The sequence below is a fragment of the Neolamprologus brichardi genome, chromosome 14 (genome assembly GCF_056152115.1).
Source record: "Neolamprologus brichardi isolate AB-2024 chromosome 14, ASM5615211v1, whole genome shotgun sequence".
Lineage (NCBI taxonomy): Eukaryota > Metazoa > Chordata > Actinopteri > Cichliformes > Cichlidae > Neolamprologus > Neolamprologus brichardi.
In genome coordinates this window covers 28,776,936-28,834,242 of record NC_142117.1, presented here as the reverse complement: position 1 = coordinate 28,834,242, position 57,307 = coordinate 28,776,936, and the positions used below count along the sequence as shown (strand labels likewise).

Here is a 57,307-nt window from a genome sequence, read left to right as displayed (position 1 = left end):
CTGGGGTTGTTCTTATTTTCTTCAATCAGTGATGAGTAGTAAGCTGTTCTGGCTTTGCGGAGGGCTTTCTTATAAAGCAACAAACTATTTCTCCAGGCTAAATGATGATCCTCTAAATTTGTGACACGCCATTTCCTCTCCAGATTACGAGTCATCTGCTTTAGGGTACGTGTTTGAGAATTATACCACGGGGTCAGGTACTTCTGATTAGAGACCTTAGTTTTCACTGGAGCTACAGTATCCAGAGTCGTACGTAGTGAGGAGGTGAAATTATTAACAAGATAATCGACCTCTGTTGGGGTAGCGTTCAGATAGCTGCTCTGCTCTATGTTGGTACAGGGCATTGACGATGATAACAGTGGCTGGATTATATTCTTAAACTTAGTTACAGCGCTTTCAGAAAGACATCTACTTTGATAAAGTCCACTCTCCACTGCTGCATAATCAATTATTGTAAATGTAAATGTTATCAGGAAATGATCAGACAGGAGAGGGTTTTCAGGAAACACTGTTAAATGTTCAGTTTCTATGCCATATGTTAAAACAAGATCTAGAGTGTGATTAAAGTGGTGGGTGGGTTCTTTTACATTTTGAGAGAAACCAATTGAGTCTAACAACAGATTAAATGCCATGTTGAGGCTGTCATTTTTAGCATCAACATGGATGTTAAAATCACCCACAATAATTATTTTATCTGAGCTCAGAACTAAATTAGATATAAAGTCTGAGAAATCAGACAGAAACTCTGTGTAAGGCCCAGGTGGACGATAGATGATAACAAGTAAGACTGGTTTCTGAGTTTCACAGCTGGGGTGGACAATGTTAAGCATCAGGCTTTCAAATGAATTAAAAGTCTGTCTTGGTCTTTCGTTGATTAATAGGCTGGTGTGGAAAAATTGCTGCCACACCGCCCCCTCGACCTGTGCTTCGAGATTTCTGGTAGTTAGAATGACTCGGGGGTGTTGATTCATTTAAACTAACATAATCATCCTGCTGCAACCAGGTTTCTGTAAGGCAGAGTAAATCAATTTGTTGATCAATTATTAAGTCATGTACTAACAGAGACTTGGAGGAGAGAGACCTAATATTTAATAATCCACATTTCACTGTTTTACTCTTTGGTTCAGATGTGGATACTGTATTGTTCTTTCTTTGTAAATGTTTAAGTTGTTTGTTGCTGGTTTTTAGTTTGTTTTTTGTCTTTTTGGAAGCTGACACAGTCTCTATGGAGATGGGTTTTTGGGGGGGTAGCAGGAGGAGGGAAGCTGCAGAGAGGCGTGTAAGACTGCAACTCTGCTTCCTGGTCCCAACTCTGGATAGTCATATTTTGAGGGGTTTAATAAATTTGTCCATATTTCTAGAAATGAGAGCTGCTCCATCCAAAGTGGGATGGATGCCATCTCTCCTAACAAGACCAGGTTTCCTCCAGAAGGTTTGCCAATTATCTATGAAGCCCACATCATTTCTGGGACACCACTCAGACAGCCAGCAATTTAAGGAGAACATGCGGCTAAACATGTCACTCCTGGTCTGATTGGGGAGGGGACCAGAGAAAACTACAGAGTCCGACATTGTTTTGGCAAAGTTGCACACCGATTCAATATTGATTTTAGTGACCTCCGATTGGCGTAACCGGGTGTCATTACTGCCGACGTGAATTATGCCTCCACCAGTGTGTGAATGTGTGTGCGAATGGGTGGATGACTGGGTGTGTAAGGTGCTTTGGGGTCCCTAGGGGGGACTAGTAAAAGCGCTATACAAATACAGGCCATTTACCATTTACCCCTTAAAAATTTTTTTCCTTCCTTATCCTAACAGTAAATCTTGGCAAGACAGCCAGCAGGTACTGGATGGCTGAATTGCATCATTAAATTACCATTGACCTTGAAAGCAAATGAAATTTATTCAGGTGCATTAGCAGACAGCCTTCAGACGCTAAAATCAATGTATTCTACCTGTCCAGCACCAAATGGCAGACAGAGAGAAAGTCATAGTAGCTGGTGAAAATACAGTAAGCAGAGCATTTAGCACTAACATGGAGCTAAATGAATAAATCCATGATCATTACGACAGAGTTCAGTGTGAGATCTGGTTCTGATCATATCAATATATTTCTCACTAGAAATATGGGACCGGCTGTTGTAAAGACCCACCTTTTAGCACATCCCAGCACACCCACTCACTTGGTAAATGGTCTGTATTTGTATAGCGCTTTACTTGGTCCTATAAGACCCCAAAGCGCTTTACACTATACACAATCATCCACCCATTCACACACACATTCACACACTGATGGCAAGCTACAGTGTAGCCACAGGCGCCCTGGGGCGCACTGACAGAGGCGAGGCTGCCGGACACTGGCGCCACCTGGCCCTCTGACCACCACCAGTAGGCAACAGGTGAAGTATCTTGCCTAAAGACACAACGACCGAGACTGTCGGAGCCAGGGGCTCGAACCGGCAACCTTCCGATTACAAGACGAACGCCCAACTCTTGAGCCACGATCGCACTTCACCAGATGCACCTTGTTTAGTTCTCTCACCTTTGATTGGGTGTGGTGCTTGTCCTTAATTGCACTCACCTGTCACACGTTATATAAGGACCGCATTCACTTTTGGCTCACTCTTTCTTCACTCCCACACGGAGCGCCAGCAGAGGTGAGGTTCTGTTTGGGTTTTTGATTTTGAGAATAAAAGGAGAACCCTGTGAATGACTGACGACTGCTTATTCTCATTCTAATCGGATGAGCCCATGATAGTGACTACTTAAACCCTGAGCCTGCCTTCCTTCATAACACCTTTATATCTGAACACATTCATGGTGACAGAAATGAAGCATGTGATCATTGCAGAGCAACATTTACTACACAGCCATGTGCTTCAAGACGCACACAAACCAGACCGTGGGAAAGTGGAGTTACTGCTGAAAGACAGTTCATCGCTCATTCTTGAGCTCAGCTTGAACTTGAAATTTCAGATATGCGTTTATTTAATAACAGTAAGAAGCTTCCCAGTCTGAAAACTGGAAATATCCTGTGAATACAGCGAGATCCAGGGTCGTGTTTCTCCTGCAGTGAGCGTGATCTCAACCTGAGCTTATTCAGACACTGATTCCTCTAAAGACATCAGCTCTGAGCGGTATTTACAATAACAACCTGAGGCATTCATGAGGGAGGGATTTTTATAGGATGTGTATTCAGTTATGGTCAGGTGACAGGAGTGTTTAGTGCAGAGACTGAACATATTCAAAAAACAAAACGGTGACAATTGCTCTTTGTTTCGTCACATGCAAAGTTCAGACTGACTCATTAAAAAATAGTTTGTTTTAAATTATGCATTTATGGTTGGAAGTGCAGGTAGATGATCTGTTAAAGGACTGCACCTTTCTGTTCACATCCTCAAAGACACTGATACAACGTCATCTTAAATGTTTTGTTGTTCTTATTTTTAGGTTTGATTTGACTTCATTTAACCACAGTACAAAAATCAAATAAAAGTAACCTAACTCAAGCAGGCTAAACACTAGTGTGAGTCTTTAATGGTCCCAAAGTACTAAAAGAAAATGCAAAGAAAGAGGAAAAATAAAAGAAAAGTGTTTCTTTTGTGACATATACCTCATATAAGGTTTTGTTTGATGAGGCTAAGACTGTTTAATGAATCTGCAAACTGCAGAGAGAAACTAACTTAGTTCAGTATAATTAACAGCCAGCTCCCACCCATTATTCACCCCCCTGGAACCTGATACAGAAGACTCTCATTCACAGTTCAGTCCGTTCACCCGTTTGTGCCTCTTGTCAGTGCAGTCAAGAGCTGTTCTCCAAATGGATGTGTTTGCAGTTCCAGGCGACCGGCATAAAGGATGGTACCTTTCTTTAATGGCTCCAAACACAAAAGGTCCGGAGTTCGCCTGGCTGGACCCGTCCAGACTTTACTGCAACTCCCAGGTATGCCGAGAGAAAAGAAATGTTGCTAAAACTTTTTCTGCTGTTCCCCTATTCACTGAGCACGACAAACCCCACCTCTAACTGCACAAATACACATGCAGTCTGTCTCTTATCATGTGCACATTCTGCATTTTGTGCTTTTTCCCTCTTTGCACTCGATCCAGGCTCTTGCAGACTGTACCAAAGACCTTCTCAGTCCTTTCCAAAGTGACAACATTGACTTGGTTGCTGGCATAGATGCAATGGGATTCATTCTTGGTAAGAAAGCAAAGAACTTCACGTTTAGAGGTAAAATACAGGGAGAGTTCAGAGAAACTAAACTCAAGAGTAATTTTTTTTTATTTTAAGACGTTGTCACTGTATACATTACGCAGGTGGGGGAACCTGACCCTTCAGGCAAAGATACTAAATTTAGAAAAACTCTGCCTCTCACACATGGCATGGCAATGTGAAGCTTCTTTTCTCGCTCTGTCGGTGTGAATGAACGTTACTGATGTTGTCTTTTCAGGCGCTTCTGTTGCCACCACTCTTGGAAAAGGTTTCCTGGCTCTTCGCAAAGCAGGTCACCTGTGTGTCGCCACCCAAGGCCAAAACTACACCGACTACACAGGCAGGGAAAAGACTGTGGAAGTAAGACTGGATGTGCTAAGACCAGGTTAGTATTTCTTTTTACCCTTAAACCCCGTTATATAATTTACTGAGAAAGATGTTTGGACAGTTTGTGGATGAGAAGGTTGATAAATGACTGATTTCAGCTCTTACATTTTTAAATAAATGACTAAATCATTTATGTTGTCAAAGCCCAGTCTTTTAGGTGAGACCATTTCTATTGAAAATAACTAAATTTGCCAAAACTCTGACCTGGAACTTTTAAGCCTAAATCTTAGAAAAGTACAAAAATATTTAATTCAGCTGCTCAGCTTGAGTCTGACTAACTGACTCAACGAACTCTGACCAACACATAACCTGCAGGTTTCTCCAAACTCCCCTGTCTTTCTTCTAGCACAGCACCATCTGCTGTCAGCTGAAGCAACTGATATTGAACAAATACCAGCTGTCATAACAAAGATGAATGCAGAAAACTATAAAACTGGTGTAAAGGATCTCACCCTGGGTCAACACACCTGAATGAAATGATTAGTTCATTACCAGGCTTCTGGAGAACTTCAAGACATGCTGAAGAGGTAATTTTGCCATTTCAATCAGCAGTGTTGGATCATGGACACATCTCAAACCTGCAGGAGGCTTGGAGTTCTCCACCCCTACCCTAAATCATCCAATGATTAAACATTTCCTGACAGGAATGATGTCTGGCAGGATGACACAATGACAATGACAGATCATTGAACAGCTAAAAACGATGTGAGCCACATGCTATGGCCTTCGCATATTACAGACGGAAGATTCTGGATAATGTGTCAGAATTCATCATAACACCGAATGAGGGAAAAGCTTCATTAAAACTGCCAAGAAACACTGAAGCTGTTCAAGTAGCTCAACACCTGACTAAGATGCTTTATTTCCTGTAGAGGAATGTCTTCTGAAGGTCCTGCCTGGGTCACTGCACCATCTCCTGGTACAATCTGGTATTACATAACATGCGAAGGCCAGTTTAGGACATGAAACCACAGATGTTGGTTCTTCAGATTCTGTTGACAGCCTGGATTCATTTTTAAACATCAATTTGCAATACGTACATTTAAAGAAGAATCAAGTCTCACAAATTCCTACAATTTCTACTTTCTACATCCTCTCCAGCACAAACACTGTCTGGTGTGACTGTGTATAAACAGGTGAATGGAGATCCACAACCTTAGGGAAATGAGTATTCTCTTAATCTGAGATTTGAAAACAAAATACTAGAAGCCCCTAGAACAACATTAATGGGAAACCTATGCATTAAAATATAACTGTTTATTGTCAGCATTTGTTTTTGTTTCTTTCATAAACACAAGATGTACCATTTTCTTTTAATACTTGTCCTCGTAAACAAAAAGAAGAAAGACTGAAGGAGACATTAACAGTCGACATGTGTGTCCCCGCCGCAGGTACGAGGGTGTTGTTAGTGGACCAGTGGATAGAGACTGGAGGCACAATGAAGGCTGCCATTCAGCTGGTAGAGAAACTGGGAGCCACAGTTGTAGGTGTGTCAGTCAATAAGTTAACAGTTACTGTGCAAAAGTCTTGAATTACCCTTCTTTATATTTTGTTAGGAAAACGTAAAAAAAGATGCAAAAATTCATTGGAATGTGGAAATCAAGGATATAAGGCAAAAACTGAGTTTCTTCTAAATCCTTAAAGTAGTCTTCAGGAATAGTTTTCTAGGATTTTTGATGAACATTTAAGTTCTTCTGTGGATGTTGGCTGCCTTTTGCTCTGTTCTCTGTCAATACGACCTCACATTATGGAAATAATCAAACATAACTGTGTTTTTCTAACTAGGAATGCTTTTACTGCGCTGTTTTGTCAAAAAAAAAAGAAGAAGAAAAATGAAGCCAGATCCATCTTCCACAGGGCATTAGCCACTGATTTTCAGTCCAATCCTTGTATAATTTGGCATTCTTCAGCCTTTTCACTCCATTTCCCATCCTCAAGAATCGTTTCTTCCACTGAGACCATTTCTGATGAGGCTTCAGTAAACAGGAGATGTATCTGAAGGGCCAGATGCATCTCAAGTCCTGCGTCAGATCTTTGTTGGATTTGTTTGTTTCTTAAGGACATAGGACTTGAGGACACTTTCGGATACTGCTTATCTACTTTAAAACGGTTTTAAATCAACCACTGTTTCTTTTGTCAAAGGACACACTTTTCCCAGATATGCTAGCTTTTCAGCAAATAGCTCTTTGGCAATCATCGTGTTGGTGCAAAAATACTTTTTTTAAGCCTGTTTAAATGTTATGTTTGGCAGATTCCACTAAAGAAATAGAAATAAATCATTATTTTTGTGGCAGGCTGCTTTTCTGATGTGTTTAGACAAAACACTGGTTTATCCCCTTTTACCCTAGAATTATTCATAGGCCAAGTTTAAGTGACATAACAAATGCATAGACATTCCTCTGAAAATGGTCAGGTACAATGGCTGGACTGAGAATGGGGGGGGAAACAGCCAAAGAAAAACTTTGAAAGACTTCCAGAAACTACTGACTGGTTTAAAAACAAAGGTCAGTGCGCTTGGAAGCAAAACATAAAGAAGCAAGGGGTTGTTCAAGACTTTTGCAAAGTAGTGTAATATATAATAACCGAATGACTCCCAACGCTTGATTGTAAACATCTCACTCTGCAGGCGTAGCAGCTGTGGCCATCGAGAACACCGAAGGAGGAAGGTGGATTAAGGAAAACTACAAATTCTCTCACTGCATACCCGAAGAGCTGCAGAGCCAAATTGATGGAAAATACCTCGACGGCTTCAAAAGCTTCAACAACTGAACAAGTTAACGTGATTCCTTAAAGGTTTAGCAAAGAAGGCAAAGCACAGAAATTTTATAATACACGTATAGATATATTTAAGAAATACAGTGAACTCATAGAATAGCTGGCTTTTTTTTTTAGATTTAGTTCTATTTTAAATAACTGAAACAATTTCTATTCTATTTTTTAATGTCCTAACAACATGTAAAGCTCACCATGGGAAAATGAAAAATATGAAAACCACATCAGTTTTGATACTGACCATTAAAGTCTAATAAATTTGATTGTAAACAGAAAAAATATACCTTTCAAGTATCTTCATTACAAATATGGCTCCCAGTCTTTGGTCTGGGACCTCAGCGTGCAAGGGATAAACGGAGAAGATGAACAAGATATAAAAACAAGAACAATTTTCTTTTTAGCCTCTAACAAATATAACTGGTCACTTAAATGCAATGAAAAAAGAAAAAAAAAGAAAAGAGCCAAAAAAAACAAAACCAAATTCAACACAAGCAGAATATGACTGTTAAAATAAACTACAGCAGCAACAAGATTTAAGATTGAATTGAAGCCCTAAGTGAAACGAGACTCTGGCATTTTCTGGCAAGACGGGAACATTTTGTGTGTAATTCCTGTGTCACTCCACAAGAATCTGCGCACACATCCCGTGGAGGAAAAAGCTTTCTAGGCCAGGAAAAACTGAAATTAAAACATGTCAGGAAGGGAAACATCTGAATCCCTCCTCCCTCCCCGACCACAGAAATCCTTCCCGCTGAGCTGGACGACAGCCGTGGTCATTTTCCACTCAGAAAACTCGCTTTCAGTCCGTACCATCGATTTTAACCTCTCGTTTCCATCCTTACTGACAGCAGTTGGACTGTTTCTTCTTCGATGCAGCGTACAGATTGTTAGAATTGCTGTTAATCCCTGAAAGCAAAGCTTGGTTTTAAAACGTGTAACAACTACTTTTGTGATTTGGGATTGTCTGGATACTCACTGACAACATCTCCGATTTGCCTCGATCCGCTTTTCTCCAGCTCAGCAAGAACGTTGGTCTCAAACGCTAATGATGCAACCCGAAAGAAAAACTCTCTCACGTTTTCCCCTGCAGCAGATACACAGAGAGCATCTGTCAGGGCCTGTGTGAAAACTACTGCTTGGGGACTTTATATTTAAACACACTTAAGGAGAAGCACTGGAGGTCTATAAAGAAACTAAAGCTAGCTCAATAGGCTTTGGACAAGTAAATCTTTTTATTTTTTTCTGTAGTTTTGTCTCTGTGCATCATGGGATTTAAATCAAACAATCAAAATGACAGTCAAATGCAGACCTTTAGCTTTTGTTTAGGTGGTTTTAAAAACTATGCATCAACTGTCCATGAATGACAGTGAACCTATACAAAGCTGCTTGTTTTCAGAGAATCAAAAGCTACCTGACAAACCAACATGACTTTAAATACAGGGATTGTTTTTCCTTTGCAGTCTATGACTGAAAGCATAGATCTCATTCTTCCAGGCTTTTACTGCAGCCGCCCTCTGTTGGTGCTCGTTTCAGGGTCTCTGCCTTCAGATCGGGCGATGGACTCCTGGTACTGAAGGACATACCACTCAGAAACTCATGGTTTGCTTCTGCAGTATGCTTTGGCTCATTATCCAATTGCACTGTGGGGTGTTTGGGTGAATCTGAGCACAGAGTAAAGCCCTGTACACTTCAGAATTCATCCTGCAACTTCTATCAGCAGCCACATCATCATACGTGCCAATGCCATAACACTGCCTCTACTGTGTCTGATGGATGAAGTGGCACACTTCAAATCATGAGCTGTTTCTCCATACCTGTCTCTTACCAGCATTCTGGTACAAGCTTATCTTGATTTCAGCTGTCTGAAGATTATTTTTCAGAGCTCTGCAGGCTGTTTTGGATGTTTTCTGGCAATCTAATCTAAATCTAATCTGGACTTCTTGTTCTTGAGAGTAATCAGTGGGTTCCATCTTGAAATAAACCCACACTCCTCGAGTGTTCTTGACCTGGTTAGATGCTGTCAAGTTGTTTTTCATAAACAAGGACAAAGTTTGCAAGCATCTACTTTAGTTGTCTTCTGTGGATTTTCAGGCCTTCTAGTTAAGCTGAGCTTTCCAGTGCATTCGATTTGGCCACTGCTAAAGGTTTTGTTCTCTCTCTGAATATTTTCTGGTAATAAACAGCCTACAAACACATTTTCTGATCTTTCTAGATTACAGTAGCTGTTATTCAAGCAGTGTAATACAGACTTAGGTGCAAATTTGGTAACTCTGGAACTGAACAGAGTTACCAATATTTTGTTACCAAAATATTTTCATGTGAACAATCGACTGCAGCGTCTTTCCCTGAGGAACAGTGTAAACAAAAAGCTATTCTGGCTGAAGCTATAGAAATATTTTTCATCTCCAACACCTTTTGGAGGCAACTGCTTTACTTGTATTAAAATCCAAATGCTCACCTGTCAGCGATGAAACCGCCCAATACTCAGCTTGGATCTCGTTTGCTAGTTTGAGGGCATCTTGTTCGATCTGGGAATACTGAGCAGGTGACTGTGAGACAAACCAGAACATACAACACATATCAATAAGAAAACAAACCCAACTGTTTATTTTATTGTGTAAATAAGCATTTATGTTTCATATCCAGTCATGTTACTGACTAACTCATAAAAACGATGTCTTCCTAGCAACCGAGCTAGCTTAAGTACGGCTGTTTAAATACATAATGTCTTAGAAACGTTCCTGTATGTGATTTCCACCTCGGTTACAACCACTTTAGGGTGTAGTAAAGGAGGAGAAACATTCCTGAGGTTCGAGCTTGGATACGCTTTGTGCTCCTGGCACCTATCCAAGCAATTCACATTTGACTCCAGTATATACAACAGAAATGCCCGCAGGCACGTCCACTTTAAACAGTAAAAGACATACGCTGAGGTCCTTCTTGGTGCCCACGAGGAACAGCTGAACAGCGGTGGGGTCGTTCTCTTTCAAAGCGTCTTCGAGCCACTGCCTTTAGATGGGAAAAGACTGCATTAAATCCACCAGCTGGGACAACAATGAGATAAAGGCACACAAATATTATTCTTATATTACATATTTACCTTGCATGGCCCAGAGAGGCAATATCATTTACATCAAACACAATTATCACAACTGGAAGAGAAGAAGAGATCATTTTACTGCGTTAGCAGCTGGATACAGCTGGGAAAGCGACTGATATTTTATTCCTTGTAAACGGTGTTTTAAATGGAGAAACTTATGGAAACTTACCCTGGGCTCCTCTGTAGTATGTAGAAGCAATGCACTTGAACCTCTCTTGGCCTGCGGTGTCCCACCTTTAACACACAGAGAGAGAGGCTGACGAGCATAATCAGAGTGACTTTTTTGTTTTAATGCGTTACATTTTCCGGATCAGACTTACAGCTGCAGGCTGAAAGGAACACCCAGCACCTCGAAGCGCTCCATCTCAAAGTCAACACCGATTGTTGCTTTGTAGTTCTTGTCAAAGGTATCCTTGCAAAACCTTAAAAAAAAAATTACTGCAAATATATGCACTTACGGTCGGCAGCAGACCACATGATTTGGACAGGTGACCAACTCTGACAGGGGGGCATTCAAGAAAAAACACAGAAAATTGCCATGCTTATTTACACCCATACATGCACAGAGAAATTTAGCACAAAGTGCAAAAAGATCTGTGTTAGATTGCTGAGGCAAAGGAGTTTTGCAATTTTCAGTAGGGTCATGCTTCGAAACTAGCTGCACACGCTGATAAATGGCCTGTTTTTAGTTTCAAAGAGACATGAGGGGTCCTTTATAAAGTCTGACCAAAGTTGTGGGGGCACATTGAGTTTACTGGGTGGGCCTGGATCCCCATTTGTTAATAAAACAAAGTATCTAATGTCATGGCAGACGCATAAAGGAACTTATTACAGGACCGGAGAAAAATAAACTACAAGTGACAAAACGTGACACGGTTGTACTGTAATTTAAAACGTTACAGTCTCAAACTGTGTACTTCCATACATGTGGTAGATGTAGGCTCTCTAAGTGGTCCAAAACTTGTGTTTTCCTCATGCGCAGAAGTGACAGGACCACAAACCATCAGTCACAAAAGATTATCATCTGGTGACGCCAAAGCTAGCAAACACATTCCTAACAGGCATTATTTTTGGTGTTGTGTTCACAAACGCAGCAACAAAAACACCCATAACAGCAATTACAAAGCATAAGTACAGTAAAGCATATCAGGGCTGGAAAAAGATGCCCCATTTTTATGTTTTCTAACTTTTTTTCATGCTTTTAACAACTGCTTCATACTTTTTTGATTACTGTGAAACCTAAAGCAACTGTAACACAGGTTAAGTGTTGTGCTTCCTTGAACTCTGAGTTATTCATTTCCCCAAATTCCCTCTCACCTTGCAGTCACATATGAAGCGAGTGTGTCTTAGTTTACCTATTAATCAGGCAGGTTTTCCCCACAGCCAGATCCCCCACCACGATGACCTTGGATATTTTAAATCTGCTGAGAAGAATAAGAGAAGCAGCAGCAAGTAAATAAGAGCCACATAAAGCAGATCGCATACAGCGGCTTCACACTGCGGCACTCACCCCACAGTGCCGGTCCGCTGCTCCTGACACGCAGTCTTTACTTTATTGTTGAAATCATTTTTAGTGTGGATGGCCGCCTCTTTTCGGAAACACTGAAGAGAGGAGGGCGGGATCGTGAAGATGTGAACTGTTCTAGAAAGATAAGCAGGCAACTGGGGTCACTGATTTTACCTGAGGGAGCTGAGCGATGACTCGGTCCCGTCGAACAGGAGGAAGGACGCTCATGGCTGAAATGCGGATGGACATGAGGCCTCAAGGAAAACAGCAGCTGGACAGAAAGACAGAGGGAGTGGTGTAAACAGTCTGCTGTTTAACTTGGGTGGCTTTAAAGATAAACTAAAAATCTACCAAGACAGAAACAAGTTTAGTTGACCGAGGTCAGCTATTCTCTGGGTACTTAACATTACAAATGCAACTCTGTTAGATGCAGCACTGTGTAAAAGGCTTGAGCCACACCTTATTGCTTTATATTTTGTTAGATAAAATAGAAACAGGTAAAACAGACATGGTAATACAGTATACAAGGCAAAAATACACAAATTCTAACAAGCATTAAAGTCAATATTTGGCATAAGCGACTTTATTTTTCAACAATCTGAACTCTCTTAGGGATGTTTTCTTGTCAATGCTTTAAGTAGTCTTTAGGGATAGTTCTCTAGGCTTCTTGAAGCATTCAAGGCTTTTCTTTGGGTGCTGGCTGCCTTTCGCTCTGTTCTTTTGTCAACATGAACCCACACTACTTCAGTAATGTTGAGATCCAGGCTCTCGAGAGGTGAAGCCATGATCCATAGTGTTCCATTGTGCGTTTCAAGATGTTACTACATTGTGGATGAATCTCTGTTGCTGTGTTAGTATTTCCATCAGCTTTAATATGATCGCCAACACCACTGGCTGAAATGCAGACCCAAACCATGACAGCACCTTCCACCGTGTTGTACAGATGTGTTGTACCTCCCCTCCTGACCTCCTCTGTACATACCAATGATGGTTTTAACCATCAAATTTAGATTCACTACTCCATAATGCTGCTTGCCACTGATTTTCAGTTCAGTTCTTTTTGACAGCCACATTTCCACTGAGACTATTTCTTTAGTGAACCACAGATCTCTCTCAGGTATTGATATTTTTATTTTTAAAGGTGGTGACTTTCAGATTCGGTTCATCTTCCGTAAATATATTACTTCTACTTCTGTTGTGCTCTACGTAGATTTTCTTAAGCACACACGGCACACCATCCTGAGATATGCAACTTTTCAGCTAATAGTCACCTGGTTGGTGCAAGGCCGCTATTTTCTGTCTGTCAAGCTGTGTTATTTTTGATAACTTTCATAGATTCAGCCAACAAAGTGACAACAAATTATCCTAATAACAAAGGGCTAAAAAGGTTTCTGTTATGTGTACACTCAACACTCGTTCATCCCTCGATTTAGGTGCCTTTTTGTGCTTGAATGATTCATAGGTCAGTGTAGAGTGACTTAAACACAAATACATTCCTGTGAAATTAAAGGACTGGACTGAAAATGGGTGAAAAAGCTTAAGAAAGACCACTTAAAAAGAACAAAAGTCACCTTGGAAGAAAAATATAAAGAAAATCAAAGGTGGCTCGCGTCTTTAGCACAAACTGTAGTTAACTAAAACTATTATACTGATTATTATTAGAAATCCCCAAATTATCGTCTGTTGACCACGTCTACACCGAAGTTCGGATAAGAAGGTAATAAAAACAACACTTAAGTGCTAAATTAGCCGTAGCTTTCTGAATGCGGGATACATCAGCTCACGCAGTTTTTCCTCTAACTTCTTTCAGGTTTGTTTGTTTTCGTTTCCCAGGCTACCAGGACATAGACAGTACCCCAATTAGCCAGCCTCTTGTTATTTTCCTAGAAATAGACGCGACCAGGTAGACAACAGCAACAGTTTGTAAAACCAGACAACTGTGATCAGCCCTGATCCCCTCACTGCGTGGATCACATTTAATCCTATTGTTCATCAGAGCTTCACGAAAAGAGGAAGAACGCTATTTTTTATATAGTCTAACATATAGCGGAAACCTGAAGACTGAGCATCAAGTTGAAGGAGGAGCGCTGAAGTTACCCCCGAAACAGAAAAACCGCAGGAGTTACTCAGAGTTAACTCCTGAAAAGCAGCAGCGGGTTGGAGATGTTACGGGATACCTCAGAGTCTCCGGATGGTCCGCTCGGTCCTCTTTCCTCCTCTGTTCTGCTTGTATTCGTCCTCTAACAAAGACGCTCTTCACTGTAAATCAATTCAGCTCCATTGTTAACTATGAATGTGTGTGAAGATGAAACGGATGAGCGGAAGTTGTGGGGATCGGCAGAATGGCACCGCTGCAGCTGCTGACTCAGGTCCCTGGATTTAGTTTTTCCTCCCACATTTTTCCCTGCTCGCCCCCCTGCTGGAGGAAAGAGGAATGATCGGATATAAGAGGCTCTGTCACTTACATTGTTAACTTTGCTTGTTTGTTTTTCCTTGTTACACTTATGTGCTTTTTTTTTTTTTTACTATAATAGAAACCATGCTTAAAGGTCACGATGCGGGAAATCCTTCTGCATGCACAACAACAGCCCAAAAACAAAAACTACTGTATATATCTTCTATTTCCATTTTATAATACCACCCACTTTCACCTAATTCCACGTAACTCGAGTATTGCTTACTTTTAATGTCTTAGTTTTTTCCCCACAAAGGAAAAAAAACTATAACTTCCTGTCCTTCAATACTGACTCTTCTGCTACAGAGGGCGCCATAACCCTCTTTCGAATATCTGTCTAGTTGTAAGCGCAATAAATAGTAGTTACATTTCTAACAGACATAAATCACTTGCTTGCGTTATTATATTATGTCACATATAGCAGTGCAGGCCTACATACATACACAAACTTGTACATACTAGATTTGTCTTTACGATGCAGCGACGTGTCTTATTAAAATATGAGGCAGGGATGAAAAAGTTATTGCTGATGTTTTTATGTATTTTTGTGTGTCTAATATCCTTGTTGATATTGGCAAATAGGCTGCATTTGTCTGGAAAGGTTATACAGAAAATAAACAAACGCCTAATATCATAAGTAGTATCCTTATGATTCTCCATCATTGTACTTACTCTGTTTTCTATATTCAATCCAGTCTTTTTTGATCTCTAGAAATATACTTACATAACTTTTATGTCATTTTTTTCTACTTTCCTCTTGGCTATATCTTTCTTGAATTTTTTTTAAAAATCTCAATCATACTTTTTACCTGGATAAATTAAGGATAATGTAATAGTCCCTTAGCCAAAAATTAATTGCATTAATTGCAATTCCAGCTTGTGATAGAAATGATCTTCCTGCCACAAAATCGTTTCATATCATTCATAAGATTTATGTTTGACAGATTCTAAGCTAACAATAGTTTTACAACAGTTTACATACCAGAAATCCTTTTTTAAAATGTCAGCAAACTTTCAGTTAGTAAACAGATGACTTTTACAGGCAGGTTAGTTACTGTCAAATGGGTTCATTTTAATGAGCCATGCATTATTTCCAGCAACAGCAATGATATGTTTGCTCAGTAATAAAAAAAAAAAAAGACATCCCATTTCTCGCTTACACTATCAACACATCCCTTTATTCTTCTCATCCCTATGATGTTCATAGTTCACATGTAAATAAAGCTCCAGTTGCAGAGCTCAACATGTTTTTCTTTTGTTTTACTTTTTGGTTTCATGTAATGTTTGCAAACAGTTCAACACATATCAGTAAACACAAAAATTGATTCTATGCAGGTTGGCACACAAACTATGTGCTGTGTGCTAAAAGCATTAATGTGTTCCCCTCTCAGAATGGAGAAACAAAGCCGGGAGAGGAAGACAAGATAATATTTTTCTGAGGTAAGCATTGTTCAGCAAGTGAAATTTGATAAACTGGAATATAATATCTTGATTCATTCATTCAAATCAGAGATTGGATCTATATCTTGATCTATCTATATCTATATCTATATCTTTGTATAAGATATTCAAAACTTTTTTTTGTTATTTAAAGGTTAGATGAAAATGCATTACTGTGGAGAAACCTGTGGACTGGCTGTGGTGTTTAGGTCAACGTTAGGTCGCATAAAGGGAAGCAGACATTGATTTATTTTTTAAACGATGACACTGATTAGATTCATTCACCGAATTGTACCTTTTATAGCTTTATTATTTCTGGAAGTTAGAAATCAGCCTATAGCTCGTGTAACATCTGCTTCTATCCTGTCATACTCCGTTTCCCTAATCCATAATGAGCAACAGCACGGGTCAGCTGAACATCCTACACAAAGAAAAATCTTCTGGAGGTCACAAAACAATTATTTGACATATTTCTATGTGATTCTGTGCCGGCCACACCCCTTGACAGGTCACCTAGACAACCACGTACACACATGCTACAACACTAGAAACCACCAAGTATCCCACAACATGTAAGCTTCACCTGGAAAAGCCCAGACCGGCACTGTAATACCGAACAATGTGTTTGTTAAATGTGTATCATATTTGAGCCTCACCCCCTTCCTCATTCAGAGTGCACCCTCGCTTCCTTTCCTCCTGTGTTAGTCCCGCCCACCGGGAGATGCAAGCGGAGGAACCGAGGAAGAGACACATCAGCCAATAGTCAAATGTGCTTTGGATGCTTTCTAAAAATGGGAGACGTGAACCGGAAGTATCTGTGTGTCAGCTGGTGGAATTCTCTAAATGTTAAGGAAAGGCGCTTCAATGCTTCCTTTATTATCTTCTTTGATATGGGATGCACTGGACGATCGTTTTTTGTTGTTGTTGTTTTAGGAAATTAGATAACCCGATCACGTCCCATAATCACAGCAACATACCACCAGACACCGTGATTAACACTGCGTTTTCAATCGCTTCGAGCTATGTTAAACCCACAGGTGAATGCAGTGTGAGATTTGCTTCTCATCATGTTGTCGCAGGAAGAATCCATATATTAAAAATCTTAATAAATAAATGAACGGAGATTATGACTGTTACGGATTCAAATATTGGGGATGGATACAAGAGGAAAAACCAAAATAACAACACTGGTCCGGCCGGGTCAAGTCAAACGATGATTTAATGAACACACGCGTGGGAGATGGACACCATACAGCAGACAGCATCAGATCTAAAAATGGTGGAGCCTTGATCAAACTCTTATAGCCTCTAGTGGCCCCCACCTAATTATAAAAGCCTAAACATTCACATTCTTTCTCTCACACAGCGCCTAAGCTACGACCTTGGCTCCCTGTTTATCTGATCCTGCTGAGATGGGGCAGTATGCTCTGTTCTCTTCTAATCAGACAAATAAGGCGATGATTTTCTGCAAACAGTATTTCTTATAACTCAGCAGTATAATGCATCATAAAACAATATCATTCATTCACAATAAATCAGCAGTCTAATGTAATGCAGATCAGTTTAACCAAATGTAATCGTTATCACCTTCTTCTAATTCAGGAGAATAATGCAAACTAAAACTACATAGTAATTCACAATCTTTAATTAGGGGTCTAACATGCACTGTAAAACCTAATAAGTTCACAGAACTCAAAAATTGTTGTGTAACAGATTACACAACAATTTGAGTGATGTTTTTAAAAGTTTTAAGTTTAACTAAAATAAAAATTATAGTTGCAGTTGCCTTAAATTACCTCAATGTTAACTCATAAATGTTGATATTCCTCAACTTATAATTAGGGAGTAATAAACTCAAAATTTTCAATATTTTTCAACTTAATTAAGGTGGGAAATACACTCAAAATATTTTACATATTGCAACTCATACGATGTGGGAAATAAACTCAAACTTTTTCATATTTTCTAACTTATAATATGGGAAATAACACTTAAAATCTTCAATATTTTTAAAATACTGTGGGAAATACACTTACAAATAATTCTAAACTGTTTGCCCAGTAAATTATAATCAGCTAAAAGTGTTAGAAAACATGAAAGTAACAACACTAACAATTTAACAACTTTTTATTAAACACAATGTGCTTTTAAAAAGGCACAAACAACAGAGCTCACTCATAAAAAAGTGCTTCATAAATAAAACAAGAGAAAAAGACTCCAAGGGTCTCCATCTCAATTCTAAAATTCAATAACATTTTCAGTATTAACAGCAATTGCAGCTATTAGAACATTGAGGCATTTAACACTTACTGTACCTTGACAGCTGCAGCTCACTTTCTTTTTTAAAAATACATAAAAAACAGTACTGGTTTCCACTGCTGTACTTATAGGGAACAAACATCAAGGCAGTGCATTTATGTATTAGGCAACAGAACATTAAACATGAATAGTGCATGAACTGAACAGTCATTCATCTTAAATGTGAGGTAGAAAAGCCAAATGATTAGGAAAAAAAACAAAACAAAAAAAAGCTTCCTCAATACTCAGCTCAACAAGTAGTCCATTCTGAGTGATTCACTCATTGAACAAATCATTCTTCAGCGTCAGTAGACGCCCTTTCAGTGGTTTGTTGTCCTCAAGGCACATCATAACCTTCTGGATAAATGTGAATGTAAGCTCAAGTTTCTTTGGGTATTGTAGGTCTAGTGCATAGATGTACCCAAAGAGCAGGAGAAATGACTCAGCCAGATTTGTGGGACCATTCACAAGTATTTCATCCTCAACGACAATGCAGATGCTTTCGGGACTGAAGAGGGCCGAATCAGTAGTGTCATCCATGACAACTGTCAGCAGAGCCACAGGAGTGTCAGTGAGGTCTGGACCATCTGCTGACTGCAAAACAAAAATAATACAAGAATGAGTTCAGCCCCACAAGGACACAAATCATGCTATTGATTAGAGGTGTGAATCTTCATAAGTCACACGTTTCTTTTAGGATTATAATGTCAACGATTTAATTTGATATGGCGATACATCATGATGCATTACAATAATCTTAATTTGGATTTGGTTTCAAAACATATGTTTAAATAAATGTTTTCAATAATAAATATATGCCAAGATATTTGTTTTTGTTATTTACCAAACATTTCTCTGACCACAACATGGCACCTCCAAAAAAAAAAAAAAGAACACTTGAATTTTAAAAGGGAGATAGTTTTTATCTGTGGATTTGTTTTTGTTTAATAATCTTTCAACTATTTTCATATTTTCTGGTTTATGCGTAACAATCTTCTTGCAATCTTATTCAACAATAGTTGATATATGGGAGAAAACAAATCAGATGAGGACTGTGTTGAACCTCCTTCCTGATATACACCCTGGTTCTCCTTGAGTTCTGAGCGATGTTATATGTTCGACTGAACAGCTAGGCAAAGGGGTTGATGCTGAGGCCAGTACACTTACATCACAAGTCCTGAATAACGTGGAGGCATCTTCACGCAGGTACACAGGAAGTGCACGAAGGACGAGGGCCCGTCTTGTATTTACATCATGCTGTCCCTAGATGAACATACAATATCTATTAGAATAGTATTTACACAAATGCAGAGTAAAAACAAAGTGTTGGCTAGCCATGTTCTGATTGTCATTGTTATAGATCAGGGGTGTCCAAACTTTTTGTGTAACAGGCTAAACTTGTCAATCTAGAAGGGTAACCCTACCCTACCCTAGCCATAGATGGTAAATTCAGTATTTTGGATTTTTTTTTAATATTTTGATAGGATAGATTTTGTCAAGATGTCCTTCTCCTAAAATGACAACCTTGTATCCATGGCATAATCACTTAATCTCGGGGCACAGTTGAAGCAATTGACACTACGGCTTCTTACAGCTGTGTACAAACCATCTGTTAATGTAATTCTGAATCATGTGAAATGAAAAATTTACCTGAAAGTCATAAATTCTCATGAGGTTTGCTAGCTCCTCTGCAATCTTGCCAGTCTTGATGGCCTTGTCTCGGAACAAAGTGATGAGTCTAGGCGTGTGTCTGTCCAGCTCCTTGTAGAATTGAGTGCGCAGGTTAACATTGTTGATTCGGTGGAACTCTGCCACCACCTGTACATGAACAGAAATACACAGAAATGAACAAAGATGAATTAGGAACAGAATTATGAATGTATTTTAAAAAGTTCTCAGGTTAGCAAAACCAGAGAAATTCTAATCAGAACCAAGGCCAAAATAGAAAGTCATTCGTCATTCTTTGTAATGTTATGTAAAGGAAATTTAAATAAACTTCTAGAGACTTTGTTTACTGTGAATGGGGAAAAAAAAAAAACGTCACAGAGTGATGTGTTGTCATTTTACATCTGCCATTTGCTTTTGGTAAATTGTTTGAAAATCTAGACTTTTAAAAACTGGGAGAACAGTAAAGAGACAGACAGACGTATATATACACATACATATATATATATATAACATACATACACACACACATATTTTTTTATTTTATTTTACCTGTGACTCCATAAGTAGGGCTGGCCATCTGTCCACGACGTCTCTCACTCGTGGAGCTCCAACAGCTCCAACAATTTCTTGGCGACGTAGGGCATAGGTTGTGTCCATGAGCTTGCCTATGACTAAGTAGTTTCTCTCAGTCTTTTCGACTTCATGCATGATCTGTTCTCTCATTTTTTCCAGAGAGGCTGGGGTTTGATCCTTCGGCAGGTTGGTGATGTAGTTGACCTCAGCTTTTCGAGCTTTCTTTATGTTTTGATGGGGGTGATCATTGTTGGGGTTGTTTCGGCTCCGCGTCCCTGTGTTGATGGCTACTTCTGCAACCCCAGCTTTGGCCAGATTGTTACGATAGGATGCAAGCTTGTACCCCATGTGGCGTTTCCATCCCAACGCCCCGTCTTCACCAGCTGTCATTCTGAGACATGGATGAGCTCTAATCAAAGCTTGAGCAGCCATTGCCAATTCCTTGTCATGTGTGTATGCTTTAAAACTGTAGATTGTTTCTGCCATTTTTTTAAGGATTTCACTCTTCTGTGATCTCTTTAACTTCAGCAATTTTCCTGATTCTTCATTAACTCGATTTCCTTCTTCTAGTATATGATCCATTTCATAACCAAAACTAGGAACAACAAATTCATCAGGCCAACTCTTCTGGTGCTGTATCGCAGGTAGATGTGGGAGTATGTCTGTGTCAGAAGATGCAGTAGAGAAGGTGTCGCTTTCAGGTCTGACAACTCTTAATGTGCCCTTCTCTGGTAACTCCTGGATGTCCACAAGGAGACAAAGATCACCATCAAAGTCCGGATCCTCATAGTGAAGGCTAAAGTCCCCATCCAGTCTTGGCTTGAACCTCTCTTGAATTATTTCTTTCAGCTCCTCCACTGACTTTGGTCGCTCAAGTAGAGTAAGTTTCAGGGCGGTGTCTCGTTCAACATACACACGCAGCACATGCTTCTGGGCAGCAGCCATCTTTTGGTTCCTAGGGGGGGAAAAAAAGAAAGGAAAAAAAACCATTAATTTTTATGGAGAGTAAAGGTGATACAAACAATGTACACAAGTCCATGGCCTCACTTGAACGATGGGAAGTATGGAAGGACACCTGCTGGAGTGAGGCAGTTTATTCATGGACCCACTGCCCAGCACAGCTCCAAAAGAATGTTGAAGTCAGCTGTTAACCTGCTTCAAAAAATCTTCAATGTAATAATATGAAATGTTTTGGTGTCAAGAGCAATCTTCCATCTACGTTGCAAGCACAGAGAGGTGTTTTGTCATTTAGCTCTGATGGGGTGTGAACAGCCAGATTATTTGGGAAAAGTTCGTAAGATCTCAGGTGTTCAATGTAGTGCGATATGTGCCTTTGGCAAAGAAAGACAACACTACTATTAACCAGGAGAACCTGTTCAATTCTACAGAACTTAGGCAGTCCTCCCTCTTGTCCAACAGACAAAAACATTCCTACATTATAATCAGTTCCATTAGAGTCTGGCTTAAAGGTGTCAAGGAGGCGCCTCAGTCTGGCTGGTTGAGCCTTGTCGAATTAGCGCGAACAATTTAGCTGAACTTCGTTCGTAGTACCAAGTTCGACCAGTGTGTAATGTTAGGCTGAATCAGGCGATGCATTTTTCCGCAAGCCTTGACTTGTAGAGCTCGCTTACTAGAATACCCCTCTAAACCGTTAAAAGGATTTCGAGATTATCTCACAACCACACATTTGTGACTACGAAAAAATACAAACATGTGTCTAATTACCATCATGATAACACACTCATGTTGTTTATTATTGTTCGCTCCATGCTAGCACACACACACACATAGCTCAACAGCGTAAACTACTGACTGTGTAACACGGACACTTATTGAAATAAGTATACTCACAATACGCACGTGCATTACCGGCGAATACGACAACCGGTAGAAACGGACAGTAGAAAGTTTTAGTAGAAAGTTCAAACGCATGGCGCTAGAACTGCCACCGTCAACTTCCCGGGCAAGAATACAATGCATTATGGGAAATGTTGTCCCCCACGGAAAACCGCCAAAACGTTACACCGTACTAATTTGAAATAACATTACGTATTTGTCACATTCGAAAACTTCTAAAATTACAATTACTTGGATTCGAATTTATTTATAACAAACATTCACTGTGCACAAAGTACGAATATATTTCCAGTAAAAAATAAAAAAGAATGTTTATCGAAATTAAATTTAAACAAAACAAGAACATGTTAGACTTACCAAATTTAGGGCAGTTGATGAAAAAAAATAAGGTGGTGGTCGTGGTGGGTTGAAGTTGGGGACTCTTAATCCACACGGGGTGGCCAAATCTTCCCCGCATCAAGGTAAATTCAAGATGGCTGACTCAGCTTTCCTGAGGGAGCGACAAGACTCCACCCACCAGAACGTCACTAATATATGCTTCTTAAACTTTTTGAGCGTTCCAAACAAATTAGCTAAAAAATATTGAGCCCTATTCAATTAAAGTTGCATAAAAGCCAACAGAGCTCAATACTTTATAGTTTGCTCAACTACAAAACGACATTTGAGTGTTATGAGTTTATTAGTTGTGAGCTAGAACAACTGTTAGGGATTACAGTGTGGCATAAAATAATATTATAATCCGACATGACCCATAACAAAATGATACAAGTAAATTCATGCAGTTTGTGTTAATTATGTTCACTGCTACAGTGCACCCTTTAGGATCACCATTTATTTATAGAGGAGTTATAGCAGGTCCAGGTGAAGGAGCACATATGAGCAATGAACCTTAATGCGACAAATATTTCATGTTTATTCATTCCGGCCATACCAAAACACTCATTATTATTATTAGCAGTTGTTCTCTTTTACATGACCTGCCTGAAACAGAGTAAGAAGACACTGAGTGGAGCTCCGAGGCCCACCACAGAGGGTGGCACAATAGTGTGGTGGTTAGTGCTGTCCTCACACAGCAAGAAAGTGAAGTGGGTTGGCTGAGGCTTTTCTATATGGAGTGGTGACTGTAGTTCTCTACCAAAAAAGCACATATTCCAGGTTAACTGATCTTAGGTGTGAATGTGAGTATATATCCAGTCTTTGTGTGTTAGCCCTGCAAAAGTCTAGCAATCTGGTTGGACCCTGCCTCTTGCCCTATGACTGCTGGAGGTAGGCTCCAGGTTCCTGTGACCCTGAATTTGACCGCAGTCAAGGAGAGGAGACCAAGCAACCAAGCAGCATGTCAATCAAATATGATACGTGACACAACTACTGCTTGTTTTATCATCTCAGACCTGTGTTATTTTTAAATAAATTCACTGCATAACACAGTGGGACAATCACACAGATAAAAATTGGGAAAGGAGGAAAGCTTCACAAAGCTAAATGAAAACATGAAATAAAAAGGGGCAAGGGCAGTTTGTGTATTAAAGCTGTGTGCAAAGCCTCAATAAGGGCATAAAAACAGAACCTAGTTTTCTCACAAAAATCCTTTAGTGTTTTTTGATGAAGGTAAAAACGCTTCTGCAAAGAATATACCTGTGCATCCTTTGTTATTTATAGGTCGTCTGGCAAGCGTCTCACCCAGACATGTTTTAGGAAGTGAGACATCCGTCAAAGATTATTTTCCAGGTCACAGCCGGGACGGAGGAGACGAGGAGGCACAAATCAGAGAAAGCCTTTAAACTCAGACTGACTGTTCATCAATAAAAGACAAAATGACACATCGTCACCTCTGTGATTTTAAATACAATCTTTATTTTCATGGTATCACTCAACAATCCAAAATACACAGTTCCTAAAAAAAAAAGACAGTTGTTGCTTAAATACAAGATATATTTTACATTATTGTGGTCAGGGTCGCATGGATTTTCTGTATGCTTGTCTCTATATTACGCACCACTCTGCGGCATATCTATACTTCCTTATTCACACTGTTTAGTTTTGAAAAGGCACGGTGGCAAAGGCACTGTAGCACAGCTCAGACACTGTGTCCAGGTCTGTTTGGACTTTCTTGGCATCAGTTGAAATAGAAAATGAAATGTACTTATTGTTAGGTTTTCAAATGTCACTGCACTTATGATTCATGTCATGGTTTAAAAATGAGCATTTCAAAGTCCAGTAATGGTCAACAACTATGGATACTTCTTTTAAAATATATCAAAAGGGAATGCACACCGAAGGACATTATGTACAAATGCTATATATATATATATACAGTTTAGGAACAAAGAGGAAGAGAGAACACATCTTCTGTTTCAAGGTCTTTAAAAGAAGATCTTTTCTGTAAAAGTATTATTTTGAAAACAAGCAACAAGATACATCTGTCTGGGATTGTGCTGCTGCCTGCTCTCCATGGAGGCTTTCCCAGTTTCCAATGAGCTACTGTTAGATGGCAGGAAGATCCAGCTCCACTTGAGTCAAATACAAACAGATTTAATATGAGAACCACAAGAGTACCATAAATTATCCCACATTATTATGTATTACACTTCAATTTGGCAACACTGTGTATTATGCACCCGTCTTTTGACAGTCCAGCATCTCTTCAGCCACAAATGGCTTCATAAAGACAAAGGGAGAGGTCCACTCTATTTACACATATAATTAAAATTCTAAAATTGAATGCTAAAATTCAAAGTCCAAGATCAGAAATTTCCTAATAGCAAGAGGAAAACTGATCATGATTTTCCCGACGTAAAAAAAAAACTGCTACCCATGCAAATGTTAAACATGTAGCAACACAGAGCAAGGTTGTTAGCAACTGTAAAATACAATTTCCAGTTGTTTTTTTTTTATTTTTCTGATAAACTACGCATTTGTCAATGGACATTCTTATGAAAAAAAAAATCAACAACACTCTTCTGGTGTTTTACTTTCTGCAAGTGTGGGCACACAAGAATCTGTTTTTAATTTAGTGACATTTAGTGTATTTAGTCATCAGAGGGTTTCCATGATGTGGCATAGACCTCCAAGTGGCTATGACCACATGGACTTCACCGCAAAGGCAAGGGCATCTCCTTGCTATGCATCCCCCAAGCAGGTGTGATAAAACTGCTCGTCCATGGTCCCTACAGCTGTGCATGTCCAAAACAAATATCATCATTTGCTGTCTTAGTAATATCAGGTCTTACCAAGACAGCAAATGTTTGTTAAAATATGAATTAATGTATGAATTCTATAACAGCAAGACAGTGATTTAAGTATATCTAACAGGAACAAATAATATTTTTAAAAACCTCATTTTGGAGCGCAGTCTGTAAACATTTTAAATATTTTTACCCAGTTTGACTTAAATTCATACATAATGTTTGAAATTAAAGTTAATTTAAATAATGCATAAAAATATGTTCTTAAATAAGTCCCTGGAAACATTTCAAGGCTGCAAAGCTGTGAGATATCAAGAAGGACATTGTAATGACCTAGAAGTCAAACTTTTGCTTTAAATATTAAAGATCTGCATCATGCAAGTGATTGCTCTGAGTTTCATGAAAAGGTTGCAATTACTCTTATGTCTGTAAGTTAATAATTATAAATTTAGTTAATACTGACTGGCTAAACTAACTATAATCTACTGACAAGTAGATTTGTTTGTTTAACCCAGGGGTCTCAAACTTGCGGCCCAGGGGATCACTTGCGGCCCGTGTATTGACATGAAGAAATACAATGCAACTTGGCCCTTGAAGTTTGGTTTGTTTGTTTTTTTGTACGACTTGAATACTAAAGTGGCCCTTCGATGAGACGACAGTGCCAGCAGTGGCCAACACCTCATTTAAGTTTGAGACCCCTGGTTTAACCTGTATGAAATTCCGAGTGTGAAAACATCATTTCTAATCTTAATACAAATCAAAGCTAACTGCTGTTAGATGAAGTTTCATATCTGCTTGACAGCTTTTATCAAAGTTTTGATTAAAAATACAGTACTCAAAATCTTAGACCTGACATGATGCTTAACTTTAACATTTAAGCAATGGTTTAACACTTTTTGAAAAATTAATTTAACCCCCACTAACATCTGGAAACTATCTGGGCTAGCATACATAACATACATAAAGAGGAGAAAATACTGGCAAATTAAATATTTTTGCTCAAATTCAACAACTGTTAAAAAACAACAACAAAAAAGCAACTATTTGTTAATTTACATGAGTACATTTTTGTTTGTTTGTTGGACAAAGCCAGGCTAACCGTTTCCCTCCTGGTTCCACGCTAGGCTAAGCTAACCAGCTGCTTGCCATAGCTTCATATTTATTGTACTGGTATGAAAACGCTGGTTTTATGGTTTATTCTCACCAGACTCTTGCTAGGTAAACCACTAAGGGTCTTTTACAAAACCTCAATTTATTCTGTAAAAGTTATGATACAAAAAGCCATTTTAAATACGCTAATAGTGGTAACATCCCCAGGGTTTGGACTTTTTGTGGCAGTATGTTCTTTGGCAGAGAGACACGATAAGGAAACCTGCCGTCATGAGAAACGGCGTCAGTAACAAAATGACAAAACTATAAAAGACCTGTAAACCCCCCTGTCAATCGCTAATAAACTTTTTGGTGTTGTTATTATGCATCCCATTCTGTCCTGCACAGCTCCGTGGGAAGAAGTCTGCACGGAGCAAGCGGTAGAAATAAATTAGGATCATAATATTCATCACCATCATAGAAACAAGAAAGCATCCACCGTGGTCCAGCCAGGAGTAGTTGTGGATAATAAACCAAGTGAGGTAGAACTGGGTGGTGAGGCGAAACATAACGTAGGTGAACAGGTTGGTGAGCTTGTTGATGTAGTACAAGGTGGAAGACTGAGCACTCGCCAGCTTCAGCATCAGCCTCAGATGCAGGGTGATGCTGTTGACCTCCACAAAGAGGGCGATTACAGCGCCGGCTACATAGAGCTGAGTGTACAGGGCGTACAGGAAACACCAAATCACCTGAGGACGAGACAGACATAGAGGGTGGTGCAGGTGTTTGTACTAATAGCTAATCTCTTGTGGATTGTGATCTCATTGTTTGCTTTTCTTTGCAGCTGAATTGCTTTTATTGTTTGCTTTGGGACTTTGTCAGTGCATGTCCAGATTCAATCTAAGAATATGTACTATACTGAGTGGAAAACCATGATTTTTCCAACATTAAAAGTAATCTCCGGGTAATATTAAAGGATTTAAAGCAGTAGATAATTTAACAGCTATAATAATCCTTTGTTCAGAGTACATTATAAACAAACCTTACACTTTGGTAGGTAAAACTGAGTTAGACCACTTTTGCCTTCAGAAATGCCTTAATTCTTGATGGCATAGATTCAACAAAGTGCTGGAAACATTTCTTAGAGGTTTTGGTTGATATTGACCTGACAGCGTCACACAGTTGCAGATTTGTCAGCTGCGTATCCATGATGAGAATCTCCCATTGCACCACATTCCAAAGTTGCTCAATTGGATTGAGATTTGGTGACTATGGAGGTCACTTGAGTAAAGTGAACTCATTATTGTGTTCAATAAACAAATTTGAGATTATTTGAGCTTTGTGATATGTCTTGTTATCCCACTGGAAGCAGCCATCAGAGCACAGGAACAGTGTGGTCATAAAAGGACTGATATGGTCAGTAGCAAAATTCTGGTAAGCTGTTGTATTTAAATTAAGCTTAGCTGGTACCAAGGGGCCCAAACTGTGCCAAGAAACTATCTCTCATGCCATTACAACACCAGCTGGCTGAGCTGTTGCTATTTTTTCATAACCTGATTTTGACCCTATCATCCAAAGGTTGCAGCAGAAATCCAGGCAACATTTTTCAAATCTTCTGTTGAACCTGTGCAAATTATAGTCTTATTTTCTTGTTCTTAGCTTCATCCGGTGTGGTCTTCTGTTGATGTAGCCCATCTGCTTCAAGGTTCAATGTGTTGTGATCTCAGATATGCTCTTCTGCATACCTTGGTTGTACCAAGTGTTTCTATTGCCTTCCTATCATATCAAAGCAGTCTGGCCATGCTCCTAATCTCTAACATCAACAAGACATTTTCTCCCAGAGAACTGACACTCATTGGATATTCTCTCGTTTTGGGTCATTCTCTATAAAACCTTAGAATATTTGCAAAGGGAAAACCCAGTAGGTCAAGAGCATGCAGGTTACCCTGACACTACCTTCTTTTTAATGGCTGGCTGGATTTAACATTATGACTTGAATTTTTAACCAAACCAGAGAAGAAACCTCGATCAAGTTAAGAACTCATAACAGTCACAGGCATATTGTCTTACCAGTGCATGATGGAGTAAAAATTCCCACGATCCTTTTGCATGTCCCGAGAGGATGATATCAGTTGCATCATGCACAAAGTAGCCTGTAAGGAAAAAGAAAAAATCTAAGATTTTGTCTGTGTTTTACTGCTCACTGTAACAAAAGCTTTCCTGAAAATGTTTCCCTGGCGTATTTTGCATATGGGGTGTTTAATTTGCAATAGGGTAATTTTGTTAAAGTCTAGCACCAACCAAAAATGAGAAAAACATGACTGACCCCTGTGTTGAAATGATTTTGTACCAGTTCCATAGTTAGAAGAAGAGCACTTAAAGGTGTTTACATGTGAGGTCACAGCAGTTGTTTCTTATACTGATCTCACGGTCACTAGACACCTTTGGGTATATGATAGTATATTTTCAATGGTATCTGTCATTACATGCAAAGCTTATCAGTTTACTGCAATTCAGTACAGTTTCTACCAGCATGTTTCATATACAAAGACTTCTATCATGTCAAAGAATGCAAACCAGTAGGTTAAAACTGCCGACTGAAAAAGAAAGTAAAGATGTCAGGCTTTCATGGGTAAAGATAGACTAAGGATCATCTGCCTCAGCCTGTTCCCTGTAAAACACTCCCTTCTCTCTGGCAGGCGTTTCACTGCATCGAGAAAATAAGCCGCAGAACACTCAGTAGTAATAATAGTTAGTTACAGCCCTCACTATAGTGAAACTGTCGCTGACCAACCTCATAAAATAAAATTATGTGCTGATCACAGCAGTCTGCTACAGAGCAGCAGCATACACGTTTACACAACAGACTAGTCGATTAAGTATTTTCCCTGCTATGCAGGAGATGGCAGATCAATTTGTGTCGTGACCTCTCTCCCACAGTCCTTTGCAGGTTTTTCACCTTTTTATGTCTTAGCTTTTAAATGCATTTAGACTGTAAAGCAGAGGGCACGCTATCTTCCCGAGAAGCAAAGCCGCATCATCATCATCATAATTCCAGCCCCTTGATTCTGAGGCATAGAGATACCTACCATATTTGGATGAGAAATAATTGAAAATCCACAAAGTGACTCAGTTCTCCATTAACCGTAACAGACACCTATCAGCTACAACCACCTGTCAGTATCCAATATTCAGTCACAGAGACTGATGATAAGAGGATGATGAAACCATACATGGTTTAGAGTGGGCCTACTTTATGACTGATGAGGTCTCTCAGTTTATCATTATGATCGAACTCTCACTGATCATGTTTTACTTAAAAAAAAAACCACTCTGTTTGCCTGTGGAGAAAAGAACTGGACTGCTCACCGTTCAGCACCATCTGGAAATTGTGTGATCCGCGTTAATGTGCTAACGGAGATTTGCCACGTTAATGCAGTTATGGCGTTAACATCATTTCTATTAATAAATCACTACACCCAAATTTACCATTTTCTAAATATCATTACAAATATATGAAACATAAAATTAAAAAAATATTTAATATATATTTATTAATATAAAAATACAAAATGTAAAGAAATGAAGGGTGGCTCAAGACTTTTGCACAGTACTATATGTACAATTTAAGGCTAGGCTACATGAAGTTCTGAAGGTGCGTGCTCACATTTACATCAAGCAGTGGCTGGATCATCGATATCATGTCTCTACCTGCCTCCACTAATGCACAGACACATGAGTTTGGCTTAATTTTTAAACTGTTGGATGTGATGCCATCATTCATATCTACAATATTACTGAACAGAGTGGGAGTAGTGGGATCACACACTTCTCTTTTTTTCTCCCCACTGTGTGATCACATTTTGCTGCTCTGCAAGATAACTTCTTTTTCTTTTTTAATCTGCTGAGCTCCTGCTGTCAGATCGTGATTGGCACATCTGCTCACCTCATCAAACACGTGCTTTGCTGCACCTACACGAACCAAACACTTTCGCTAGTATTTCCCGAAATGACAAGGTCACTGGAGCTGTAAATCAGACGAGAGCGGGTTGACAAACCAGAAAAATATTTGGTTTTCCTACCACAGTAAACATTCTCTTTAACCTCACCCCAACACACAAGTGATTATGAAACCATGTATCCAATCATAAAAAGATAACACAAGAATGAGCATAATCATCGTTCCTGCTATGAAGATCTTTTACAACATGAAGTAAACAACAGTTTAGCAAACTAATATTTTAGTTACTTGACATTTGCATCAGTCTTCTTTTAGCACATAAATATTGAAAGAATACGTCAGTAATCGCTTAATCTATTAGATAAAGCTCCCATTTAATTCTTACATCATGCACTAAAAGATAAACTTCTCAGATGCTAGTTTTGAAAATATTTGAGGCCACAAAGCTGGGTTTCCCTTCCATCCATTTCCCTTTCATCCAGACACAGCAACATTAAGTGCTGAATTAGTGTTGAGCTAATCTGACAGGAGAGTTAAATGTTTCTCGCCATCATCATTTTTAGAAGTTGCCAGCTAAACAGTTCAGTTATTAAACTGTGTCGACCTCATTCAGCTGGAGGTTTTCTAGTGACTAAGGGTCCCTTTGTACTATAGTATGACTGGCACTCTGCAGCTACGGAGACGCACAACAAGTCCCTCTGTTAAAGAAAATGACCTCCAGTATCTGGTGTGACTGACCTCAGGGGCACTTATAGCTGTTTGCAGTAGTTACGGTAAATCTTTACAGATTTGTGTCTTCGTAGTAACGCAGAGACACATTGTTTAAGCTACACGCAGCAGAGCTCGACCTGATGGACGAGTTCTTGGGGGGACTATCTTTGGTGTCCATGGTGATTGAGGGGAGCCGCCCATTTACCTGGAAAGATTCCCTTCTGGGAAAAAGGTGAGAAGTATCTGTTGGCTGCTTCTCTAATGACAGGCAAAGCGGAATTTTACGTGCCCAAAATAATTGCAGTTTGATCAAGAAGAAGAATTTTTCATCAGTCAACATCTCTCCCACATTTCTCTCAAACATTCAACTGGAGCTGCAATCGACATAAAACTAATGTACTACTAAAAATGTATTTTACTGGTTTCAGTTTCTCAGACATGAGGATTTTTTTTCTATTGGACCTTTAGACAGTTAGATATAATAACATATATAATATGACGATTTTTATAACTTTTAACAGGAAAAATGATTCATCATCAGATTCCATGACAAAAGTAGCCCTATACTTTCCCACTATACAACTACTGAGATGCATAACTATGAAAAAATATATGTCAATGTTGCAGTACTCTTAGCTTTTTTTTTATCCATTATGTGTTTACTGACCTGTGGAGACGCAGACAAGCAGGTAGGACAGAGGGGTGTGGTACGAGTGGATGTCGCTCAGCGTCTCTGGCCAAACCACCACACTGGAGAAGGATACATGTTATGGATAGATGGCTCTGAATTCACCTCACTCAGACATACATGGGCTCACTCCTGGAGAGAAAAGCCTGACTAAGCAGAGACATTAACATCAGCTGTTATTGTTTTTTTTTTTAATTTCATGTTCTACCATTTTAATCTCTAGCTCCTCTCTGTTATTCTTTACCATTCTTTGAAGTTTGACATAAGGGGAACACCTTTAAAAGCAAAGGTTCCTCTGTTCCCCCTCCTTGAATAAACAAGCCACGAAAGAATAATTGTTAATAAATGGCTGGTATACCTTATCTTATATGTAAAGCATCCCCTTACTTTGAATTGGAAAACGTGTTTTTTCACCCACTTAAGCAGGCAAGTGACTGCAAATTCAAATGGTCACATGTTTAGCAAACTGAATGGAGCTGACAGCTTCAAAGTTTGACCTTGATCCCATTTCTTAATGTTAAAAGATGAGTCATGAGCTCAGACCCGCCCAACATAACTCTTTTTCAAAATGCTTTCACAAGAACGGTTAAGCCAGCAGGTTTTTCCAGTTGATATATCAGCAGTCTGTTGCTTCATTGGGTCTGCCTGCCGGTTGAGGCTGAAACGATTCCTTTCCTTACAAACCTCTGAGTTGTGCATGAATGATACAAACAGCAATAAGAGCTGTATGTGTCTGTCTCATGCTGTACAGTGGCAATTCCCTCCCCACTTGAAAATGCCATTCTCTCCCCCATCCCTCACCCTGTGTGAATATGCCCTTCTCATCCTGGCTGCCACAGGCTGTCACTGTTGCGCACACACCCCTACACACAGCACATCATGTGCATTGTCAATAGACAATGGTGTCCCAGTGTGGATGGACAGGCAGATGTGTGCGTTGGAAGGACACTTACCAGGTCAGGGCCCAAGTCCCAGTCAGCACTGAGTGCACCATAGAGACGGAGAGGTTCTTCCACTTCCAGGAGCGGAAGGCATCCTGCTTTACCACCTTGGGCACGGGCAGCCTTTGGAGCAGCTGGTGGGCCAACCTGAAAATCAAAGAGCACACCAGTACTGACGGGCCTGGGTGACTCTTGAGCACAGGAAGCAGGGCCTCCATCCTCTTCCCACCCCGCTGTCTCTTGGCCTTTGCTCTTAATGAGCTCCCTCCCTTCGTCCCCCTGACGTTTTTTGTTTTGTTTTTTTACGCCCCTGTCAGCGTCTCCTCGGCCCCAGTGATGAGCGAATATATGCGTTAAGAGATGGGAGCGTTGTCCAGGCCAGAGAAAAGAGACGCAGCTGCTGCTGCAGGAGATGATCCTAAGCTTCTTTTTCTTTTTCCCCCCAAATCTCTGCAGAGCTGATTTCCAACTGATGCTGCAGCCTTTTTTTTCGTTTCACGTTTTCAGCGTCCGGAGCCTGAAGAGGTGGGCTTGGAGGGGATTCCGGTTACAGCTCATTCCAATGCGACGGTGTTTGTCTTCACGCTGCGCCTCGTAACGTTATGTGCCGCCGCTCTCACCCCGCCTGTCTGTGGATCACGAAGGGGGAGTGGTGGAGCGGGGTGGGTGGTGCCGTCGCTGCTGCGCCCTTAAAACCAGAGAAACGAAAGACCAGAGGCTGCGATTAGATTTCACAAGAAGAACGGTATCGCTGATCCACCGCGGTCACAGATCCTGCTAAACTGTGGATTTGTGCTCGCGCTGTCGAAAACAAAAATAGGCATAGGAATGTTTGGCACATAGACACGCAGGAGGCGCCGCTCCTTCGTGCGTAAATAACGCGCTGCGCGTAAAAGCGTTTAATTTGTGAATGAAAACGACACAAATCAGATTGAATAATTATACCCAACGCAGTGTGTTGGGTACAAAGCTGCAAATAAAGCTGAAAAACCCAATCTGTTGGCTACATATCAATATTACCAATAATTATCGAATCGCAATTCCAAATTCCAAAGCACAATATTAAAATAGTCCCTTATATTAGAGCTTATTACATCATTGTCCTTTTTATATTCACAGTGGTTTCATTGAAGAGTGCACATTTCTCTGTACTGATAACACCATGAACAGTTGTTAGTAATATTATTACCGGCTGTGTTCAGCCGCAACTGTCAAATTAACGTAAATATGTCCAAACAACGACTTAAAAATAAGCTTTAGCGTTTTCAGAGCGTGTAGCTCCATCTTTAGAAAAAAAATACAGCCAGGCGCTAGCATGAAAACACACCAGGAGATGGAGACAAAACCTTACACGATGACCTCACATCGCAACAATTATGTGTCACTCAGTTTTTTATAAGACCACCAGGGGGGTACCTTACTCTCTAAACTCTACCCTGGAGAAGGGCCGTTGAGACATCCTGAGAAATTCGTCTTTAATAATCTGCATTAATAAAATTATTCCAAAACGGCACATGTCTTTCTGGTAAATAAAAGCCAGGCCTGGATGCATCTGAATCCACGAAATTCTCTTTTTACCTTTTGAAAGCAAACTTCAACTGTGAAAGATGAACAATACAATTAATCTGCTTATATCCAGAGGGCAAAGCTCCCTGTAACCAGACACCCTGGAGTTAAAGAGAGAGAGAAATGTAATTTAACACCACTGTTTGTGTTTCCTGGTCCCCTCCCTGTAGTTTTTTTTTTTTTGTTCTTTTGCAGTGTGAGATGCTGGAATCCTTTTGCTCTCATAGTTTTTTTAGGCACAGGAACCTGTAATTCCTCACAGCTTCAGGTTTCCAGAGAAAATACTTCAGCCTGCAGATGCAGAAGCCCCTGGTTTCATACAAGAGAAGCTGCTGCTGCTCTTTTGCTATTTAGGTCTTGAGAAGGTCTCCCAATGTCATGTGATCTGTTTTAGATGAGAATCTTTCTGTCTGGCTCAGAGCTGAACCATATTGATCTTGATTTTCTTTCTCCTGATGGCTGTTGAGAAACAGCTACAGTGGAGACTGTGAGCAGCCAGGAGAAAGAAAATCTAGAGGTCAGCTGAATCCAGCGATTGCATCGTGAATAGCAAACAAAAGCAGGTCTATCTTAATCAGAAAGATTTAATTTCACTGTTGGGCCTGAATGTGGCACTGAAGGGTCTAGTAAATAGAATGTTTGTGGTAATGTAAGTGTTTTTAATGTTTCATTACATTTCTAATAGTTGTACTGACTTTCTCACATAGTTTGGGGGATATCTGAGACACTAGTTTACATTTGTTGCATTACAAAATTTTGAGCAGAAGCGGGTAGTCCACACCTTAGCATGATCCAACAAAGCTTTTTGTTATGTCAGGAGTGCTTTTTTTCAGTCCCAGTAAATTTTCAGTTGGGGTCAAGTCACACGACTGTGGAGGGAAAGCCACAGCTTCAGTAGTGTTTGGTCTTCTTTGGTTTTCAGTTAGTTCTTTCAGTGTTTTGATGTGTGTTTGGGGTCAGTGTTCAGCTGTAGTAGTAATTCTTCTACACAAAGATGAAAACCAGAGGGTGGAGCATGTCTCTAAAGAATGGAGTACTGCTTCTTCTTGCTCAGGGTGGAGTCCATTCTGTGTCCAGCTGCAGCAATGTTTTACTATGTGCTTAACTCACTGTGGTATCATTCTCTCTCCCATTTGTCTCCTCACGCAGACCCTTTTGTTACTGCCACAGATCTCATCATCACTCAGTATCTTCCATCACCCACAGCATTTGGTTTTGTTCTAAATGCTGCTTGTTCTCTGAGTCCACACAGCTTTCTTTTTGACTGTGCTTTTGCTGATTGGAGTCTTTTTGTTCTTGTGTTTGAAAAATCTGCCTGTGTGAGGAAAATGTTTTTCTTCCTCTCAGTGAGCAAAGCTTCACTTGTCTTCTGGTGCCTACTTTTTCTTCTGCCTGACTGTGAGAAAACTGATGCAATTTCAAAGTGTTTTAGAGTGCCATACACGAGATTAGACACTGTGAAAGTGCCTCTTTGCTCCGAGTCTAACATTCTGCTGAGTTCTGATGCCATGTACCCCACTATCATAACGCTACTTAGCAGAGTACTGCTGGAAACTTGAGGCCATATTTATACTGTATAAACAGCTGCAAGGTGATGTACTTTATAAAAGTCTCTGTTGAGTAGATCAAATCAACATTGGCAATACAACTATCTTGCTTTGATTTATTTTCTGACTTTAAAAGCTGCCTACAATATATATATATATATATATATATATATATATATATATATATATATATATATATATATATATATATATATATATATATATATATATATATATATATATATATATAATATATATATATATATATATATATATATATATATATATATATATATATATATATATTTATATATATATATATATGTTATGTGTACCAATGTTCATTAAAAATAATTTTCCTCTTTTCGCTGCCATGTTTAGGGGGATCACCAAAGTGACTCATCTGCCTTCATCCCACCCTATTCCTGCTGCATCCATTTATCTTTTCTGTGCTCTTCCGCTGGGAGCTCCATATTCAACATCCTCTGTCCAGTGTATCCACTATCCCTCCTTGCCTCTCCCAGACTTGTCTTGTCTCCAAACTGCTAATCATTTCAAATTTTGTCCATTCTGGTCACATCCAATGAAAATCTCACATCTTCAATTTTGCCACCTCAAGCTCAGCCTGCCACCAGACATCATAGCATGACTCACTACCATCTCTTTCACTTTTATTGCTATCCTTTTGTTGAAATCACCTCTAATTCTCTCCTCCACCCACTCCACCCTGCATGTACTCTCTTCTTTACCTCTCTTCTGCAATGTCCATTGCTTTGGATGGTTGACCCCAGGTATTTACCTCATCTACCTTTTCTACATATTCTCCTTGCATGTTCACCTTTCAACCTGCCTCCTTTCATTCACTCAAATGTAATCTATTTTGCTTCTATTGCCCTTCATTCCTCTACTCTCCAGGGCATGCCTCCACCTCTCCAGGCTCTCTTTCACTTGCTCCCTACTCTCACCACAGATCACAATGCTGTCTTCAAACATTATAGACCACAGAGACTCCTGCGTGACCTCATCTGTCAACCTGTCAATCACCACTGAAAACAAAGAGCTCAGAGCTGATACCTGAGGTAATCCTAGTCCCACCTTGAACATATCTGTCACTCCTACCACACACCTCACCACTGTCTCGGTCCTCACACATGTCTTGCACAACCTTCACATTCTTCATTGTCACTCCTGACTTCCTTTTGCCATTCCATTAAAAATAATAAAGAAAGATATTAAGATGAGTATTCATAAGCAGTTCCTCCTTTTTATCACATAAGTATTACCTTTCCTTACCTTTACCTTTATTACCTTTCCTAAAAATTTAAGGAGGTTTTTACACAAACGCAAAGAAACATGTCAACATAACCTTCTTCACAGCAGGCGTTCATGGGCAACATTTCAGTCCTGACTCATCGGTTGTTAAAGCTTATGATGCCAGGTGTGAAAAAGGGCTGGATGTTCAAGATATCTCTAAAAACAACTTTACTCCCCCACAATTTCTCATCATGTGTCATGAGAGATCTTTGGAGATTAGTAACAGATAATGCTCTTCAGGTGAGGTTTCATACCTGAGGTTTAGCAACAGTTTCACTGTCCTGCACCGTGCATTCCTGGACACTGACTCTCAAGCATCAGCTGACAGAAGGCAAAATATGTCACTTAGCTGGTCTGAGGAATGCCATATACACTTCAGGGCTGCTTTATGTGTGCTTTGTTGAGATATCATGTTCCTGAAAAAGAGCGAGGTATTGTTTTTTGGACTCACCCTCTACTCACCTATCTCTGCACCACCTTTAGTGTCATTTAAAAATCTTGCAGGGAAATTGCAGGGTAAGGTTGAGTTACATGCAGATGACTGTTTGTGGTAATGTACCATTATTTCAGACTGACGATGATAGTGAAGGTATGTACTTTAGCACAGAGCAAGCTTTGTCACAGCACAAAGCATTTATTATTGAGGCAAAGAGGGGAAACAGTGCTGATACAGCTCCCTTCCTGCTTGTCTCAGGCAAGGGAAAGGCGCTTTATAATCACCAGGTGTCTGGATGTAAGAGTGCGATAGCTGTCCAAGCTCAAGAAGCTCTACTAATCTCATCCGTCAGACTAGTTCTCATTTCCAATTCCTTTTCACTTTCATTTCAATTTACTTGTTTCCTGGCACAAGTGCATGGCCGGATATTTCACAGAAAATAAGCTCTGGCTGCGTTTTGCGTTTTCACAATACAGTCCACGATTTATGGTATAATTTCCCAAGTGTTACTATGTTTTTTTTTAAATGTTTAAATTAAGTGAGAGTTTTTACTGGTAGGTGTAGTTAGACAATGGAGTAACAACAGAAAAGAAAAAGAAACAAATTATACTGTAAGTGTTTTTGAGTAATGAGTACCTGTGAGATACGTTGGAGGAAAGGACTTCTTACATTGTAATTAACCGTATTATCATTACGTGGTCTGTATTATTAAGTACCCTAACCCCCTAACCCCACAGATGTAGGTATAGCTTCCAAAGTGAGGAGCTTTGTAGGAGTGTGCCATCTTATTCTGAAGGGACATGAGGGACAATATGGTTGAGACCTGGAATTTTGTGGAGTCATACCCTGTAGCCTAAAGAATAAAATAAACAAAATGGGAAATCAGTAATAACCACTTATCAACATGTAAGCAGGGGGCGGTTACAATACTGTATAACTCAGGTTCACCCTAAATATTAGGTAGTTACAGTGTAATAACAGCAGGTTGATCTAACCTGTAATACATTTCTTGCACTTGACAGCTACTTCCAACCATTCCCTTACTCAACAGTTGTCACCACAGTTGGTAGCTCCACATGTGTGATTTTGCAGTTTTATGCAAGATGTCCTTCCTGACAAAACCCCAAAGGTGATTTGTGTCTTCAAGTGGAATCAAACCAGTGACCTTTTGCTTGTCAAGGAAATGTGGAAACCACTACACAGCCGTTGTGCTTAAAAAGACTGTATAATCACCATTTAAGATGGATAAACATGATCGTTTCCTTTAAAGGACAATTTCCTCTAATGGGAAAACCAAACAAAAAAAAAATATATATATATATATAAATAATATATTATTTTCAATTTCTTTGTTTCTAAAGATTTCATGCTACTTATTTCTTTAAAATACCCAAATATTTATATAGTGTAGTTTTTTCCTCTTCTCTTTTAAACCGCAAATTGTGACTCCTTTGTTTTGCAGTACATACAGCAAATCGAAAATGTTTGGAAACTGCAATTTATGTAGGTATTATGAAGTACTTCCAATAAAATATAAATAAAATATAACCATATTTCGTTGTATTAAAGTATACGTGTAAGCATAATTTAAAACAATGTTCACCGTGACTGAAAAAATAATTTAAAAAAAGGGGGTGTCCGTTTGGTATCTTCTTGTACTAACTGTGTGGAATCCGTCTGTTTTGTCCCTCGCTGGCTGCCGTGGTGCCAGAGACGGGTTGCCTGGAAACGGCGGAAACGTTTGGGCGCAGCAGCGATGGAGAAGTATGAGAAAATCAAAGTTGTTGGAAGAGGAGCTTTCGGGTAACGTCTGGCTATACTTACACTTTATATGTAATTTATAAAAGTTATTTTATGTCACACACATCAGCCTGTCTGTAAACGCTGCGCTGTCAGGAGCGAAAGAGGAAAACAATTTTTCCCCTTAAAAAGAAGTAACGGAAACGTGCGAAGAAGACGAGGACGGAGAAGGACGTGTTAGTAGAAGTAACAGAGCACTGGACACGATTTATTTACTTTAAAAACCAGCTATCTAAAAGGCATGTAGAGGTCAGATGAGTGTTAAAGTCTGCCAAAGTCACCAAAAATGTTTCCCACCCTCGGTCAAACCCTATATACACTATATTGTCAAAAGTATTTGGTCATCTGCCTTCACACGCATATGAACTTGAGTGACATCCCATTCTTAATTCATAGGGTTTAATTTTATGCTAGTCCAGCATTTGCAGTTATAACAGCTCCAACTATTCTGGGTAGGCTTTCAACAAGCTTTAAGGGTGTGTTTATAGGAATATTAGACCATTCCTCTAAAGGCGGATTTGTGAGGTCAGACACTGATGCTGGACGAGAAGGACTGGCTCCCAGTCTCCGCTCTAATTCATCCCAGAGGTGTTCTGTCGGGTAGAGGTCAGGACTCTATGAAGGCCAGTCAAATTTCTCCACACCAAGCTTGCTCATCCATATTTTTATGGACTTTGCTTTGTGCACTGGTGCACAGTCATGTTGGAACAGGAAGCAACTTAGCCGCTGCTGTTCCCAATCTCTTATATTATAATACCACTAAAAGTTGACTGTGGAATATTTAGAAGTGAGGAAATTCACAATTGGACTGGTTGCACAGGTGACATCCTATCACGGTACCACGCTGGAATTCACTGAGCTCCTGAGAGCGACCCATTCTATCACAAACGTTTGTAGAAGCAGTCTGCATTCCAAAGTGCTTGATTTTATATACTTATGGTTATGGAAGTGATTTGGATAGGCGACTGAATACTTTTGGTAATATAGTGTTAGTTGGTTACCAAAATGAGTGTAAATAGTTTGTAACCAGCCTACAAACTGAATTTCAAAGTTTAACTTTAAATTTTATTATTAAACTTTAACTAATTTAATGAGTTTGTCTGGAGTTGTGAAAAAGAATATGTGTTGGCTAGTCTTTTAAGAAGCAGGCACTGAAGTCTTAAATTGAATGAAACTTTTAATCTTTTTAGTGTCATGAAGATATATAATTTTAGCTGATAAACAAAAACCCCAAGAGGTCATAAAACACTACAAATATTTTTCCAATCACAAACTTTATAGCCAATGACAAAAACACTACCATGTCACATATGAATAAATATTAATTTTCAAAATAAAAAACAAAAGATGGTCAAAGAGTCGGTTTTGCTTAGGAAGGTTTCTGCATGAAGTGACCTGGAAGAATAAACATGGCAGGCATAATCGGAGCTGGTTGAATTCTCTAAGTACTAAGAAAAAGCAATTCACATATTTATGTGTGATTTTCCATTTTATGTGCTAAACCTTTATAGCTTATTTTTAAATGATCAATATTATGCTACTGTCATAAAATCTGCTTGTTGTTGCTTTACACGAAGAAGGCAGCTTTATAAGTAGGAGAAGCTCCATAAATAAAGATTATGAGCTATATTGAGTTACACTAGATCATCAGAAAATATGACTGAAGTAAATAATCTCATTTTGACTGGTATGGTATTAGGGGTGGGGGAAAAAATCGATACTGTGTAGTATCGTGATATTTTGTTTGCTAATAATGTATCGATACAGGGACAGCAGAAATCGATATTTTGTTACAAAAAAAGTTTTTGTGGACTGGAACATGCTCTGACTTCAGAGCATGTTGATCCTTTTTCTGAGCAAGAATCCTGACGTTCCTTCACTGTCCAAATGTGTTTAACTTTTTTTTTTTGGCAGCAATAAACATGATAGTTTACTTATTTTAATTTAAGACATGTTTTATTTTAATTAAGTTTAAAACTTTTTTATTTAATGTAAAATTATATTTTGTTTTAATTTACTTTCAAATTCTTCAGTTGCTGAGTGGGCTGCATAGTTTTCATAAATTGCATAGTTCAGAATAGCTATAATTGTACCAGATGGTTGCATTCAGTTAAGTTGGACTAGACTGTAATACAAACCGTTCAGTTTGTCAACAATAAAACTGAAATGAGAGAAAGACTGAGTGTGAGACTTTGATATTAGATAAAATGAATATTGATAAAGTTTACCTTTATGTACAGAATCTGAATATCGCAAAATATTTTAAAAAATTGCAATAATATTGTATCGTGCGTTAAATATTGTGATAATATCGTATCGTGGGATGTATGGTGATTCCCACCTCTATATGGTATACACTTTATGAGCTCCATGTCCCTGTTCATTTAAATGTCCAGCCTTGCTAATGAAGTTTTACTGTATTTCTTAGGGGTGGTTCTCTTTTTATGTGACTGTGTGAAACAACACGACACAAACATGTTTAAGATTTAGTTGTTGTCTTCACTCTTCTGAACATCCACAACATCTGCCATCACATTTTTAAGAAGCTGTGTATAGTGTAAGTAAAGTTGGATTCTTTGAGGTGCTTCTCTTTTCCTTATAGTGTCCATTACACCTGACCATTAAGGTCAAGGTGAAGAATTTTTTTGGACTATTTGTCCACAGCATATATATATATATATTGATTGGAGATGAGAGGGCAGTGGGAACAAAGCGTAGCTGAAGGTAATCAAACACAAGTAAAGACAGACAGGAGGTAAAAAACTGAATCAAGATGAGTAATCTGACTATCAAAGCAAAACTGAAAATAATTGAACATTCAAAACATAATAAATAAAGCCAGACAAAAAGACTCACAATAAAGATGATCATAGAGACAGGGGCACACAAAGACTGAAACGCGGGGCAGACTAGAATAACAAACCAATCAAAACAGGAACCGAAACTCAACAAATTCCAAAAAATCTATTTTCAGTAACATCTCAGAAACCTCAGGACTGTAACACAAATCAAATATACTTTTCAGGTACACAGATGGAGAAAGCTTCTGATGTCTTCTGAAACAAAATCAACTGATCTAACCAAAATATAGCAGAAATTTCATTTGCAACATTGAAATTTATTATTTTCATTCTATTTGTCTGAATTCCAACTTGTGATCAAAATACCATAGAGGCAGGAAAAAGAAATCTGGTTTTCCATACCTGTACATTCATATCACTTTGAATTGGTGTTGGTCATACTTCACATCTGAATGAAAAAACTGTCATTAAAAGATGGCCTGTTTGCACAATGAGACATGGGATTGTGCTGCTTACATTTCATAAATAATGCACATCAAGTGGATTTATCCTGAGCCTGAGCTGCTCTGCTCATTTTGCAGTTTATTTATAACTACTTAAATAATCCATCAGAGGTGGGAAGTCACAAGGTCCTGATCTGCACAGCTGTACTTTTATGTCAGTACTTTATTTGAATAGAACACAATGCTGATCCCACAGCATGGCAGAATTATTTTTTGAGCCCAGATGTTAAATCGGCTGATAAAGTGTTATTATTTTTCTACATAAAAGAATCCAGTCAGGTTATATGCTAAGAAGACATGCACTGTGTTGGTGTCCCTTCCATTTATTTCTCTTCTTATTCTGTACCAGCCATGTGTGGGAGTAGTTCTTAAAGGTTAGTACAGAATGCTGTGAAAGGGTCAGATTTTTCAGATTCTTTATTCTTTTACAACTTTGTCTCACATTAGCTTAAAAATCTTAAGTTAAATACTGAGGTTATTTTACTGTGTTATGTGTTTATTTGGTTCACATTATCGCTTCCCCAGAGAGTAACGTGTAATAAATCAGTGCCAAAGCTTAACAATGTCAAATCTAAACTTCAGCAAATCACCCTGCTCATATTTATTCAGGAAACGGTATCTCTCATTCTTCTTCACTTTGCTCTGCTGTCAGGATTGTTCACCTGTGCCGCAGGCGCAGCGACGCGGCCTATGTCATCCTTAAGGAGATCCCGGTGGAGCAAATGTCACGAGACGAGCGACTGGCAGCACAAAACGAGTGTCAGGTGTTGAAACTCCTCAACCACCCAAATATTATAGAGTACTATGAGAACTTCCTGGAAGACAAGGCCCTAATGATAGCAATGGAATATGCTCCAGGTAACCTCGCTATAATATCTTATTACACAACTCCCTTTTGTTAATTGTACAGCATGTTACTTTTCCCATGATATAGTCCTGCAGGGCTCCATACCTTTGCTGGTTCCCACCATGTTAGGCCTGGGAATACCACATGAGGCTGTGTGATAGTATTACAATTCAGAAATCTGTTTATCTATAATGTAAAAAATGTAGATTGCCATCAGCAAGGCCAGCCTTCTGCAAAAATGCACCAACACAAAAACCTAAAATCATGAGGCAAGTTACTTTTGGATCTTTATATTTTCATACTTCAAAGACTTTGCTAAGGCCTCTAAAGTTCTGCATTGCATTTCTAAATGACATTTTCTCAATTTGTGATTGGTTAAGTAGCTTGTTTTGCCAGTGGAACTGCCATAGCTTACAGATATTGGTGCACGTACATTGTTTTGATTCAGATATAAAGCCTTACATATTTTGGTTTTTTTATGAGCATTTTTCACTCATTATCTTTTCTTTGTCATTGCTCCAACTATTCTAGCAGTAGTTTGTTTGATTTTTTGGTAAATATATGCTGCCTGGATTTATTGTCATATTTTTTCACATGAAAGAAAATTATCGAAAAAGTACGTGGACTTTAGTTTTTGTTAAAGTTCAGATCTTGCGGCTGTAAACATCCAAAAGTCTGTTTGTTGCAGATAAAAGTGTAGATGTGATTTATTTACATGGCTGGATTACTTATTTTCTCTTATGCTTACAGTAACATTTCACTTGAGCAACAAGATCACCTGCTGTGATCTTAAAGCCCTTTAAAGCCTTTAAAAAGCCTTTAAAATCCAATGTTAACTATGTTGGTCATTACTCAGACCAACATAGTAACTTCCATTATGGTTCCAACAAACCAAAGTCATCTGTGTTGTTTATTCTTTCCTTCATGTTTTCTCCATGCAGGTGGGACGCTGGCTGACTACATACAGAAGCGCTGTAACTCGCTGCTGGACGAAGACACCATCCTTCACTTCTTTGTGCAGATCTTGCTCGCCCTGTACCATGTTCACAACAAGCTCATCCTGCACAGGGACCTCAAGACTCAGAATATTCTTCTTGACAAACACCAGATGATTGTCAAAATCGGAGACTTTGGCATCTCCAAGATCCTCGTCAGCAAAAGCAAAGCTTACACGGTGAATCATCTTACCTCTTCCCTTCATTTTTAGAATTCTAAATTGCATTCTGAAATGGAATTAAAACCTCCTTTATTTCCTGTTACAGGTTGTCGGGACCCCTTGCTACATCTCCCCGGAGCTGTGTGAGGGAAAGCCGTATAACCAGAAGAGTGATATCTGGGCTTTGGGCTGTGTGCTGTATGAGCTAGCAAGCCTCAAGAGAGCCTTTGAGGCTGCTGTAATAAAATCATATACTTTATAGTGTCCCATTTTGGGTGTGATGATAATACTGTATTATTGTTTTTACATTACTCTTCTTCTCCTTAAATGTATAAATTATAAACTCTTGCTGTGTGCAAAGGCATTCAAACCATTAGAGTTACTCTGTTTACACAATGGGGGATTCTTAAAATTTCTGAGAATATTTCATAAAAACACCCACATGTTGTCCCACTTTAAACCACAAACAGATTGCTACTGCTTCTGATATCCACTCAGATCAATAATTCATTCAAATCTTTTTTTCTTTTGCTTTTTCTTTTCACTACCGATTACACTGCGGTTTAGTGCTGTGAAAGATTCTTGTTTTGACAAGGATCTAGGGTAGATGATGAGAGATTATTCTTTTCACATCAATCTGTGATGCATCTTATGATTTAACTCTTTCATTTTTCTCTCAGAATCTCCCCGCCCTCGTTCTGAAGATCATGAGCGGTACCTTTGCGCCGATCTCAGACCGTTACAGCCCAGAACTCCGACAGCTAATTCTCAACATGCTCAATTTGGATCCATCCAAACGGCCTCAACTCAATGAAATAATGGCTCTCCCCATATGCATCAGGCCCCTGCTTAACCTCTACACAGATATAGGAAATGTAAAAATGCGCAGGTACAGTCTTTTTGCTTAATTAATAATAAAATAAGATTATTTTAACTACAAGAGTTTTGATGTCAGATTGAGATTTATTATGTTTTGTGTAATGACTTCTATCTTTATCAATATCTTCTTTTCTTCCAGGATTGAGAAACCTCTGTCTACGGTGCAAACTGGTCCTCAAGGTAGACCAGGAGGGAGAGTTCCTGCCAACAGGTCAAGAGGTGAAGCATGTAGTTATTTGACCATAGTACTGGCTGATCTAGACTGAGAGCGTCAGTTACAAAACTTGTTGTTTGCTTTTTTGGGCTGAAACAGACAGATCAGTTGGTTTAGGACCAGGAAAGGTGCATTCCCTCCCGCTGTCTTCTGTGTATACGTGGGGAAGTGGCATCTCGACTCCTCTCCGCCTCCCGATGCTCAACACAGAAGTGCTTCAGGTCTCTCTGGGCCGCACTCAAAAGATGGGTGTGACCAAGACTGGCCGTTTGATTACATGGGAGGTCTGTGTGTGTGTGTGTGTGTTCTTTGTTTTTTCTTTTTTTTTTAAACTTTGACTGCTTTTCCTGAAGTACAAATGTTCCCTGTAACTCTGACACAGTGCAAAGGAGCAGCTTTGATCTGATATGCTCTCCTCAGCCTTGCTGATGTTTCCACTGTTAAACGTCCAAATATAGCTGAAAGAAATTATGAGCCAGTACTTGTTGTAGCAAACAAGAAAATCTCAGAAAGTTTTAAAGACTCAAATAGCAATATTACAGGACAGCATTGTTATGGCTGCTTGGAGAAGCTACAGTACTAAACAGACAACATCAGATTGAAGGATTTTAACACTTTTTCATCCATATTTTGAGTTTTAAGATACTCTTGGAAAAGCATAAATTCTCTACATGGGTATTTTGTATACTTTAAAAGTAACATCTGGAAGGCTTGAATATTGCAGACTCATGATTTCCTCTTATTCTGTTACTGCCATAAAGAGACTCTGCTCACTTTAGTCTAATAACATTTTTTGTCACAGGCTCCATCAGTGGGGTCCTCTGAGGCCAGTCTTCCTGGTGTGGTGGAGCAAATCCAGCCTCAGTTTATTTCTCGCTTCCTCGAGGGTCAGTCTGGAGTCACCATCAAGTCTGTGTCCTGTGGTGATCTCTTTACCACCTGCATGACAGGTAGGTGGGCCATTTGTCTTTGGATACCTATCAGAGAGATCACAGCCATGCCAGTCAGTTTAGTTAGGAGCTGTGCTGTAGAAAATCTGTTTATGCTCATCCCCTAAAACACTAAACCGGCGTTTGAGTGCAAACTTTGGATGTAGCCAGCCATCTCTTTATCTTGATATTGTGAATCTACCTGAACATAACCCTCATGCTTGCCTGGCAGTTAGGAATGGTTGTTTCTCTTATTCTCACACTGTGGTACACTCACAGCGTGCTTTTGAAGAGTGTTGTCAACCCATCCAACACCACAAAGCCGATAACACAGGATTAAAGACTCTTTTCTCTTAGCTCATGTCTCTTTCATCAGTTTTCACTGTTGTGTTGCAGATTAGTGTTTCCTAGATGGGGATTAGAAGCATTCTGTTGGCCTCTGTAAGAATACACCTACACTCATCAACTAATAGTCCTGTTAATCCCTTCTTTTCATTTCCAATTTGCAGACAGGGGCATTATCATGACGTTTGGTAGTGGAAGCAACGGCTGTCTAGGACACGGGAACTTCAATGATGTAACACAGGTACACTATTTGAATGCCTTAGTAAATGCAATGATAGCTGCCAGTGTAAGAAATTAGGTATACCCTAATAAAAGTAATACAGTTAAAGGCAACAGCTTCTTTGTAAATTCCACTCAAATCAACTTGTTTAGATTAATAAAGATAGATTACATGTTAAAGAAATCTCTCAATCAGTAGAAATTCTGTGACCCTGAAGTTAGTCTATAATACCATTTAATCAGCAGTGCACTACTGGAAACACTGTGTGGTTTAGGTGAGGAAGCTAGTGTGCAGGAGGCAGCGCACATGATTCCCACTAGCTAGTGGTGAATGTGCTGGAATATTAGCTGGGTTGTTGGAACACTGGAGCAAAAAAATACAGACGTCGTCCTAAAAAGCTGACAGGTTAGACTTCATTCCACACTCTTCTACACAAGCTTGTGTGTGTTTTGCAATTTCACAGTGTTAAAATAATGTCTTTCTTCCATGGCTTGATGTGCTCTCCCTCATATTTTTACAGAAAAGCACACATTAAAAGCAGACGTGCCTTAACATGTACAATGAATCGATAACAATGAAATAATAATGGATGAATGAATAATTAAAATACTTTATAGAAAGAGATGGTCGTTAAAAAGACATTTTTAAAATTTATTAGGCACTTGATAGTACAGAAGCAGACAGGAAACAAAGGGAGAGAGAGGAGTGAATTCAACCAAGAATGATGCGGTTTCATTTTATACAGTTAAATGAATGCTATGAGGGCGCAACGTCCCTACAGATTTTTGATAAAAAGCTTTCATTTCATTGATGACACTGTTTTTGTTCTCAGCCCAAGATAGTGGAGGCTCTGCTTGGTTACGAGCTCATTCAGGTGTCCTGCGGTGCTTCCCATGTTCTCGCTGTGACCAATGAAAGAGAAGTTTTTGCCTGGGGAAGAGGAGACAATGGTATAGTAAACAATCCAGTTTTTATTTTCTTCTTTTTGGTGTTTGCTTGTGTGGTTTATGACAGCTGCATCTCAACACAGAGCTTAATGGTTGGGTCTCTGTCTGAAAGGTCGCCTCGGGCTCGGCACCCAGGACACCCACAACTCTCCGCAGCAAGTGTGTTTACCTGGCAACTTTGAAGCCCAGAGGGTGGTGTGTGGAGTTGACTGCTCCATGATTATCAGCAACCAGCACAGCATTGTGGCATGTGGAAGCAACAGGTGACTATTCTGGTTCTTGATTCAAAAGTGTGACAAAAATGAGGAAGTGATGAGCGGCGTTATATAACGCTGAGACGACATTTTCACTCCATGTTTTCCGTAGAAAATGCTAACATTTTATCACTCTATAAACTCGATCATGTGGGTTGATGGTGGTAGGTTAAAAGTTCAGAGAGGTACTTTCCTAGTGCACAACCTGTGAGACAGCATTCTCTTAAAATGACAAAGCCTTTGCATTCACTCAGCGCTAATCCCGCTCTCTCAGAGAGGATGTATGTGTGAATAGGAGAGGGCAAGAGTAGTAAACAGCTTTGTTCACACTTCTGTGGCTTACAGACATGAAATACATACACAGTAGCAGTGAACTCAGCTCCAGACCTTAAACATGTATTGAATACTTGATAAATATGAAACTAAAAGATTACTGGCATTAAATGATAATTATTCTTCATTGATGGGTAAGAAGAACTTTATTGCATGATATTCATCAAAGTGTTCCAAAAATAGCAGGTGGAACTATTTATATACCATGAAACTTAACAGACTTCATAGCCAACGGGATGAAACTTGATACACATGATAGCAAACTAGACTGGAACGTCCGCCCACTTGGGATTTTTTCTATATTACATAATGTCAGATTTGTTTTCGGGATTTCACCGATTGCAGCTTTTGGCCAAAAGGCAAAAAAGAAACGATACTTATGAGCGAGTGCTGGTAATGTGTTTGTTTACTGGAAACAAACAGTCTTATATTCTCAAATGTATGCATGCTTAAACAAACACTTAAGATTTGGACGAATACTACAGCATTGTGTCTGTTAAAATTTTTTTTTTTTTTTTGTTTTATTGTACTCAGGTTCAACAAGCTTGGCCTGGATATGATCACAGCTGGAGAGGAACCGAATCCCTTGAATCAAGTGGAAGAAGTTCATTCTTACAATCCAGTCCAATCAGCCCCACTGAACACTGAGAAGATTGTTTACATTGACATTGGAACGGCGCATTCTGTCGCTGTTACAGGTTCAAGAAATTCACAATATTATTCTCTTTTTTGGAAAGAGTCTCGTTTGTAGCTATTATAGCATTTCTTTGCGAGTGCCTTTGTGTGTTAAGTTTAAGTCCAAAGGTGGACCCAAATACAGACTCGCACACAGAGTAATACACAAAGCAAGCTTTACTTTCATGCTGGCAATAAGTTCCAGGGAGGAAAAAAGGGTGACTAATCCAAAAGTACAAACTGCCAACAAGCACATGACTTAGAAGCAGCACCTTATTAGAGAAGCAGGTGGTACAACAGATGAGTTGACAAAGAGGAAGACAGAACTACTTATACACAGAGGGCTGATTGGAAATGAGAAACAGAAGGGAAACCAGACAAAGGTGAAAACTATCAAGATGGTCAACACACAAGGGATAAAATCCAAAGTAGGATACAAGAGAAGGTAGGTATCAGAATAAAGCAGGAAATTAATCAAGGACATAACTAAAGGATAAATGAACTAATTTGAGGGGAACACAGAAAGACTAAATAGAGAGAGGAGCAGATATTTTAAATAGCTGGTTGTTAGAGATTGCTTAACGGCAAATGCTTTTCCTCTTTTTGCATCTACGCAGTCTGTTCAAATGTGATTGGTTAGCACCCAGACTAAAGCTGACTAGAAAAACAGAAACCAGAAAGCTTTCCAGAAAGATTGAAGAGATTAGCCCTGACAAAATTGCAGTAGTTCCCTTGCTTTTGACAGCATTGGGTTTAGTGGGATGCAACAAAGAATCCTGAATAATGTCTGTGACCTCTTTTTTTTTTTTTTCCCCACAGACCCTTGTTAGGCAACTGCGGTACAAAAATTAATATTACTACAATTCATGAAAAACGTAAATTTTTCTTATCCGCACAAGGAAAAAGCTGCAAACAAAGTAATTCCACCACTAGTGTAATTCCTAAATTTTTTCTTGGTTTATTTCTCCACGTTTTCGTTGTTCAGAAAATGGTCAGTGTTTCACCTTTGGCAGCAACCAGCACGGTCAAATTGGCTCCAGCTCCCGACGTAGCAGCCGTGCCCCCTGCAAAGTGTCTGGCCTGCAGGGCATCACTATGGCTGCCTGTGGTGACGCCTTCACCTTAGCCATAGGATCTGGTGAGTAGATGCATTTATTGAGTCATGTTTGTAACATTGCAACAGATTTCTTTTTGAACCACGTTTCTTTTGAGACTTGAGTTTTGTGAACAAGAATCCTCAAAATATGTTGGATGGCTGACAGAGGATAAAACTACAATACAGTTTTAAGTAAAGTGTGATATCAGGTTAATATACTTATGAGTAGAAAGGAGTAAATATCACGTCTTGAAGTTTTTGAAGACCCTGCACACCTGCAAAGGGGCTTTCAGTTTTTTCTGGCTGTTGTTCAGGTTGAAGATGGGCCGGAGATGTAGTACAGTTTGAGAGTTGACTGGATTACTGGAACTAATAAGAAGGAGAAAAGTGTGTGTACACACAGCTTAAGCTGCAATCAGGCCAAATCTGTTTTTCTGGCAAGGGAGACTTGCTTGGTATGCCAGAGAAACATAAACTGTGAGAACTACCATTCCTAATAATATTAGTCAATGAAACTATAAATTACTGTATGTATATAATTTCTTTTTACCCCTCAGCTGTAAAAGACTGATGGGGTATTATCATCAACCTGCCGGGTGGGTGATGTGGAGTCCCAAGTTTGTGAATGCAGTAACTGACATAGGTGTTTCAAATTGATACCATAGGTATATCTATAAAAAAACAACAACGAAAAAAACGGGTGACTTCAAATTGATAACTTGAGAAGGAAGTCACCTAGAATTTTGAAATGGATAACATTAGATTTAATCTGATAAAGACCACATTTCATTGATAGCTGCTGTTTAGCTGCTTTACATGGGCATTTTACTATATCTCAGTTTGACTCTGACTGGCTGTGTCACCACGCAGTTATAATGTACAACACCAATTCTGAAAAAGTTGGGACCTAGGAGTTGGTAGCCTGAGAGCTCGACAGTCATAAACATTCCGTATTGATTTCTCTAAATTCTCTGAAATCTTTGATGATTTATTTACTGCAGATTACAAGAGATTCACAATTTAATTTTGAGGAACATTGTTCAGAAACTGTTTCACAATTTGTATATGCGGTTTTTTGCAGATTGGTGAACCTTTGGTCATCTTTACTTGTGACAAACTCTGCCTTTCTAAGATGATCTTTTTATACCCAGTTAGTTGCTGACCTGTTGCCGATTAAACTAATGATTTGCAAACAACTACCGGTACTGTTCCTCCAGCCGTTTCTATTTAGTACCACTTACTTTCTCCAGCCACTTCTTGCCCAGTGCCAACTGTTTTGAAATGCATTTCTATGATTAAATTAAAAATATTCAAAATATATTTCTTAATATCGTCATTTTGTCACTTTAAACATTTGATATGTTTTCCATGCTCTATTATGAGTAAAATATGGGTTTTATGAGATTTGCAAATAATTGGATTCTCTTTGGACGGCATCTCAAGTTTGTCAGAAGTGGGTTTATAGCTTCAACTCCAAAATAAAGCCAATAAAGAGGATCATTGCGGTAGATTCTTCAGCAAGTTTCACATTTCTTCAGGATTATTTTCACGCCATCCCAAAGATAAACCCATGATATACTTGATTGTTGTTTGAGCAGTGCAGTCTGTGGTACTAAGAAAAACTTTAATATTTAAGAAAAACAAGATTATATTGGTAGCGTTACTTGAACACAGTGGTAGGTAACAGTTTTTTGTGTGTGTTGCTCTTAAAGCTGATGGTAAAACAGTAAAATGTCATATTAGTGATTGGCTCCCTGGAAAGAAGCCAGCCGTGCTTTCTTTGTGGAATACGGGCTTTGTTCGACTCTGATTTCCATCAGATCGAGCTATTGTGCTGCCACTGCAGGAGAGACGGAGCCATCAGTTAAAGACCTGTGTGAATTAATGCATGCTGGGGTTGTGACTCTCAATTTGGTGACCATCCTCTTCTTCTTCTGTTTCTGTTCTCTGCAGAAGGGGAGGTGTACACGTGGGGCAAGGGGGCCCGTGGCCGCCTGGGAAGAAAAGAAGAGGATTCTGGGATACCAAAGCCAGTGCAGCTCGATGAAAGTCACCCGTTCGCGGTGACATCGGTGGCTTGTTGTCATGGCAACACCCTGCTAGCAGTGAAACGTAATATTTCACTCATTACCCTCTGTTAACAAACTCTGTGAGATGTTGGGATGTGGTGAAATATCACTACTCCCCAGATGAAAGACAAGCTTAACTCGAGACAAGGTCCCCCGATAACATCGGCAGAGTTGCATGTTCGTCTGTGTACAATAGTGAAAGGACTCATTTGTAAGTTTGAAAGCTCAGCTGTGGCCAAAAATGTGGAGTACTTCCATCTTTTACAGACAGGGTGCCAGGGGGTTTGTTTACACAAGAAACTAGTTTTTATGCTACAAACATAATTTTTATCTGCACACTAAAAGTAACTGTAGGTCACAGAGGTCTACGGAGTGGAACAGAAAATGGCAGTATAAACAGTGATGGTGCAAAACTGAGGGCTTGGATTCCACTTTATATTTGAAAACAGCTGCAGAATTAGAGAAGATTAAACTGCATCAGAATTCAATAAGTAACAGAGATGCTGGTAATCCAGCAACAGGCTGCAGGGCTGCTGTTTAAATGGTTCTCAGGCCTGAGCTGAGCAGCAGATATATAGAGACCAACCACTGTGAGAGGTTTAGATTACAGTACAGACCATTGCACAAGTGCCCAAGTGAGTGAGTTTCACCCTTCTAACTCAAACGCTTCAACATTAAACAACAGAAATAGAAAGAAACGGAGGGTGGTCCTAAAGGTCCAGTATAAAGATAAAAAAGGATTGTTTTGAGCTCTGAATCATGCAAAGCTGATTTATTTATTTATTTATTTTTAAAGAGTCGAGAGATAAAATTGTTTGTATAGTTTTTTTTGGACAACAAGAATGTTTCGTCATGTAGGTCAGTGTTTTCTCTACGTGACCTGATGTGTGTGGATGATATGACAAATGCTTGAACAGTGTTTCAGTGATCAGGATCTGGTGAACATTAGGAAACACATATGTGAAGGCCAAAAGCTAAAACACACAAGTACAAAATCACCAAGTTTTCCTTAAGGAGGAAAGAATTCATTTAATTGAACACAAAATTAGTTCACAAACCTCTGAAAGGAACTTAAATTCTTAATGTGAGCTTTAAATTGTGAGTGGAAGGCAAACGTCTTCACAACAATTACTTGAAGACAGAATTAATTAATTATTTATTACTTTAAACAATGAACAGAGAAAATGTAGATAATTGTGTGCAGATGTAGCTGTGGAGTCACTATGAAAAGCAAACATGTTTTTCTGGTCCAGTAGCCCTATTAGTAGTAATTGTGATTAAACAATACCAAAGAAAATGCAGCACTGAAGACCACTTCTCCAAAATTTGTAATATTGATCCTAAATTTAAAAACAAATAAGACCTGAAGTTCTTTTGTATTATGTAGTATTTTTGCCTTTATTAGTCATGAGTAAAAAGCAGATGGAGAAAGAAGAGAGCGGAATATCTGGACAGCAGGAATCACTCTGTTGCAGTGTTAAAATTTCCATTAGACTAGTCGGGACTACCAGACCTCCTGTAAAACATGACAAGCTCGTACTGATATTCATTTAACTGTCAGCCTCATTATTGACCCACTGATTTATTGGGTTAATACTTTTTGTGCAACAACAGATGAGTTGTTTGCTGCTGTTCAATTCATTCATTAATTAACCTCTTTTCTTTGTGGGATGAATGAATATTTTGTCTAACCAATGTCAAAATGTAGCAAAGATTACAAGCCAAGGCGGCATCTTCAGATTAATTCAGTACAAAAACCAAAAGCTGTTTATCTTACTGTTATATTTAAAGGAGAGAAGATAGAACCAGTTCCCAATTAGGTCAAACACTTGCACCTGATTCAGCTCTACTGACATTGCCATTCTGTTTCTGCTTCAGCTCTGCTCGAGGAGGCCATCTCCAGATGATCTTGTCTTGAAAAATAACCCACTCTGCGGCCATCGTGACACCCGACAGCAGACTGTGGAGGAGGACCGCTTCCTCCTAGAGACCCATCTGTGCCGAATTTAGAAAGATTTCCTTTCAAACCCCAGCTGCAGCCTCAGCCTTTCTCTCTCTATCTATTTTTCTTTCAGGTGTTTCATTCAATGGTTTGATTTCATGGTGCAAAGCACAAAAAAAGGTCACAGCCTTGCTACAGGTTTTATCTCACATCAGGTCGGTGAAAGGAATGTTGCAACACAGATACTGTAGCTAGATTACAGGAAGTCATTAGGCTGGGCTCATGCAGTGAGCTATTGTGCGCTCTCATGTGCAGTGTCAGCGCAAGAAAGACCATTAAAAGGTCAAACTGGTTTGAGCTCTCTCAAGCAGCCGCTGAATGAAACGAAAAGAATGAAGCCACTTGAGCGTTCATCAGACAAATGAAGTCAGCACCACGTCAGTGGTCACTTTGCGATTTATTGGATTACAGTGGTGTTCGAACCACATAACGACGGACCAAGCTGTGTCTGAAACCACTCGCTTGTTCGCTCATTCACTTTTGTAAGATAAACAGCAGTTCAATGAGAGGAGTGAAAGGAGATTTCAGACTGTTTACTGACTGCAGCAGGAAGTGGTGCACATGCTGGGCTGTTTTCATTCCAGTGTAGGACTCTGAACAGCAGATGAAGTTCACAGTTTTATCATTATTGTCCTTGTAACTCATTGAAATCATGTTGCTGTACAGAACAGTGTGAAAACTGTTCATGTGATGACCAAAATCAAAACCTGCCAAAGTGTTCAGAGTACAGTAACTATTTCCTTCAATGCCTCACTCTGATGCAGACACAACCATGCTGAAAAGGGTTAACAAAAATGAAAATGCCACAATATTGAAAAGCCCCCATTGTAGTAAATAAAGACCAAATACACCGCCTCAATTTAACTAAAGAAATAAGGGTCTTCCGTTGGGTTGAAGGTCTCAGTTCAGGTTCAGTAAGATCCTAACCCCACTGAGAATCTTTGGGATGTGCTGGAGAACATGTTGCACAGCGGTGCGGATCTCCCCTCATCGATATGAGATATTGGAAAATAAATGTTACAGCTGAGAACCTTTTTTGGGCCAGTCAGTGTAAACCTGAACCTGTAATAATGAACGATTTGAAGAAAGTTGCACACAGAACCTGAAGTCCTAATAATGCAAAGTGGGGTCAGTTTGAAGTGCTTTATATGCTGCTGCATGGCTTCATTTCCAATAGTAAATCCAGAGATCATCTGCAGTTACATGATTATATTCTGTATTTAGGCTGAGAGCAGTCTGAGACTGCACAGCTCAGCTTAGGCTGAGACGAGGGGTAGATTGACTGTCTCAATTCAATTAATGATTGGATGAAAAATAAATATTTTTGAATTTAACTCAGACAAAGCAAACGTCTCTATTTCCCGCTCCAGAAAGCATATACCTCTATATCCGTTTTCTGTCTCATTCAGCCTAAAAGCTAACACACACAATCTTGAGATCATTTTTGATGTTTGATGTTTGATGTTTCACATCAAGGCTCTTGCTTTTTCACTGTAAGAAAAAATGCTCAAAAAGTGAACAAGAGATGCTCGTTCAGGTCATCACCTCCTGCTTGGATTATTGTAGTGCTCTATTTTCTTGTCCGCCAAAGCGTTTATTAATCGCCTCCAATCTGTCCAAAATGCTGCTTCAAGGATTGTAACTTGCTCTCAAATTCTCTCATATCACCCCATCATTACAGCATCTGCACTGGCATCCAGTCAGGTTTAGGTATCATCTTGAAATCTTGGTTCTTACTTTCATGGCTTTATGAGGTGAGGCCCTCACATACATCGCCTGTCTACTCAAATCCTTAGGCTGGCTGATAGAGGTCTTCTTGTGGTTCTCTGTACCCGTGTAAAATCTAAGTGGGTACTGTCTCTTAAAACCAAAACTGTGGAACAGCTTACCACTCTTTCTTCACACGCTTGACTCTGTGGCATTCTTTAGAAAGCTTTAAACTTCTCTATTCAGACAGAGATTTGGGTGTTTTTGTGTTGTGTGCATTTTGCTCTTCTTTTTGTTTGTTTTTCTCCTGATATCTCTGTAAGCACTTTGTGACTCCTTTTCTTAGAAAGCGCTATATAAATCAATTTTACTTACTAATCTGCATCTGGATTAGTCTGTGATATTTTCTCGTAAACATCAAGGTGATGTCTGATTTTACTTCGATAGGTATTTCTGATGACACCAGATGTCTCACAGCGCTGAAATATCGTTCCAAAAATTCCTTGATCTATTGTGACTAACTGTTAGTTCCACTTCAAGCAGGTAGTCGCTTCTAAGTTGGGCCAAGACTCACCTCTGATAAAGATTTTAATGCATATATCAATATATATATACATATATATATATATATATATATATATATATATATATATATATATATATATATATGTATAAACAAACCAAAATAATCACAGAAAACAGTTTCAAGTACTAGCACCTCAAAATGCTCATTTCCACTGCTGCTTTTTTTAAAATATGCATGTGTTTTTTATATTTACATTCACATTAAATTTGACTCACAGTGACATTTTCTTGTGTTAC

At 39.2% G+C, this 57,307-nt stretch overlaps 5 protein-coding genes across 10 annotated transcripts; 2 read left to right on the top strand and 3 right to left on the bottom strand.

Moving 5' to 3' along the window:
* Positions 1 to 3,764: 3,764 nt before the first annotated feature.
* On the top strand, positions 3,765 to 7,651 carry zgc:174895. 2 transcript variants are annotated; one of them, XM_006801514.3, is made up of 5 exons: positions 3,765 to 3,943; positions 4,108 to 4,201; positions 4,452 to 4,598; positions 5,992 to 6,087; positions 7,227 to 7,651. In XM_006801514.3, the coding sequence occupies exons 1-5, from the start codon at positions 3,821 to 3,823 to the stop codon at positions 7,367 to 7,369; spliced, it is 603 nt and encodes a 200-aa protein (XP_006801577.1). In that variant the 5' UTR covers positions 3,765 to 3,820; the 3' UTR covers positions 7,370 to 7,651. The 2 variants fall into 2 exon arrangements, with proteins under 2 accessions (XP_006801577.1, XP_087707202.1); XM_087851076.1 differs by lacking the exon at positions 5,992 to 6,087.
* On the bottom strand, positions 7,422 to 16,563 carry rab34a (RAB34, member RAS oncogene family a). Of its 4 annotated transcripts, none has more exons than XM_006801508.3 (12): positions 16,531 to 16,563; positions 14,157 to 14,398; positions 12,154 to 12,250; positions 11,983 to 12,074; positions 11,828 to 11,896; positions 10,793 to 10,894; positions 10,642 to 10,706; positions 10,473 to 10,524; positions 10,300 to 10,381; positions 9,831 to 9,921; positions 8,349 to 8,456; positions 7,422 to 8,278 (listed from the first exon to the last, which is right to left on the bottom strand). In XM_006801508.3, exons 3-12 carry the CDS (start codon positions 12,226 to 12,228, stop codon positions 8,211 to 8,213), a joined length of 804 nt encoding a protein of 267 aa, XP_006801571.2. In that variant the 5' UTR covers positions 12,229 to 12,250; positions 14,157 to 14,398; positions 16,531 to 16,563; the 3' UTR covers positions 7,422 to 8,210. The 4 variants fall into 4 exon arrangements, with proteins under 4 accessions (XP_006801571.2, XP_006801576.2, XP_006801573.2 ...); XM_006801513.3 differs by having other exon boundaries at positions 11,828 to 11,893; XM_006801510.3 differs by lacking the exon at positions 14,157 to 14,398 and having other exon boundaries at positions 16,531 to 16,553.
* Positions 16,564 to 17,657: 1,094 nt separating this feature from the next.
* Positions 17,658 to 22,720, bottom strand: LOC148098936 (uncharacterized). Of its 2 annotated transcripts, none has more exons than XM_087851078.1 (5): positions 22,628 to 22,720; positions 20,390 to 21,368; positions 19,823 to 19,990; positions 19,340 to 19,435; positions 17,658 to 18,766 (listed from the first exon to the last, which is right to left on the bottom strand). In XM_087851078.1, the coding sequence occupies exons 2-5, from the start codon at positions 21,356 to 21,358 to the stop codon at positions 18,449 to 18,451; spliced, it is 1,551 nt and encodes a 516-aa protein (XP_087707204.1). In that variant the 5' UTR covers positions 21,359 to 21,368; positions 22,628 to 22,720; the 3' UTR covers positions 17,658 to 18,448. The 2 variants fall into 2 exon arrangements, with proteins under 2 accessions (XP_087707204.1, XP_087707203.1); XM_087851077.1 differs by lacking the exon at positions 22,628 to 22,720 and adding an exon at positions 22,265 to 22,369.
* A 1,388-nt stretch (positions 22,721 to 24,108) lies between these two features.
* On the bottom strand, positions 24,109 to 33,479 carry tlcd1 (TLC domain containing 1). The gene is made up of 4 exons (XM_006801515.3): positions 32,858 to 33,479; positions 31,884 to 31,966; positions 28,615 to 28,697; positions 24,109 to 27,293 (listed from the first exon to the last, which is right to left on the bottom strand). The coding sequence occupies exons 1-4, from the start codon at positions 33,061 to 33,063 to the stop codon at positions 26,895 to 26,897; spliced, it is 771 nt and encodes a 256-aa protein (XP_006801578.2). The 5' UTR covers positions 33,064 to 33,479; the 3' UTR covers positions 24,109 to 26,894.
* Positions 33,480 to 39,424: 5,945 nt separating this feature from the next.
* On the top strand, positions 39,425 to 54,808 carry nek8 (NIMA-related kinase 8). Its single transcript, XM_006801516.2, has 15 exons — positions 39,425 to 39,511; positions 43,465 to 43,670; positions 44,601 to 44,833; positions 44,922 to 45,053; positions 45,496 to 45,704; positions 45,834 to 45,913; positions 46,008 to 46,192; positions 46,711 to 46,858; positions 47,347 to 47,423; positions 48,235 to 48,352; positions 48,462 to 48,612; positions 49,471 to 49,634; positions 50,597 to 50,749; positions 52,661 to 52,819; positions 54,655 to 54,808. The coding sequence occupies exons 1-15, from the start codon at positions 39,465 to 39,467 to the stop codon at positions 54,681 to 54,683; spliced, it is 2,091 nt and encodes a 696-aa protein (XP_006801579.1). The 5' UTR covers positions 39,425 to 39,464; the 3' UTR covers positions 54,684 to 54,808.
* The last annotated feature ends 2,499 nt before the right edge of the window (positions 54,809 to 57,307 follow it).

What these genes read in the sequence shown, in the direction of transcription:
- zgc:174895 (XM_006801514.3), top strand. Translation starts at nt 3,821, where the DNA reads ATGGATGTGTTTGCAGTTCCAGGCGACCGGCATAAAGGATGGTACCTT. An exon ending in TGCAATGGGATTCATTCTTG is followed by an intron (nt 4,202 to 4,451) that starts GTAAGAAAGCAA and finishes TTGTCTTTTCAG; the next exon opens with GCGCTTCTGTTGCCACCACT. An exon ending in ACTGGATGTGCTAAGACCAG is followed by an intron (nt 4,599 to 5,991) that starts GTTAGTATTTCT and finishes TCCCCGCCGCAG; the next exon opens with GTACGAGGGTGTTGTTAGTG.
- rab34a (XM_006801508.3), bottom strand. Translation starts at nt 12,228, where the DNA reads ATGTCCATCCGCATTTCAGCCATGAGCGTCCTTCCTCCTGTTCGACGG. An exon ending in TCATCGCTCAGCTCCCTCAG is followed by an intron (nt 12,075 to 12,153) that starts GTAAAATCAGTG and finishes TCCTCTCTTCAG; the next exon opens with TGTTTCCGAAAAGAGGCGGC. An exon ending in GGCGGTTTCATCGCTGACAG is followed by an intron (nt 8,457 to 9,830) that starts GTGAGCATTTGG and finishes TATCTGCTGCAG; the next exon opens with GGGAAAACGTGAGAGAGTTT.
- LOC148098936 (XM_087851078.1), bottom strand. Translation starts at nt 21,358, where the DNA reads ATGGCTGCTGCCCAGAAGCATGTGCTGCGTGTGTATGTTGAACGAGAC. An exon ending in CCCTACTTATGGAGTCACAG is followed by an intron (nt 19,991 to 20,389) that starts GTAAAATAAAAT and finishes GTTCATGTACAG; the next exon opens with GTGGTGGCAGAGTTCCACCG. An exon ending in TGAGAATTTATGACTTTCAG is followed by an intron (nt 19,436 to 19,822) that starts GTAAATTTTTCA and finishes ATGTTCATCTAG; the next exon opens with GGACAGCATGATGTAAATAC.
- tlcd1 (XM_006801515.3), bottom strand. Translation starts at nt 33,063, where the DNA reads ATGGAGGCCCTGCTTCCTGTGCTCAAGAGTCACCCAGGCCCGTCAGTA. An exon ending in GGGACTTGGGCCCTGACCTG is followed by an intron (nt 31,967 to 32,857) that starts GTAAGTGTCCTT and finishes ATCCTTCTCCAG; the next exon opens with TGTGGTGGTTTGGCCAGAGA. An exon ending in GCTTGTCTGCGTCTCCACAG is followed by an intron (nt 28,698 to 31,883) that starts GTCAGTAAACAC and finishes TTTTCCTTACAG; the next exon opens with GCTACTTTGTGCATGATGCA.
- nek8 (XM_006801516.2), top strand. Translation starts at nt 39,465, where the DNA reads ATGGAGAAGTATGAGAAAATCAAAGTTGTTGGAAGAGGAGCTTTCGG. An exon ending in AGAGAGCCTTTGAGGCTGCT is followed by an intron (nt 45,054 to 45,495) that starts GTAATAAAATCA and finishes TTTTTCTCTCAG; the next exon opens with AATCTCCCCGCCCTCGTTCT. An exon ending in CTTTACCACCTGCATGACAG is followed by an intron (nt 46,859 to 47,346) that starts GTAGGTGGGCCA and finishes TCCAATTTGCAG; the next exon opens with ACAGGGGCATTATCATGACG.